We start from the raw sequence: 72,089 nt of genomic DNA on the forward strand, positions 1-72,089 counted from the left end.
AGCATTTAATATGTATTATCTTACTTAGACCTCACAACAACCCTATAAAATAGGTACTATTATTATTATTTTATTATTTTGCATATGGGTGAACTAAAGCACGGAGAAACTTGGTAATTTCCCACGGATACATGAAACTTGGATGGAACTTGGATTTGGATTCCCAGAGGGAGATCTTGATAAAGAACCTCTCCTACAAATATATTTCTACATGTAACTAACTACTCCCCCAGCAGTGTCAAGGCCAACATGATAAGAAATCTAACCTTTCCAAGGGTTCTTCTATCCAAGTATTTTCAGGATTCCTGTGACTGCCTACAGTGGTCTATTGAATCAGTCCTCCTTGGTGCTTGCTGCTTCTACATGCTAGGTGGAAGCAAGAGCTCAGGCTCATTTTCTGCCACTGCTGGACAACTGTATACTTTTAGTTTTTTTCAGCAATACCTGTGGTTACTCTTTAAGTAGACCCATGGTTTTGCCCTTGGACATTCTGAGATCAGCCACTCCAATACCTAAAAGGATTGCTAAAAAGCCTGAGGAAATCAGAGCCACCTGGTAGCTTTGTATAAAACCCTCCTCCGTGAGGCTACACGTGATGCAGTCATCCTCGGGAAGTGAGAGTAGATAATTATTTCCAGTCCCACCTTCCTTTCCTCTAAGATTGGGTTGCACTTGGAGACCATCACTGTCTTTTCCAGAAGTTCCTCAATCTGAGTTGCCTCAGTACATCAGACATTTATAATACTTTTGAACGTTAAGAAGGAAGAAGTCAGGATCCTGCCCTGTCCCTTCCATGAAAATATCCTTGCACCTTAAGAAAATAGTGATACAAATAAATGCATGGGGTCACTAATTTTATCCACCCAATAGGATTTAATCCAGGTATCATTTTGTCCATGAAGTCCTCTAGGCAGCTTTTAAGGACACTGTGACACTGTGAGCATTTCTTATTAGGGTTCCATGTGGTCTCCATGTTGCCCAAGCCACTCATATTATTTTGTTTCTGTGTTTGTCTGCACTCTTCTTTTAGCATATTACTAAAGGCAGTCTTCTTCTGAGGTAACTACAGCTCTTGCTGTATAAGTAGTAGCCTTCATGAATGTAGAAATACTTGCAAATGAAATCTGATAAAGAGCCTATAACCAGAGTATATAAAGAACTCAAAAAACTCAACAACAACCCAAAGTCCAGTTAAAACTAGGCAAAGATTTGAACAGACATTTCATCATAAAGGTATATGGATGTCAAATAAGTACTTTAAAAGGAGCTTAATATTGTCTGTCATTAAGGAAATGCAAATTAAGACCACAATGAGATACCACTACACTCTATTAGAATAGGTAAAATTAGAAAGACTGAGAATACAAAGTGTTGGCATGAATTTGGACCATGTAGAATTCTCATACATCATTTCTGGGAATGCTTAAAAGGATATAGTCCCTTTGGAAAACAGTTTGGAAATTTCTTAAACAGTTAAACATCCATCAACAATTGGTCCCAGTCATTCCAGTACTATGTATTTACATAAGAGAAATGAAAGTGTATATCCATTCCTGGCTTCTCAGCTGCCCCTCTGTACATTCTCATGAACCAGTAAGGAAGATCTCACCCCCTTCCAGTGTGGTAGGGACTAAATCTTCTATTTGCTTATCTGAATTAGTCTATCAGTAAAGGAAGGTTAACTTACTTTAGTTAAAGTAACTTTTTTAAAGTAAATTTTTATTTACTTTACATATATAGATACACGTGCACAAATCATATACAGCTCAATTAATTTTCAAAAGGTGAATAGACCTACATAACCAAATCAGGAAATAAAATGTATTCTGCACCTGAAAAATTCTCCTCACTTTCCCTGTGTGCCTACCCCCAAAGGTAACCGTTGTCCTAACTTTAAAAACCATAATTTTTTCTGTTTTTGAATTTTTTAGATCAGGGAAATATATGATTAAGAGAAATCCTGACACACTCAAGGCAACTCTCTTTATATCAAGAGAGATAGACATAAAGGCTGGAAGGTAGGAGAATAAATTTGACCTGAGAATTATGGCTACGAAAGCATGGTAGTGTTGTTACTAGCACTTGGAATCATAAGAATAAGAAAATTATAATATATTTGAGAGAATTGACCTGCCAAACAAAACACAAAAGTCTGAGCTAAAAAGTCCTGTAATTGCTCAAAACTTAACCTTCATACAACAGGCAGAGAGTTGAGAAAGCTGCTCAGCAACCAACTAGCTCATTTTCCCCACTGATCTTTTTAGACGAAGCCAAGGAAACAAAGCAATATCCCTGCAGTAGAACCAGAGACCATTAAGAAGAGTGGACACGTAAGCAAAATTAGGTCCTCTTTAAGGAACATTTCTCACCCTCAGAGTAGGGAGTCCTCACAGTATCTGTTCAATGGGACTTTGGAAATACATGTACCAGTGACTACTTTGTGGTACTCATTCTTCCTCTTCCCACATAATAATGTTTATTGTGGGTCTTGTCCTTGTATTACCACTTTGTAGTACCCACTATACTATAATGGGAAAATAACTTGTCTTTAAAGTTCATCAGTCTCTAGACCTAGAGACACTATTTCCAAACTGGATGTAGAAAACAATGCACAACATAACACCCAGAGATCCTGGGCTTTGAGCTCAGAATGTTGACTGGATTGACTTTGGATTGACTGGATTCCTTTGGAGAGGGCTGAGTGTGCTATAGGTGCAGAAAGAAAGAAGAAAAGGAATATTTGGTGGCCAGGGAAGTGTACTGTGGCAGAGACAGTGATTGTCACCAAATTTGCCATCTGATATCCCAGTTTCTTTACTCTTTTTGAAGGGGCCATACACCTAGGTTTGGCTAATGGCAGGTAAGTGGGGGATGACATATGTGTCACCCCTAAGCCAAAAAAATAGAAGTCATAACTTTTCCCTTGTAGAGGTGACTGAGTAAATTCTGTTTCACATGGTGTAGTTACTTAATGATGGAATCTCTATCAGCCTGGTTCCCTGAGGAACTAAGTAAAGTACAATTTTTGGTTTTGTTAAAACGCTGGGATTTGGGATTTAGGTGTCACCACAGTACTACTTAGCCTATTATTTCCAACACAAATGCAGTACAGAATGTGGCTCCCACAGCACTTAGAATTCTGCCTGGATGTTTTTCAGAACTTTCCAAGAAAGCATTTTTCCAAGATGTTTGCAACCCAATCCTCTCCCTGCCTTAGGGGTGCCTGGATGAGATGAAGGTGAGTGTGGATTTATCATAGATGTCCTTTAAAGAAAAATGAGAAGGGAACTGCCCTTATTCCCAAAGTTTACACATCCTGAGAAACTGGCAATACAATATGATATAAATCAGAAGGACTGATAAACGCACTCATCCCGAGGTAGCCAGAACTCCCCCTTTTAAGGGTCTGCAGAGAACCACCTCATCAAATCACTGCAAGTGTCCTGAGACACCTGGTTTGTCTTCCTGTGATGTATGAGACAATCGTTCAAGTTTTCTTTGCCAAATGGTCATCCCTCTTGCTGGTTCTAATGATTTTCAAAGTTAGTAACATTGTAAAGGATCAGAATTAGTATCATTTTCTTTCAAATATTTATTTTTCTTTTTCACTTATCTTCTTATATATTGTTGTCACCACACTAGAATATAAGCCCCATTGTGCTCACACTGAGACATAGCATGGCATAGTAAAGAGCATAGACAATCTATCAGGGTTTGAAACCAGGTTCACCACTTCTGCAGCCCTGGGGTACAACAGTAGGTAACCATTTGCTGCCTTCGTTTCCTCAACTGTAAAATAAGTCTAATATTAATACCTACCTCATAGGGCTGTGCTAAGAATTGCATGAGTTAATACATTTAGATCAATGTTAGGCACATGTTAAGTCTTCTATAAATGTACCTACTCCACCGAGCTTGGATCTTATCTATATTTTTCACTAAGTTATCCCAACTGACTGGTATATGGCCTTGTGCATGGCATCAGAGGATGGTCCAGAGACAAAAATGGATACTTGTATTTATCACTGTAAGTGTAACTATCTTTGTCCACATATTTTTAAATGTCTTCAGATATGTGTGAAGAGTCCTGCAAAACATAAATTTATTCACAGAGTCTTTACAGTAACTGCCTCAGTAGCCTTTAATAACATACTATAAATCAGCTATTTCAGGATAATTTTCCTGGATCATCTTTGCAAATGTTCTGTTATTAAGACAGAGAAATCAATCCAATATACCATCTATTGCCTTAGGATGTAAATAGTGCAGGATAAATATTTGTTTGCAAGTCTATGAATGAGGCATTAAAACAGCTCATCATCCTGCTGAGTAATAACTGGTAATGATTCTTTCTATCTATATGGAACGGAAATGTCATTGCTTTTTTTGGATAAGACTCTTGAAGCTAAGGGCACAATGTTCAGAACTACTTTGTGTTCTAACCTCTTTTTCTCTGACAAGACAAAATATTGAAAGCAAATCATGCATACACACACACACACACACGCACACACATCAGTGTTATTGATCAGTGGACTAGACCATAGTATAAAAGAGAAAACATGGGCTTCCCTGGTGGTGCAGTGGTTGAGAGTCCTCCTGCTGATGCAGGGACATGGGTCCGTGCCCTGGTCCGGGAAGATCCCACATGCCGCGGAGCGGCTGGGCCCGTGAGCCATGGCCGCTGAGCCTGCGCGTCCGGAGCCTGTGCTCCGCAATGGGAGAGGCCACAACAGTGAGAGGCCCACATACCGCATAAAAAAAAAAAAAGAAAGAAAACATTTGTTTTATGCTGATGTAAATTAACTAAGGAAATCTCCATTGTCCATTGTAGGAAACAAATTTACCCTGTTGAATCCACTCCTCACTTCCACTTTGTTTTGACTTCCAACTCAATAAGAGGATGATGAAAGCAAGGAAGACAGAAAAGGTCAATTCATCTGAATTCTGCTGCTCATTTAAAAATGTTGAGATTTAGCTAGAGGGAGGAGAGAAAGATGAGAATATTAGGGTTACAATCAGAAGCTAAGTGAAGCTTCAGCTTTCCCCCTGCTTCAATTTATCTGGGCTATGTAAACCTCCATTACTACAGACAATTAAGGGTTTCTAAACTGAAGATTCTGTTTATTGGTGTAGCGTTTAAGATTTCTTAGGCTTTAAATTCTTAGACCTAACTGTGCTACTAGTGGCTACTAGTGGAGGGGAGAGAATGCAGCCTATTCTGTGGTAACAATTTGGAACTTAGCTAGAAGACAAATTCCAACGAAAGAATCATTTTCTCAATACTGCTAATGGCTTCAAGGAAAGGTATAATTACAAGAACGGGGAGGAATGTAAATATTGTATAAACTTCTTGTATGGAAGTAAGTGCAGCCTACAGAAAGCATCATATTCTAATGGACGTTTATCCTTATTGGAAAAAGAGTTCAATGTTAATTTAAAACAATTCCTAAACCTCTAGTGTGAATTATAGGTAGAGATTTGAAGGCATCTGCTACGGCAACATCTACAAGCTTTGGAGGAACTAGGTGTCTGCCTGCCTTCTTCTTATTTACTGAACTTTTATGAGTTACATCTGGACTTCCCTTGTGGTGCAATGGTTAAGAACCCACCTGCCAATGCAGGGGACACGGGTTCAAGCCCTGGTCTGGGAAGATTCCACATGCTGCAGAGCAACTAAGTCCGTGTTCCACAACTACTGAGCCTGTGCTCTAGAGCCCGTGAGCCACAACTACTGGAGCCCACGTGCCACAACTACTGAAGTCCATGCACCTAGAGCCCATGCTCTGCAACAAGAGAAGCCACTGCAGTGAGAAGCCCGCGCACCGCAACAAAGAGTAGCCCCCACTCGCCACAACTAGAGAAAGCCCACACACAGCAACAAAGACCTAACGCAGCCAAAAATAAATGAATTAATTAATTAATTTTTTAATAAAAGAGTCACATCTAAGTTGCCCTCAAGTTAGACTTTGTCTCACACACACAGAGAACATTTTGAAAAGTATTGAAATTGAATTTACAGTTCAATAAAAAAGGTATCTTTTTAGTCAGAACTGGAGGAATTAGACAAGTTTCCTTCCATCCAAGGTGCTTCCACTCAAGGTGCCTCCAATGTTCAAAAAGCTCTCCTTTACTACAGACATGTTACTCCAAATAACCAGAAACCAATAATTAATTGACGTATTTACCCGCTCCACTTGACACCAACAACGATTATGCCGTATTTCAGAAGAAAAAGACAAATCAAATAAAAATAACCAAATATCAGGTTTTATGGATTAAAAAAAGTACTAATTTCTAGGTTATAACCAGGAATTGTTTGGGCAAGACTCAATCATACACAGTGTCTATGTGTGCAGGGAAAATCTGATAATTAATGTTCAGATAATGAACCACCTCCCATTCCAAGGAAAACCAACCTGAGCCATGAAAAAATTTTATTTAACAAAATCAAATTTATAAGATAAAAAGTGCTACTATAAACCCTTTAGTTATGGAGAAAATTCAGTTGAGTTGATCATTTCTTTTTCATCAACATTTTGGTTAAAAAAGTTTGCTGTAACAGTACTCAGTCCTATTTATGGATTAATGATTTTCACTTCAATTTTCAGAAATAACTACCTTTCTGTTGCTTATTTGGCTTTAATTAAGTCACTGTTTAATTTATTCATTCACACATACATTCAATAAATAACAATCACCCAAATGAGGCAAATATTCTACAGGGAAGTAATCTAGTCTATATTCTTACTTAGTTTTTATTGTTATAATAAATGTTTTTATGCATTCTAAAAACAGCATGCTGAATAGCACAATGAAAAAACATATAAACATAAATGAATTTCAATAGCAGTTAATATTTTGCTATATTTTCTTTATCAATTATTTTATATAAGTATTATAAAGTAAATTACAGGCATATTTCCAACTCTAAATATTTTACTGTAAAATATTTATTACCATAAATATTAATACCATAAATAATAAGAACACTTTCAATCCAACCACAGTACCATTTTTACACATAAAATGTATTACCATAAAAAATAAAAACATTTTTAATCTAACTACAATACCATTGTTACATATAACAAAATTAATAGTAATTCCTTAGTATCACTGAATGCAAAAACTGTATTCAAATTCCCCCAATAGTAATTAAAATGTTTTTGCAGTTCTTTTTCAAACCAGGACTAAGTCAAGGAATACACATAGCATCCAGGTGTAATGTCTTTTAACAATGTTTATTTTTTTAAATTGAAACACAACATACTTGCAGAATAATGCACACATTTTAAGTGTAGAGTCAATGGATTTCCACTCACTGAACCCAGCTATTTAACTGCCACTAGTGTCAAGAAATAGACTAGTATCTCAGAAGTGTCAGTATCCCTGCCTGTCCTCACTCAATCAAATACCTAACCCTCCCCTTTAAATGTAACTGCTGTCCTATCTTCTAACACCATGTTGAGAGTTTCATTCTTGTTCTTTTTCAAAGTATCTTGGCTTTCCTTGGTCCTTTGAATAACCATAACCATACACATTTATTTCAGAAACAGATCTTTCTCCATCACACACACACAAAAGAAGTCTGTGGAAATATCTACTGGTGTATTGCATACATAGATCAACCTTAAAAAAAAATACTGATACTTTAAAATTTTTTAATGTTCCCCAGCATTATGACCACCAGCATAATGTTGAAATTATGCAGTCATCCTGCTTTCTTCCTGATATCAGATGAAATATTTCAAATGGTATCATTAATTGCAATATTAACTGTAAGTGTTTTGTGGTTATCCATTATCAAAGTTTTATTTCTGGTTTGCTAAGAAATATTTTAGATGTTGAGTTTTAGCAAATACTTTTTCTACAATTATTGGGATAATCATGTTTCCTTTTCTTCATTTCATTAATACAATAAATTATAATTTCTAGACATTTTCAAATATTAATATTATTTAGACTCCTGGAATAGACTCACTTTTCTTGAAATATGTTATTCTTCATCTATGTTTCTGGGTTCAATTTGCAAATATTCTCATTAGTAATTTTGTATTTATGCTCATAGATAGATTGACCTTTGCTATTTCTTATGGTCTCCATGCCATCTTTTGCTGTCAAGATTGCACCAGACTCATAAAATAAGGTAGGAATTGTTCCCACATTTTTCCATTCTCTGGAAGCATTCATGGAAGATTGAAACTGTTTAATCCTAGTCAATAAACATCTAGACCTAGAGAAGCCATCTGGATCTGGAGGTTTCTTTGTGAAAGGTTTAGAGTTGCTGATTAAGTTTAATTAACAGATAGGGAACACTAATTTTTACATTTAATTTGCATAAAATTTGGTAAGGAATTTGTCCACTTTATCTACTGGCATAGAGTTGTTCATGATATTCTCATTGTATGTTTGTAGGCTCTGTAGTTGTATTCCCTTTTTCTCATTTCCAAAACTGATTATTTAGGTATTCTTTCTCTCTTTTTTTTTTGTTTTGTTTTTTTGTTTTTTGTTTTTTTGACTGCACCGCACAACTTGCTGCAGGATCTTAGTTCCTCAACCAGGGAGTGAACTGGCGCCCTCGGCAGTGAAAGTGCAGAATCCTAACCACTGGACAGCCAGGGAATTCCTTCTCTTCTTTTTTCTTGATAAGTCTCACAAAGTTTTATCAACTTTATAAGTCTTATCAAAGAAATAGCATTTGGCTCTGATTGCCGTATCTATAGTCTGCTTTTATATTTTACTAATTTCAGTTCTTATATTTGCCACTTTCTTTCTACATTGGGTTAAATTCTTTTTCTAGCTCTTTGAGATGGCTCCCTAGCTAACTGCATTTTAGTTTGTCTTCTTTATTAACATTTCCATTTACACTATATATTTTCCTCTAAGCATGACATTAGCTTTATTTGACCAATTTGATACATAGAGATTTCATTTTCATAAGGTCAAATATTTTTCTAATTTTCCTTGTGATTTATTTATTAACCCATAGGTTATTTTAAAGTATATTGTTTAAATTTCCAAAATATAGGTATCTTCTGATTATCTTTTTCTTAAGGGTTTCTAATTTATTTCAATTGTGTTATGAAAATAGACTGTAATTTTCCAAATATATGACATTTAAACATTTGCTATATTGCTCAGCTTGTGGTCAATTTTGGAAGAACTTCTAAATACCTTGGAAAGAATATATACTCTACAGGTTTAGTATGCAGTAATAGATAAATCAGTTAAATTTTACTAATTATGTTGTTCAAATCTTCTATATCCTTACTGATTTTTGTCTGCTTATTCAATCAGTTACTGAAGGAAATGTATTCACATTTCCAACCTTGATTATGGATTTCATCTGTCTCTTTTTAGTTCTATAGATTTTGCTTTACATATATTTTTCATAAAAATTTAGAATAATTTTATCTTCTGAACTTTTAGTACAGTGAAATCCCTCTTTATCTCTAATGATGCTTTATGTTAATACAGCTCCATCAACTTTTATTTGGTTGATGCTTGCATAGTATATATATTTCCATTTCTTTTATTTTCAATCTTTTTATTTAGCCTTAAATTTAAAGTATGTCTCTTATAAGTAGCATATTAAAAAAATAAGCACTTTTTATGATATTATTGTTTTGATGCATTTAGTTCATTTACATTTAATGAAAGCACTGATTTGTTAAGTTTAAAGATTCTATTTCTAGTCTATTCATTTCTCAATTTTCCTTTCAATTAGAGTTTTTCTTACACATTTTTACATTATTATTTTAGAGATTTATTTGACATACATCCTGGAGGTATTACATTCTAGTATAAATTATTACTTTGTATATTCACTTAGATATACAAAGACTTTAGAACATTTTAACTCCTTTTATCTGCCTCCCCCCACAACTTATGTGCTATTTTGCTGCATAATTTCATTGTAGATGTACATTCTAAACCCCACAAGACATGGTTATTATTTTGTACAGTCAATATCCATTCAGATTTATTCACATAGACATTTTTTCCTCCCATATTGATTACTTCTTTAGTCTTCAGACTTCCTTTTGGGATCATTTTCCATCAGCCTGAAAAACTACTCTCAGTAATTCATTCAGGGCAGTCTACTGCTTGTAGCAAGTTTTCTGTTTTGTTTGTCTGAAAATACCTTAAGTATTCCTTTATTTTCAAAAAGATATTTTCATTGAAGGTAGAATCTTAGGTAGGCACTTACGGGTTTTTTTCACCACTTGGAAAACATCATTCTATGTCTTTTATTTCCATTGTTTCTATTAAGAGGTCAGTTATCTGTCTTATTATTATTGTCCCTTTGATGATAATATGCCTTTTTATTCTCTATCTTCAATATCTTTCTTTGAATTTCATCAGCAGTCTTACTGTAGTGTACCTAAGTGTAATTTACTTTGTATATATTCTTTATGAGATTCACACAGATTCTTAAATCAATGGCTTGATGAACAGTTATCAGTCATTATGTCTTCAAATATTGTCCCTGCCCCATTATCTATTATTTCTCCTTCAGGGAGTCCAAGCATACTTTTTCTTAGATCTTATCATGCCCTTTTCTAAAATTTCTTTCATTTTGCTGTTTTTATATGCTGCTTTTCAAATTTTCTTCTTGCCTAGGTTTCAGTTCACCAATTTTTTTTCTGTTGTGTTGAATATAAATATAGATTTCAGTTTACCAATTGTTTTCTGTTGTGTTGAATGTTTTTTCTGTTGTAGTGAATGTGTTATCATTAATATAAAATATTAATTTTATATATTGTTGCTTTAGTATAATTACCATTCAGCTCCTCTTTATTGCTTTGATGGCTCTTCTGAAAGTCTCAATCTTGTCTTTTTTTTTTTTTTTTTTTTTTTTTTTTTTTTTTTTTTTTGCTGTACGCGGGCCTCTCACTGCTGTGGCCTCTCCCGTTGCGGAGCACAGGCTCCGGACACACAGGCTCCGCGGCCATGGCTCGCGGGCCCAGCCGCTCCGCGGCATATGGGATCTTCCGGGATCGGGGCACGAACCCGTGTCCCCTGCATCGGCAGGCGGACTCTCAACCACTGCGCCACCAGGGAAGCCCTCAATCTTGTCTTTTAATACTTTGGAAACATAATCAGTGGTGACTGAAGCATAGTGAGCAAGGAGGAGAGAGATTAAAGGTCAGAGAGATAGGCAAATGGATCCTATTTGTCTTTTTATACCTTAAACATCATGTTAAGGATGTTATAATTTTTACTAAGTATAAAAGAATTCAACGAAAATTTTTGTAATCAATGTTTTGGAAAGAGATCTCTTGCTATTTAGTAAAAATAAAATGTAGCAATGTAGGAGTGGAATCAAGGAGACCAGGTAGAAAACTTTTTAACATCCCTGGTAATAACTGACAGATACTTGATCTAGGATAGTTGTTGGCAGGTCATGACAAGAAGACATACTATGCATCCTTCGGTTCCACTCTTTCTCTCACACTTCCTATCCTGTGTGTCAGGAAATTCTCCTGACCCCACTTTAAAATACTTCCAGAATTTTACCACTTTTCACCACTTTGAATACTAATACCCTGGTCCAAGTCTTCTGTCTCCTCTGGAGCTCACAATAACCTCCTCCCAGCTCTCCTGCATCTCCCTTGCCTCACTAGAACTAATTCTTAAATAGCAACCAAAGCAAGCCTTTTAAAATCTAAGTTAGAGTACATCACCCCCTGCTTAAAACCCTCTAGTGGTTTCCCATCTCCTTCAGATCAAAAGCCAAAGTCAGGACAATGGCCTACAAGGCTGTCCATGGGCTGATTCCTTTCAGTTCATGATTTTCCTTTCTTTTCAACTCTTGTCCCTGACCCATTCCATCTAGCTGCCTTGCTATTCCTATGATATGCCAGTCATGCTTCCAACTTAGAGTTTTTACTGTTTTCTCTGCCTGCTCTGTCTTATCAATTCTATTTCCCTGACTCTTTCCTGTTTTTTCTGCAATCTCACATTCTCTCTGAATCCTGTGTGAGTCAAACTATTGAATGCAATACACACATGGCCCCACCTCATGTCCTCATTCACCCCCTTTGCTCTATTTTTTCATTGTGTATTTTACTTTCTGACATTCTCTATGCTTATTTAAAATGTTTATGACTATTATTTATTTCTTCTGTACCCTCACCCAGAGTTAAGCTCCATGAGCAAAGGTATCTTTGTCTGTTTTGTTCACTGATGTCTTCAAGTGTCTAGAATTGAGCCCAGCACATAGAAGGTCCTCAATTAATGAAAGTTACTGATTTAATGAGTAAATAAATAAATGTGTGAAGGCCGGAGCTAGCATACAGTGTAAAGGGACATAATTTTTTCTTTGAGGATGTGGCATTTTATCACAGATATAAAGCCAGCAAGGAGCAGATGAGGAGGCTCCAGAAAGATCTTTCAGATATTATTGGCCAAGGTACTTAGATGATGTTTAATCAAGGAACTCAGGGGCCAGGTTTATTTAGAACTTGTATAGTGGTGGATAAAGAAGGCAGTCTGTCCAGGAAGATTAACTCAGGAGTAAGAAAGAAATACACATTGAAGTGTCAACCTAAATAATCCATGTTCAGTTTGGTTTTGGTTTTGCAAACTGCCCAGTTTAATCTGGTGTGACTGCAAGGTCTCAATTTTCACACCTAACATAAAATAACAGAAAGTCAGATATATAGAGAGAGATTACATCTCTCATTTCTAAAAGTCCTAAGCATGTACAATTAATCTCTGGGTATGTTTTGGAAGTTGTCATAAGAGGAGTATATTCTGCATTCAAGGTGAGAATTACTCCTAGTTAAACAGAAAGCAAAAATAATCAGGCCCATTGTTAATGTCTAGCTCTGCCAATGAGTATTATCAATCTATGGAAGGTAAAAGAAGTCAAAAAGATTTTTATCAAAATGGCTGAACCAGAAAGGAACTGAAAACAAAGAGAAAGGGCTCAGATTAAGTATCACTGCATGAATCTGACTCTTTCCATGGCTATTGGCTTTTCAGAATCAAGCCTCTTTCTGTTATTTTGTTCATTTTGTGGGCATCTTTCCTACTCTACTGCTGTCCTTTTTTTTTTTTTTTTTTTTTGGTTTCCCCTTTTTCATCAATAGTCTAATCCAAGTGCAAAAGTACCAAGAATGTTAGATCCTTACACTGAATACAATGGGCTATATATATTTGGAGCATTCACTGTGGAACTTTTTCTGCTTTAAAATGCCTTAAGTTTGGCACCTTTATTTTATACCTGCAGTACATTTCAGTCAGGAAAAAAAGAATTTCTTTTTTTCCTACCTACCATTGTAATCAAACATAATGGAAAGAATGACAATGGCCACCATGACCAAAATTCACTCATTTTATTTGAGATTTGGAAGAATATCAGTGACTGAAAACTTATATCTGTAACACAGTTTATCTTCAGCTATCCATTCCTTAATATTTATCCTTGTTCAATTAGTAAAATCAATTTGCCAATAAGATATATATATATATATATATGTGTGTGTAAACAAGTACAATTACATTCTTAGTATACAAAAATGCACAATAAACCTTTGCTTCTGCTCAAATTTCAGTTAAAAATATTCTTAATATACGTAATCCATGCCAAGTTTAACTGTCTGTTGAGAATAAATTTTTGTCCAGTAGAAAAATAATTTTTGTATAAGAATTTTCATCACCTGTCAAATATTGCTAATCACTTATGACATTTTTCTTCAAAAATAAAGAATAACCCATAAATAATAAATACAATGGTTATCATTTCAATTAAAAAAAAAACTTTACTGCTACTTTCTGTTATTTTGTAATAGAATAATGTAACTGTTTATCTAAGAGAGGAGGATGAGGATAAGAAGTTCAGAGCAGTCAACTCTTAGAAACACTTTAATCAAGAGTCATATATAAGCTATGATTAAGGAAGCAAAATACTGTTTTATATAATGATTTTAAATATACCTTTATATCAAGGCAAAGCCAGTAAAAATGAGCAGGACCAAAAAAAGGGGGGGAATCCAAGATACTATATAGCACACATTGTTTTTCTTAATAATCACCTCTCCATTTCTCACAGATGACCCCTAAAACTTGGGCACCCTTTCTACTCAAAATGAATGGTATTCTATCTGCACATGTAAGTGAAGGATAGAAGCAAACCTTTTCCAGTTCCTGCTTGCTCTCCCAACATTTAACAGCACATGGAGATGTTCATCCACATCCTACCTCTGTACTGTATATAATACAAGATTTCCTGTCTGGGAAAGATTTACATTCATCACTTCTCTAAAAATTCTACACTGTCTTGAAAACCCTAATGACTTTTAGCTGTATATATTTTTCTAGATATTTTTCTCACTCTTATTTCTATGAGATTACAATGACCTAGCAATTTTAAAGACTGAAAGTACATGAATAACATGATTATATACTCTCCAAGCTGGTTAATACATTTTAGAGACTGAATGACTTTTTCAAGGCCATGTATACTACAAAAGCATGACTAAAATAAGAGAAACCATTTCACAGGAGCCATTTATAAAATGCACTTTCTCAATCAAGTACTTTTTATTTTTTCACAAACTCGTTATGGAAAAAAAGAAAGAAGAAATAAAGAGATTGCAGCCCAACCATTAGATATAAATAGTTCCCAGTGACTTTTTAGCAGAGTACAAAGCATTGTTTTTGCTAGGTTTGATTTTTTTAATATCTATTTCTGAAAAGATACATTCTAGAGGTTGAGAAAATAGATATGCCAAGACCATATATGACAAGAGAACACTAACCCACAACCTCATCAGCAACCAGCTTGAGAAGCCAAACACAGTTTCTGTAGCAACTGGCCGAGAGTAGTGAAGAGTTGATGGATGATTGCCAGCTTCCCTATTTTTTTGCCTAGCTCCCAACTCATGACCAAGCAGAGAAAGCCAAATATACTGAATATTTTCTCTTCTCCACTGGTCTTTGTACCTCTGCCAAATTCAAGTGATGGTGGCTAACTCACTTGCAATAGCGAATTCTGTATAATTAGCCTCTGTTTGTTCCCATTTGGGTGGTCTTCATTTATTTCCACAAGGTAAAACCTTGAAGAAATAACTGAGGCTCACCCACTTCCCAGGGAGTACTCTTGCAGTGGATACCATGAAGCGGGTTCAGTAATTTAACCACATCAGAGAGGAAAACAAAGCTCAGGGCTTCTAAGGCAGCCATACACCACCTCCAAGAGCATCCATGGGAAAATGGGGAGGCCTGGACAGTCCCCACCTGGCATCCTCAAGACAGAGCCTTGAAGGAGAGCCTTGAAATCTACAAGATTTCTTGAGAGGATAGAATGAAATAATGGATGTGAGTGTGTTTTTAAAGAGCAAAAAGTTATGGAGACGTTCAAGATGGCAGAGGAGTAAGATGTGGAGATTAACTTCCTCCGCACAAATACATCGGAAATACATCTACATGTGAACAACTCCTACAGAACACAAACGGAACACTGACAGAAGACCTCAGACTTCCCAAAAGATATTTTTTTTTCCTTTTTCTCTTTTTGTGAGGGTGCATGTGTATGCTCCTTTGTGTCATTTTGTATGGATAGCTTTGCTTTTACCATTTGTCCTAGGGTTCTGCCTGTCTGGGTATTTTTCGGGTTTTTTTTATTTGTTTTGTATAGTTTTTAGAGTTTGTTATGACTGGTGGATTTGTTTTTGGTTAGGTTGCTCCCTTCTTTCTTTTTTTCTTTTTTTCTTTCTTTTTAATTTTTTTTATTTTTAATAATTAAAATGTTTTTTTCATTTAATAACTTTATTTTATTTTATTTCTTCCTTTCTTTTTTTCTCCCTTTTCTTCTGAGCCATGTGGCTGACATAATCTTGGTGTTCTGGTTGGGTGTCAGGCCTGTGCTTCTAAGGTGAGAGAGCTGAGTTGAGGACATTGGTCCACCAGAGACCTCCTGGATGCATGTAATATCAAACGATGAAACCTCTCCCAGAGATCTCCATCTCAACACTAAAACCCAGCTCCACTCAACAACCAGCAAGCTACAGTGCTGGACACCTTATGCCAAACAACTAGAAAGACAGGAACACAACCCCAACCATTAGCAGAGAAGCTGCCTAAAATCATAATAAGGTCATACACACCCAAAAACACACCACTGGACGTGGTCCTGCCCATCAGAAAGACAAGATCCAGCCTCATCCACCAGAACACCTGGTTGAGAGGCACCAGTCCTCTCAACCAGGAAGCCTACACAACCCACTGAACAAACCTTAGCCACTGGGGCAGACACCAAAAACAACAGGAACTATGAACCTGCAGCCTATGAAAAGGAGACCCCAAACATGGTAAGTTAAGCAAAATGAGAAGAAAGAAAAACACACAGCAGATGAAGGAGCAATGTAAAAACCCACCAGTCCAAACAAATGAAGAGTAAATAGACAGTCTACCTATAAAAAGAATTCAGAATAATGATAGTAACCATGACCCAAAATTTTGGCAATAGAATGGAGAAAATACAAGAAACTTTTAACAAGGACATAGAAGAACTAAAGAGCAAATGAACAACACAAGAAATGAAATTAAAAATTATCTAGAAGGAATCAAGAGCAGAATAACTGAGGCAGAAGAACATATAACTGACCTGGAAGATAAAATATTGGAAATAACTACTGCAGAGCAGAATAAAGAAACAAGAATGAAAAGAATTGAGGACAGCCTCAGAGACCTCTGGAACAACATTAAACACACCAACGTTCGGATTATAGAGGTCCCAGAAGAAGAAAAGAAAAATAAAGGAACTGAGAAAATGTTTGAAGACATTATAGTTGAAAACTTCCCTAATATGGAAAGGAATTAGTCAGTCAAGTCCAGGAAATACAGAGAGTGTCATACAGGATAATCCAAAGAAAAACATGCCAAAACACATATTAAACAAACTATCAAAAATTAAATACAAAGAAAACATATTAAAATCAGCAAGGGAAAAACAACAAATAACACACAAATGAATCCCCATAAGGCTAATAGCTGACCTTTGAGCAGAAACTCTGCAAGCCAGAAGGGACTGGCAGGGCACATTTAACGTGCTGAAAGGGAAAAAAAACTACAACCAAGAATATACTACCCAGCAAGGATCTCATCAGAAAAATTAAAACCTTTACAGACAAGAAAAGCTGAGAGAATTCAGCACCACAAAACCAGCTTTACAACAAATTCTAAAGGAACATCTCTAGGCAGGAAACACAAGAGAAGGAAAAGACCTACAATAACAAACCCAAAACAATTAAGAAAATGGTAATGGGAAAATACATATCAATAACTACCTTAAATGTAAATGGATTAAATGCTCCAACCAAAAGACATAAACTGTCTGAATGGATACAAAAACAAGACCCATATATGTGCTGTCTACAAGAGACCCACTTCAGACTTAAGGACACATACAGACTGAAAGGGAGGGGATGGGGAAAGATATTCCAAGCAAATGAAAACCAAAAGAAAGCTGGAGCAGCAATTCTCATAACAGACAATATAGACTTTAAAATAAAGACTATTACAAGAGACAAACAAAGACACTACATAATGATCAAGGGATCAATCCAGGAAGAAGATACAACAATTGTAAATATTTATGCACCCAATATAAGAGCACCTCAATCCATAAGGCAAATGTTAACAGCCATAAAAGGGGAAATCAACAGTAACACAATCATAGTAGGGGACTTTAACACCCCACTTTCACCAATGGACAGATCCTCGAAAATGAAAATAAATAAGGAAACACAAGCTTTAAATGATACATTAAACAAGATGGACTTAATTGATATTTATAGGACATTCCATTGAAAACAACAGTATACAATCTCTTCTCTAGTGCTCATGGAGTATTCTCCAGGATAGATCATAGCTTGGGTCACAAATCAAGCCTTGGTAAATTTAAGAAAATTGAAATCATATCAAGTATCTTTTCTGACCACAACACTATGAGACTACATACCAATTACAGAAAAAATCTATAAAAAATACAAACACACGGAGGCTAAACAATACACTGCAAAATAACCAAGAGATCCTGAAGAAATCAAAGAAAAATCAAAAAGTACCTAGAAACAAATGACAATGAAAACACGACAACCCAAAACCTATGGAATGTAGCAAAAGAAGTTTTAAGAGAGAAGTTTATACCAATACAATCCTACCTCAAGAAACAAGAAATATCTCAAATAAACAACCTAACCTTACACCTAAAGCAATTAGAGATGGAAGAACAAAAAAAAACCAAAGTTAGCAGAAGGAAAGAAATCATAAAGGTCAGATCAGAAATAAATGAAAAAGAAATGAAGGAAAAAATAGCAAAGATCAATAAAACTAAAATCTTGTTCTTTGAAAAGATAAACAAAATTGATAAACCATTAGCTAGACTCATCACGAAAAAAGAGAGAAAACTCAAACCAATAGAAATGAAAACTGAGAAGTAATAACTGACACTGTAGAAATACAAAGGATCATGAGAGATACTACAAGAAACAATATGTCAATAAAATGGACAACCTGAGAGAAATGGACAAATTTTTAGAAAAGCACAACCTTCCAAGACTGAACCAGGAAGAAAAAGAAAATATAAGCAGACCAATCATAAGCACAGATATTGAGACTGTGATTAAAAATCTTCCAACAAACAAAAACCCAGGAACAAATGGCTTCACAGGCAAATTCTATCAAACATTTAGAGAAGAGCTAACACCAATCCTTCTCAACCTTTTCCAAAGTATAGCAGAGGGGGAACACTCCCAAACTCATTCTACGAGGCCACCATCACCCTGATACCAAATCCAAAGATGTCACTAAAAAAGAAAACTACAGGCCAATATCCCTGATGAACATAGATGCAAAAATCCTCAACAAAACACCAGCAAACAGAATCCAACAGCACATTAAAAGGATCATACACCATGATGATTAAGTGGGGTTTACCACAGGAATGAAGGATTCTTCAATATACACAAATCAATCAGTGTGATACACTATATTAACAAATATAAGGAAAAAAAACATATGATAACCTCAATAGATGCAGATAAAGGTTTTGACAAAATTCAAGACCCATTTATGATAAAAACCCTCCAGAAAGTAGGCATAGAGAGAACTTACCTCAACATAATAAAGGCCATATATAACAAAACCACAGCCAACATCATTCTTAATGGTGAAAAACTGAAACCATTTCCTCTAAGATCAGGAACAAGACAAGGTTGTCCACTCTCACCATTATTCAACATAGTTTTGGAAGTTTTAGCCACAACAACCAAAGATGAAAAAGAAATAAAAGGAATCCAAATCAGAAAAGAAGAAGTAAAGCTGTCACTCTTTGCAAATGACATGATACTATACATAGAGAATCCTAAAGATTCTACGAGAAAACTACTACAGCTAATCAATGAATTTGATTAAGTAGCAAGATACAAAATTAATGCACAGAAATCTCTTGCATTCATATACACTAATGGTGAAAAATCTGTAAGAGAAATTAAGGAAACACTCCCATTTACCATTGCAACAAAAAGAGAAAAATACCTAGGAATAAATCTGCCTAAGGAAACAAAAGACCTGTAGGCAGAAAATTATAAGACACTGATGAAAGAAATTAAAGATGATACAAACAGATGGAGAGTATACCATGTTCTTGGAGTGAAAGAATCAGCATTGTGAAAATGACTCTACTACCCAAAGCAAACAATAGATTCAATGCAATCCCTATCAAACTACCAGTGGCATTTGTCACAGAACTAGAATAAAATATTTCACAATCTGTATGAAAACACAAAAGACCCCACAAATAGCCAAAGCAATGTTGAGCAAGAGAAATGGAGCTGGAGGAATCAGGCTTCCAGACTTCAGACTATACTACAAAGCTACAGTAATTAAGACAGTATGGTACTGGCACAGAAACAGAAATATAGACCAATGGAACAGGATAGAAAGCTCAGAGATAAACCCACGCACATATGGTCACCTTAATTTGGATAAAGGAGGCAAAATATACAATGGAGAAAAGACAGCCTCTTCAATAAGTGGTGTTGGGAAAACTGGACAGCTACATGTAGAAGAATGAAATTAGAACACTCCCTAACACCATCACAAAAATAAACTCAAAATGGATTAAAGACCTAAATTTAAGGCCAGACACTATAAAACTTAGAGGAAAACATAGGCAGAACACTCTATGACATAAATAACAGCAAGATCCTTTTTGACCCACTTCCTTGAGAAATGGAAATAAAAACAAAAATAAACAAATGGGACCTAATGAAATATAAAAGCTTTTACACAGCAAAGGAAACCATAAACAAGATGAAAAGGCAACCCTCAGAATGGGAGAAAATATTTGCAAATGAAGCAACTGACAAAGGATTAATCTCCAAAATTTACAAGCAACTCATACAGCTCAATATCAAAAAAACAAACAACCCAATCTAAAAATGTGCAGAAGACCTAAATACACATTTCTCCAAAGACCATATACAGATTGCCAACAGACACATGAAAGAATGCTCAACATCACTAATCATTAGAGAAATTCAAATCAAAACTACAATGAGGTATCACCTCACACCAGTCAGAATGGCCATCATCAAAAAATCTACTAACAGTAACTGCTGGAGAGGGTGTGGAGAGAAGGGAACCCTCTTGCACTGTTTGTGGGAATGTAAATTGATACAGCCACTATGGAGAACAGTATGGAGGTTTCTTAAAAAACTAAAAATAGAACTACCATATGACCCAGCAATCCCACTGCTGAGCATACACCCTGAGGAAACCATAATTCAAAAAGAGTCATGTACTACAACATTCGTTGCAGCTCTATTTACAATAATCAGGACATGGAAGCAACCTAAGTGTCCATCAACAGAAGTATGGATAAAGAAGATGTGACACATATATACAATGGAATATTACTCAGCCATAAAAAGAAATGAAATTGTGTTATTTGTAGTGAGGTGGATGGACCTAGAGACTGTCATACAGAGTGAAGTAAGTCATAAAGAGAAAACCATATACCATATGCTAATACATATATATGGAATCTAAAAAAAAAATTGGTAATGAAGAACCTAGGGACAGGACAGGAATAAAGACCCAGACATAGAGAATGGACTTGAGGACACCAGTAGGGGGAAGGATAAGCTGGGACAAAGTGAGAGAGTGGCATTGAAATATATACACTACCAAATGTTAATAAATAGCTAGTGAGAAGCAGCCACATAGCACAGGGAGATCAGCTTGGTGCTTTGTGACCACTTAGAGGGGTGGGATAGGAAGTTTGGGAGGGAGACACAAGAGGGAGGAGATATGGGGATATATATATGTATAGCTGATTCACTTTGTTATAAAGCAGAAACTAACACACCACTGTAAAGCAATTATACTCCAATAAAGATGTTAAAAATAAAAAGAAAGAAATGACTGAATTTGAGAGTCTAGGATCAAATTTGAAAGAATAATTTTACTGAGAGAAACTTGCCCTCTTTCCAAGTCCTGATATAATCAAAACTTCAAAGGCAAAATATTCCTAGCTATAATTTGAATAATGCATCCAGCTAAACGTTCTCTATACATGCATGGTATATGTAAGTGGACCTTGGGATGATGAGAGATTGAGGTCAGACCAATACTAAAAGAAAAAAAAAGATTAATAAAAAGCTCTAGAGAGTCAAAGGGGCTTTTTAAAAGTACCCCAATTACAGCTAATTCAACTGGAATATAAATGAACCAAGAATAACTTTAAGCATGGAACAAAGGCCAATAAGAAATAGATCTCAGCCACTGAAGAAATAAAGGTATCCACCTCTAATGTGGCAGAAGCTGGTGAAATATTCAACTCCTGGAGAAATACAAAGCAAAGAAGAAATCGTTTTTAGATAAGAGGACAAAACTAATGGATCTTCTCAGAAAGCCTAAGAGCTATGTTACCACAATAGTGCAAAGATAATAGTTTCTATGTCTACAATTCTTTTCAATGATTGTTTTGCCAATATACAGTGTAAAGAAAACAAAGACTAATAATTGCTTGTCAGTATTGACAAAGTATGAGTGGCATCACGATAGGGAAGAGCTGGGGGAAGGTGGATGCCACTTCACAGCTATAGTGGAGACTAACTGGCTGTGCTATGTTCACACCAAAGGAATGAGAAAGGAAGGCACATGTGAAGGTCAGGTTAAATGAGCTGTTTACATCTTTCCAGTTAACAAAACTCATTTCAAATCCCAAAGGATTTGAGTCATTGAGGAAATTTTAAAAGGTGCAAAATGATGCAAGAAATCACATTAAGATATAGAACTCTGTGTGCCAGGTCCAGCTATAGGTGGATGAGAGAAAGCTTCACTGTAGAATCTTATGAAGCAAAATTGTAAGCCGTAAAGTATTTCACTATAGGGGAAAAAGCTCTCCATGACTCTGAAATCCTATTCCTTAATGATATAGATATACAATACAAAATACCCAAACAGATTTGAGTAACTAAAAGGAATTTCTGAAATTCTGCAATAAGAGGAAAATATAGTATATAAAAATGAACATGTTCACTTTCAAATAAAGTAGCCTTAAGGAAGCAATTATTTTTTTATAGAAATCATATACGTGAGTCTATTTTATTTTATTTTTTAAAATTTTGTCTGTGCCACGCGGCAGGCAGGATCTCGGTTTCCCAACCAGGGATTGGACCTGTGACCCCTGCAGTGGAAGCATGGAGTCTTAACAACTAGACCAAAGAAGAAATTATTTCAAAACCCACTACCTTTAAACATGTATTGAATTCTTGCTATATATGTATCTAGAGATACAAAAGACAGCCAAGAACTGGAGGAACTTACAGTTCACGGAGAGTAAAATTAGACAATCACAAGTTTTAAATGTGTAGTTACAGGCATTTAGTGCATCTGTACTTAGTAACAGGAATAGCATTTTGCCCAACAAGACCTCACAACACAAATGAAGATCTGTAACAAGACAGATGAAGAGGGATAGAATACATATTAAAAGTGTAGCTTGGTATCCACATGTTTAAATGACTTCCTTAAGGATTTTAAAACAAATTTATTTTAATATCTTCCCCTGAGAAATAATGTAAGAATTCCAGTAGTACCTTGAGTTGAAAAGTTTACATATTTCTCAGCAGACATTTATCTAGGCACGTGCTTCTATTGACAAAAATACACAAATACCTAAAATATGAAAAATAATGAATAACATTTAATTATGTCATTGTCAGGCTTGTCATGTACCAACTTTGCCATTATCCACCAGCAATTCAATAGTAAAGCTGGTTCAACAGGTGTTTTTCTCCTGGCTCAGCCCAGTTGTAACTAACTCAAGGATAATGAGGCAATGAAAATGTTAGCAAACCTCATTTCTCAGTAAGCAAACTTGATGCTCTATAAATTCATGTTTTGTGTGTATGGCTACAGCACCCCTCCTTTTCAGCAATCATCCACATTCAAGGATTGTGGAAGTCAACTCCTGTAGGTTTTTCTGCCTGCAGAAAAATGAGATTTGATACTCTAGAAAATGGTCCTCCAATGTTAACTGAATGTGCCTCTTTGCTGAAGCTTGAGCTATAAACTTTTATTTTATTTGGTAGCTTCTTAAAACAGTGTCAGAGGGCTTCCCTGGTGGCGCAGTGGTTGCGAGTCCGTCTGCCGATGCAGGGGATGCGGGTTCGTGCCCCGGTTCGGGAAGATCCCACATGCCGCACAGCGGCTGGGCCCGTGAGCCATGGCCGCTGAGCCTGCGCGTCTGGAGCCTGTGGTCCGCAACGGGAGAGGCCACAAACGGGGAGAGGTCACAATGGTGAGAGGCCCGCGTACCGCAAAAAAAAACAAAACAAAACAAAAAACAAAAAACAAAAAACAAAAAAAAAACAGTGTCAGAAAGGAAGTCCACAATGTGACATCATTCACCTCATGCCAAGCCTTCACATCACCCATGTGGTTCATCACAGATGAAATACAGATTCAACCCTACTGTAGACCAGCCAGCTTCTCTATTAAATAAGCAAAAAACAGACAAATGAAGCTTCTGATGCCCTCCTTCCCTTTTGCTTAAATTACTTCTCTGTTTTCTTCTTTTCTTTATCTAAATTGTATTCAAAGACTTGTATCTATTTGGTATATTGTCTCAGATTACATCCACCCTAAAGAATCAAAACTTATATTTCACTCTCTGTCCTTCAACAGAGAATGTCCTTCTTAGGTATGAAATGAATGACTCCCTTTTTTTTCTTCTGTAATCTTCTGTAGACCCCCTTCTGTAACCTCCCTCTCACCAAGGTCCTCATCATATCCTACTGGAGCTTTCACAACTGCCTTCCAAACTGGTCTTCTTGCTATTGTTTCTTATACTCAAGTCCACCCCCAACACGGCTACCTGTTATTTTCCTAAAACTAACATCTGATCATGTTACTCTCTGCTCAGAAACCAATCGTTGGCTCTTTACTGCCTACAGAATAAAATCAAAATTCCTTAACTTTACAAAGAATATCCTCAAGATATCATTTTAGTCATTTTCCTTCCTTCCTGACACACAGACACCAAACTCAAATATTAGTTCCTCACTACATCTGTCATTAGATGAATTGGAGACAGGAAATACATGGTATCCTCTGCTTAAAATACCTCTCATTTCTCTTTCACATGGTAAGTCCATATTCACTTTTATGATGAAGCTCAAATTTCACCTTTTGGGAGGTCTGAATCTCTTAGGAAGGGTAATTTTTTTCCTTCCTCAAATTTCTGAAAGAACTCTGTCCATGTAACTACTATAACATCTATTTCCTGTAACTTTATATGTGTATGTTCTTATTTATTTTATTGCCTATGAACTTCTTAAAGGAAAGGCTTCTTTGATTTTGCATTTTTAAGACCTTGCTTAGAACATCCATCACACAAGTGCTGTCAATAAGTATCTGTTAACTTGTTGAAATGAATGAGTACATGAATGAATTAATATTACTCTATGACTACACACTGTGCATTAATCTTTACAGTTTTTAATGATCACAACAAAGACTATAGTTAATGTAGATGACATCTGAATATGTGTGAAGAGCACATATAGAATACATAGGAAATCTTACAGTAAGAGAAGACTAACTGTAGTCTCCTTCCATCTTCCTTGAAGGGTCTCGTGCTTGTAGGCAGCTCTCCTCCATATTGTATTGTCAATTTTCACAATGACAAATCCAAAACATTTTTATTTTTTTACTTTCTCCATTGTGTCACATGGGTAGAAAGTGGCTCCCTGAATTCAAAAACTGGAGACATTCTTATGTTGAATATATATATATATATATATATATATATATATATATATATATATATATATATATATATTCTCACATGAATATATTCTAGAAAGTATCTTAACTTTACAATCCTGAGTTATTTTAGGAGATTATTAGGAGAAGATAAATGTTCTATCTATAGGTTTGATTTGTTTTTAGTTCAGAGCTGATTATTCTCATATCATGTAATATTTTATATTATTCAGTTTCTTGGCTCCCATTATTCATTTATTACTGCTCCAATTAAGTTATAATTTTTGAAGTTAGTAAAATAGAGTAGAAGAAATATTCATAACTTTTAGTATAGGCAGTTAAAAAAAATAAATTGAGTCAGTGATTTCCCAGAAATTTACTAAAAAATAGTAATTCCTCTTAACAACAAAAAAAATGGTATTTTTTGAATTATATACTTATTCACATGCTCTTCTAGATATCCATGATCAAACAGAATACATAGGAAATATGGATGTCACATCAAAGGAAGACTTAGAGAAAAATGGTAATCACTACTTATTTATCAGGAGTATGGAAGAGAAAGGGGAGAACAAAGAAAATGTACTAGTATCCAAGATTTTAAAATCAAACTGGAAGTTTTACCCCAGAATCTTAGTAGGTCCCGCTGGGGAGAATGCTTGTATGCTTTTCTATGCTTGGAACACTGAATCTGATAAAGATTGTTTGCTGAGTCTAACAAAAACTTGGCTTCAATTTTACTTGCTAGAAGTTTAAATTTGACATTTCTACTTTCATTACCTTTTATTTTTACTTCTATTCCACACTGCTGTTTATTCTATTTCAACATCGTGTTTAAGTTCTTTGTAGGTCCTTAGAATCATTTAAAGAAAGTATTCAGTTTCCTACACAAACATTTTTAGATGATGAGTTAATCTAACGATAAGAATTACAAAGAGGGGAGACATTATTTAAAAACACAAATCTGGGTTTCCCTGGTGGCGCAGTGGTTGAGAGTCCACCTGCTGATGCAGGGGACACGGGTTCGTGCCCTGGTCCAGGAAGATCCCACATACCACGGAGTGGCTGGGCCCGTGAGCCATGGCCACTGAGCCTGCACGTCCGGAGCCTGTGCTCCGCAATGGGAGAGGCCACAACAGTGAGAGGCCCGTGTACCACAAAAACAAAAAAACAAACAAACAAAAAAACAAATATAAGAATTCAAATTTGTCTTTTCTTCATGATACTGCAATATAGTTTGTACCTCTTCATTAATATTGTACCACCATCATTGTGGTATTATCTCCCAAAGGGCCTGAGAAAGTGACTTCATGAACAATTTAAGGATGATAAATTCACATTATTCAGCACTCAGTATGGAAGGCTATGCAGGAGAGACAAGCTAATGACAAATGCTTCTATAATAAAGCAAATAAAGACTGATATCCATGTTCACATATATTCTTACAGCTTCAGGATTAAACCCCACCAACAGAGGCAAATAAGCTAACAAAAAATTAAGGCATTTCCTCTGTGAAATGCAGAAATTCTACCTACTCCCAAAATTTTTCAAATAAATGTAGCTTTAAAAAATTTGAGGAAGGGAAAGAACAGATGGGCTTGTAGGAATGGAGTGTGCAATACCAGGATTAAACTATAGGGTTAACCATGAAGAAGAGAGTCTTCAAAACTTCTGTATAAGACTTAGTATTGAGAAACCTATTAACTTTCACTGAGAGGCATAAAAAATATTTGAATAAATACAAGTAAATTATATGGAGGTGATCAATGCTACAAAAATATCAATTCTTCAGAAATTACTATATTGATAGAATTCCAGTTATAATTGGAATGCACAAAAGGAGCGTTTGAATTAAAAAGGGAGATGACAAAACTAAATGTACAGTTTGACTCCTCCTTTGGAAAACATGTATATCATAGCATACATAGAAACAAATACAGCAAAATATTAATGGTGATTATCTCTTAATGAGATGATCATTGTTGATTTGTTATTTGCATCATATAGCATATGTAAGTAAAGTGATTACCTCATAGAGTTCTTGGAAAGTTCATTGTTATTGTGAAGCTCAAATGGAACGTAAGTGGAAGAGCTTTATAAATGCTGAAATATTATATAAGTATGAAAATTTTAAATCAGAGTATATAATAAACATTAACGATTTGGCCTTTCAATGTTACAGATTTTAATTGCCCTAATAACTCTATATGTCTTTTCTCTCAACTTTTTTCCCCCTAATATTTTCTAAAGTACTTGGGAAATGTCCTGCTACTTAAAGAATATCTCACCAATCTTTCTTAGCAGATGGTTTCCCTTCTGCTTTATCTAGAGAAAGAAGCCCTCAGGTAGGTATCCCTCCACACCACAAAACCTATCCTGTGAGCCTATGTTCATGGTCACCCATTTATCCTTCCACATGTCCTCTTTTTATATAAGGGAAATCTACCCTCATATTTCCAAAAGCTACCCCTCCTCCACTTTTTTAGTAAATTCTATTCTCTCCTATCTTCTCAGGAAGCTTTAACTATTGAATATTCTTTCTCTCACTTTTTTCTCAGAAAGACATTTCTCTTTAGCTTTAAAAATACTCAATTCTTCCCATTTAAAAAAATCTTTATTCTCACTTTCCTCTACTTTCTCCTTCCATTTGTAGTTAAATTCTTGAAAGTCTTTTTTGACAATATCTCTGTTTCTTTAACTCCTATTATTCATCCCACCCAACCTTAGCTTTCTTTTCCCACTCATCATGGCTCTTGTTAAGATCACAAATAACCTCCAGCTCTCTAAAATCTATGACCTTTTTTTCCCATATTACATCGAATGTTTTTGTTGATATACCCTTCCCTGAACTTCTGTAACTGCCACATTTGGCTTCTTTGACCATCTCTATTCTAGATACTTTCAAATCCATATTTTCCAATTTCTCTTTTGAATATAGAGCCATACATTGTTATTTGCTCTTTTTGGATGCCCAAAAGCTGCCACAAACTCTACATATCCAAATTAGTGGCCCCTTCACCCCACTCCATCACCACATCTTTAAACATTTCTATTTATTTATGCATTTATATACATTTTTATAGCATAGTGTTTAAGAACATGGACCCTTAGTCAAATATCTGAGTTCCTGGAGTTCATGTGCTACTTCTAACACTTAAAAGATGAAAATCCTGGATAATTTACTTAATATCTGACTTGATCCTGTCATATGAAAAACATTCAGATTCATTTTGAGAATTAAGTGATAAAGTAAGAAGAGTTGAGAATATAACCTGGCATAGTCAATAGTTAATAAATATTTGCTATCATTATTAGGTCATATCTCACCTTTCTCACACTTCTCAGCTAGCTTTATCTGAGAGAGAAATCTCGGAGTCATGCTTGAATTGTACCAGTCCCATACCTCCATAGCAGTTCTACCACCAAACCTCAGTATTTAAGTTCCTAAAGAGTTCTCAAAAGTGTCCACCTCACTCTGTTTCCATCTGTCCTACTGCAGTGCAAACAACCTTTATAAGTCACTTTATTCTCTCCTGTCCAAATGATAGTGCATCCAGCCTCAGGGTGTTATAATGGTATCAAGAGCAGCTTCTGAGGCTGCTCAGAAACAGATGTGTTTCATCAAGTATAAGATCAAGTAAAAATCGCTTTGCCCAACAATCAAAATCTACTGCAATCTAGCCACAGTCTAACTTTTCAGTTTATATTTCTGCAATGACATAGCAGATTCTTAGTCTGTTGTATATGTCTGCAGAATAGACCAGAGAGAAATATGCTAGAACACATCCACATCCAGTACTCCTTCCCTTCTTGGTCTCTTGGAGGGTTAAATTTTCCAGTGCTCTTGCAAATAAGCAGGTCATTGCAACAAGTTGTGGCCAATGGGCTATTGGTGTAAGTGATGTGTATTTCTTCCAAGTCAAGCATTTAATTGCCAGGGAAATATCTTCCAGTTCTCTCTCCCTTTTTTTTGTTTTTGTTTTTGTTTTCTGCAGAGAATGAGAAAGACGCCTATTTTATATAACTCAGCTTCAAGATGGATGCCAACCTGTATCCATGAGCATTTTTGTGGAGCAGAGCCCCCCAGCTAACCCTGTGGCACATTTAGGTCTAGGAAGAAATGTGTTTGTCCTGTTTAGACACTGAAATATGGGGCTAGTTTATTACCTCAGCAGAACCTAGCCTATCCCAATAAAAGAATTTCATTAGTATCATCTCTGAATTTTTACAGGAAATGTAGCTGTAAATTATTTCATCCTTTCCCTAGTAAAAGAGGGTTATATTATGTGAGGTGAGGAGAAATAAGATATCTTAACTCAGATGAGAAAATTTAACAAGTCGTATTAAAAGAATCCTAGGATTATCCTGGGAAGTACCTTCTAGGAAAGCTCAGTCATCAGTAGAGAAGCATGTGAGTTCTTTTTTCTCTTCTTTTTTCTTTTTTTTGTTATCATACTATATGGCTACAGAGAAGACATCAATCTTAAAAAGAAACAATCTTCCAAACAATCAGTTCTCTTCATTTTATTACAGTCATTTTAGTTAAAAAAAAAAATGAGTTAGTTCTCAAATTAAAAATTCCTAAAAGAAAAAATGTTCACAGGAGACACATCAGAAAAATATCAAAGAGCCAGACAAATGAAGAGAAAAGAATCCTCTCTGTGCTTATAGGAATAAATTTTGCACATTATTTTTTGAGCTTTAGGACAGTTTAAAGTCAGTATGTTATTGTTATCAAGTACAGAAAACTTGATTGTTTCCCTCTGGTGATTTTGGTGGTGTGCTGTCTGACAGGAAAGAGATTTTTTTCCCTCTTATTTGTATTTACTTTCTTAGGGATTCTCTTTTTATTTAGCTATTTGAAGTATTTGGGGGGCAGAGAGAATTGAAAAGGATTACTGCTCACTATTTCTTTTCTCTGCCCTACTTCTTGGAGTTCTTCTCTAGTAGTAAAATGGCTTTGTGCCTTTAAAGTATGGAATGGTTCTCAACTCACCTTTAAATTTTTTTTTCTTTGCTTTATTAGAAAATCTATTTCCCAGTTGTACTGTTGCTGTAACATTACATTCCACTCCTTGAGCTCCCAAGAAAGTCAACTGGGCCATGCCCTTGATGAGACTGTTAAGGTGGAAAAGTTTTCCTTCTATTATTCTAGGTTCTTTGGCTGATCTAATAATTAACTTGACATAAGACAAATTAATAAGAGAAAAATAAATTTATTTTTGTGCACATGGGATCCTCATGTAATTTGAGACCCAAAGGCAGTTAGGCAATTGAGGCTATATGCCATCCTGAGCTAAGGAATTGGATAGGGGCCTGGGGCTTCAAAGGGGAGAAGGACTGTTCACAGGGAGATAAGAAGAGCAAATGTTTGGTAGTCAGATGTTTGTCCTGCAAGGCAGGTAAGTTTTTCAGATAAAAATTATCCCTGGTCATAGCTCTACTTCTGAACCAGGCCCCTATCTAAATTCTTTTAGGAAGTTAAGGAAGAGGTACAAGTTCTTCTCAAGTCAGCTGGGTCTCAATTACCCTCAACTCAAAATAATCCACCTGCCAAAGTGATACATTTTGGAGTGGCATATTTGCTCCCCTTCAAAATAAAGAGACCACTGCATGCTTCCATGGCTTCTCCTTTAAGGATACTGGAAATAGAGAAAATAGCTCAATAGCAACAACATATAGGCAGATGAGGTAGGAAAATCTTCTCCTTTTCTGTGGCAGCAGCTCCAACTTTCTCTTCCATATCCTGATCCTATTCATTTGCAAAAATGTACAGCCTCCCTCTCCTCACTCATCCAGGGGAAAAAAATGGGGTGAATTATTTTAAAGGGTAAATTGTCCTCATATACAAATATTGCAACAAAATTGGATCATTTTCCAAATTTCTTTTTTGCCTTAATAGCCTTAGGTTAAAAATGAAAATTCTAAATATAGCCTTGGCTTGACCTTTGCTTTCTTATTTCAGATGGTCATTGTGGAACGTTTTCAATAAAAGATGATCATATTAACTGAGCCTTCTTCAAAGGTCAGCTTGTCTATTTGAATTGTTTTGTTATTTTAAGAGACAGCCATGTTTTCATTTGGGGGCCATCCATAGCATAGTTAAATACTATTCATTGTTTCAAAATTGCAGTTCCATGGTTTTGTTTAAAATAAAAAACATCAGTTAGAAAACTCCAATATGCATTTCCTGCATTCCTTGCTGTTATAGGAAGGAGTCTAGGCAATGAGGAAACAGTGGCTTCCTTGAGAAACAGAGGGAAGTGCTCAAAGGATGTGTGGGGACAACACAAGAGGAGACTTTGCCTACTTCTCAAATTTTTTCTAGGAATACTTCTCCCCACATTGAATGTTTCTTTATATATACTTACATATAAATAAGTTGAGAGTCACAGGTTAAAAAAACTGCTGAAACAAAGGCCAATCTGAAAATTAACTCCATATTAAAGGAAATAGGACTGTGAATGGTGCTGGAAGGAAAACAAGTGGACTTGAAAATACTTGGTTTGTGACTATTGACCAGAAATATTTATTCAATGTCCCCATGAGCATGAAGCTGTGGTAAGTTAAATATTGTGTGGGGACAGAGGTAGGAAAGAACATATTTAGCATGGTTTTCTGAAGAATTTCCTTGAAAAGAGGAACCTCACAAAATTCTGCTTTTTAACCAAAAGGAAACAAGTAAAATTATACAACTACAGTAATACTCTCTTAACTTGAGAATATTAAAATTTTGGTTTTCTATATTTACATTCCATTTAGAAAAAACTCCCCAATGTTGTTGTTCAATGCATAGAATCGGGAGATAGAGGTATACTCAGATGGTCCCTGTCCTCAAGGAACTTAAAGTAAACAATACCAACAGCAACTGCCAGGTCAATAGTAAATGACTGTTATTTTCAGGCATATGAGCTCATCATCCACAGGTATTGTATTACTGTGTTGTGAATTCTGGTATGCATCTTCTTTTAAAGTGTGATAACCCAATCATTCTAAACCTATCTTACTTGATTTGAAAGAACCTGACATTGCAAGATGGAAATAAAAAGGAACTGTAATCTTATACTCTTTCAAAGTGCTTTCTGGGACTGCAAAAGTGGTCAACCTGAGAAGTTAGAATTGATTTCCAAATGACTTCATATCATACTCCTCTTGTGTTCACACAATGTTCTGTGTCATAGGAAGGGGAAAAAATTTGTCAGAAAAATTTCAAAATATCTATCTACCAACATTTTTAAGGGTGCATAAACGAATTAAATTCTAATCCATTTTAAGGCAGATATAAATGTATGGTGTGTGGTCATATCTGTAATTTAAAATGAAAGATATTTTAATATTAAAATTAAAATAATTTCTTCCACCGGTTTCTCAAATTTTATATAAAGTGTTATTTTATGACTAGTAAATACGGCTCAGGGAAAGTAATTGGAGATTTCTTCATTATAATAGTATGTTATAAATATTTGGTTCAAAGTTATTTCAAGCCCATTGTATATTCATGTTACATACCTGTACCCTATACACATTTATAAAATCATTCAATGTGAGTGAATCTATAGTAAACTGCCATTCTGAAGAATAGCACTGTTAATCAGTTCAGGAAAGGTCATGCTTTGTTTGCTTGTTCTATAAATCATGCACACATTTCTTCTAAGCGGCTTAAAGATGTGCAAGTTCTCAATTCCACCAAGCAAAGTAACTGAGTATTTTTGAATGAAAATCTCCAACAGCTGTAATTGAAGAAGTGACATAGTTCACATTCTACATAAATACAATGAATACTACCTTCAAGGGCAAAAATCAGCTTGTGAAATGAAACCAAAATTACTGGAAACAGAAGGCACACACTAAGTTAGTCATCGATGGATTTAGTTGGGAGGGTCGTAGTAAAAAGCTGACATTGATTTATCTTTTAATCTAACAGAATAACAACAAATCTTCAAGCAATCAGTTTTAATGGTCTTAATAACTCCAAATTATTCACCTTCCCCATTAATATAGGAGGTTGGCTTCATATTTCTTCTTCAGATTTGTCAAATAAGTATCACTGTTTGCCAAACTAAACCTAGTCCTTCAGTTCTAATAGATTCTATTAGCATTCCATTTTATTGCCCTCCCTCATAGTTCAGGTGACCACAGGTTGTAGTTTTTCAGGCATAGCCAATCCTGGTTTATGCTTTTTGCATTTGACGTAATTTTTTAAAGAATCTCCTTATTTTATTAAGTGCCCTGGTTTGAAAGATAAGGCATATGGCCACCATGCTCATAACTGCTTTCATGAGTCCCTGTTTCTTTAGGGCCTATTAAAGCTGAAAATCTTCTTTAAGATCAGTATGAACAAGTATTTGAAAATATCAGGACTTAAAAATCTATCTGATATTTCCTCACCTACCCAAAGAAAGACTTTTCCTCAGCTACATCACATATCTGAGTCCTCAAAAATAGAAGCCTAGCGAGATAAAACTTTGTTGACATGCTACTTTGTAAGCTTTTGTTTTCAAGGACTCTATTTGAAAGCTAAAAAAATTTTTGTCCTTCTCACAGTAGAAGAAACTAAGGTGGTCCTGGTGAGTGAATTTTCAAAAAGGAAAGCTGCTTGATTTTGTTTATTTGACCTGAATTTTCCTAATATAAACTTTAAAAGTCTAAGAGCATGATGAAGTGAAATTATAGCACTGTTTACTAATATTGATTACATTTTGCATTTTAGGTTTTGCATTTTGCATTTAGGTTTTAGGTTCTATAACTACAGGAGTTCTGTTAGTGATGAAAATGGTGAGCACACAGGTGTCTCCAGGACACTGTTGGAGTCACACTGAGGCCTTTACCACCAAAGTCATGGTTTTACATAGAGATAGGACAACCTGGGGCTGTCCAGGTGATGATAGGTGAGTAAAGTGGACAGATAGATGGGAGACTGTGCTCAATGGATACAAGGCAAGGTTGACACCAGGAAAAAGAGATCAATGCCACAGCAAAGCAACTTCTACAGAGTTTCAAACCTAATGGATTTCTCATTTAGCTAGGCTGTAAATTTGATCCTGTGCAACATTTACTTTCTTTATTTAGATCAGAATTAAAATGGAACACCTAAAAAGGACACATAGGATAAAGAGACTGTGAGATGCCTTCAAAGGGATGAACATTTCCCAGTGGATATAAATAGGTTGTTGTTTTGATCCGTTTGAAAGGTCATTAGTCAAATGTTTCTTTTTCTCTCTCTCTCATTTCTTTCCATCTCTATCTCAAACACAGAGGCATGCCTTAGAAAAAGGAATTAAATCACCAAGCCAACCCATCCCTAACTCAAACAACAAAACATAAAGTTAAATTTTTTAGAGGTTTTAAGATTCAAGTTCCACATGCATTTCCTATTGCAGATAGAGAAAGTCTTTATTTAAGTAAAATGCACTTAAAATAATTCCAAAATTAAGAATATAATGAATTCAAAATCCCACTTTCACCATAAGAATTTGAGAAATCATGTTCCAACTTTTGCTCTCTTGTTAAAATCATAACCAGATAATGCCATTAACTTGAAGCATTGTGCTCTTCTATTTAAATTTTATATAAGGGATCTAACAAATTACTCATAGCTGATAATCATCAGCTTTTACCAGGTTTATAAAGCCAATGTTGAGGTATTAATGGTTCCTCATGGGGAAATCAGTCCTGAGTTAAATAAACAAATTATTAGGTTTGCAGTAGAATATTTAACTTGGAAATAGTGCAAAATGGATAGTCTCATGTATGGCTTCAAATATTGCTCAGCTGAATGCTATACAAATTATCTGACCACTATATCAGGCATGAAGAGCAATGGCAAACAAGGAGAAAATATAGTCCTCAGCCTTGAGTTATTTATATTTAACTGGAAAAAGACACAAGCATAAAGCAATACAGAATGATCCCAAGCAAACCATGCAACACTTATGTTTGATTATAAGCCCCTGGTGTGCATGACCTATGTCTTAAATAAACAACATTTAATAGTTAACAAACACTTATTAAATGCTGTTTATCAGGCACCATATTGGGTACAGGGTTTATGCCAGCAATAAATATATAGTCCTTCTTATTGATGAATTTACTCTAATTTTAGGGAGGAAGATAATGAATAAAGGGACTCTTCCCTATAGGGGTGATACCCACACTGAGGCTCGAGGTGAAGAAGGGAGAGGCCAGATCAGGAACGGGTGTCCAAGGCAGAGCAAAAGAAGGGTATAATTTCCCAGAGGTGAGCCAGAGCATTATTAGTGCGACAGAGAATCTGACACATCTTAAAAATAGAATTGAAGGGACAAAATCTGTGCCTTTGCTTCCACTGTAGCTCAGAGTAAGGACTGTGATATAAAGTAAGTCTTCAGTGAAAATTAGTCTGAGTTAGACCGTGAGGCTTTCTATTAAAAGAAAAACAAAAAAAAGCACCGTGTAAGCTATATGAGCACTTTTAAATCATCTTCGCTCTATTCTGTCCTGGAAAGTGACATTTCCAAATTCTCCCTCCTATTGGCTTGCCCCACTGTGAAGCCACTTTATTTCCTTGGATACCTCTGCAAAGCACAGATAGCATTCTCAAGGTCCCACAGGAATCCCAAACTTGAAGGATCTGAGAACTGGGCTCAACATTTATTACTCCAAACATGGTCCTTCCCTTGCATCCCATATACTAGTGAAGACAACTGTATTCCCCCTGAATCCTAGCAAAGAACCAGGTGATCTTCCCAGGCTCCTCGCTTTCCCTTATCTTGCCACATCATTGGATCACCAAATTGTCTCAATTCCACCGACTACATATCTCTAATTAGGTCATATGATTAACATGATACTATTTAGAAAAAAATAAAAACACAAATTATTTTATTTAGAGATACGTATACACACAATAAAATACTAAACCATAGGTAGAAAAGAACTCATGCTAATATTCTGTTGCTTTGGACTCTCAGTTTCTCTCTCTCTCTCTGTGTCACTGTATCTCTTCATGTCTCTCTCTCTCCCTTTATATATATATATATATATATATATATATATATATATACATGTATATATAATTTTAAAGAATAAAGAGAAGATATTTGAACTACCAGATAGCAAAACTTATGATAAAGATATAGTAGTATTAGCACAAAAATACACACACATATAGAGAGAAATATATACCTATATGTATGTACCTCTCCTACAGCATACACAGACGTGTATGCACATCATATGATAATATGCCAATATGTACATATACACACATGCATGTAGGTATACTATCATACTCTGCAAGGTGTGTGTATGTTGCAGTATGGGTGTATATATAAATGTATTTTCATATATATATTTCTGTATATATATGTGTATATATGTATCTTTGTATTAATACTATTATATCTTTTTCATAAGTTTTGCTATCTGGTAGTGCAAATATCCTCTCCTTCTTCTTCAAAATTATCTTCACTGTTCTTCTTCATATGAATTTCAGGATTAAGTTATTATATTACTATCTATTTAGAAAAAGAACTCTGTTGGGAATTTTTAAAATAACTACATTAAATATATACATTAATTTAAGGAGAACTGACATCATCATGATCTTGATACTTCCTGTCTGTAAGCATGGATTATCTTTTCATTTAATAAAAGTATTTAATAAAATACTTAATAATAAATATTTAAATAAAATATTTAATAAATGTATTTCAATTTAGTTTTATAGTTTTCTCCTTCCAGATGATTTTGCATTTTGGGGTAGAAATATTCTAAAGAAACATGTTATTTGAGTAATGGGATGTCTTACTATAGCTATTATTTTAAATTTTTAAATTATTTTTGCTAGTACTAATGTTATTCCTCTTTACATATTGATTTGGCTAAAGTCTGTTATTAGTTCTACCAGTTTGTGTGGATGGTTTGGATTGTTAAAAAGGCATCCATTTTTCTGTGAATGATGGCAATTTTACCTCATTCTTTCCCATCTTAAAATCAAGCCTGTATTTCCAGAGGCATCATTCATAGCATGACCCTTACAGTTATTCATTGTGGCAGTACTGATTATAATTCTTTTTCATTTCTTTGTTTGTTCTCTTTTGTTTTCTTTTGCAGTGATAGATTAGAATCAATGATACTAAATGCTGTTGTCTTGGTTGGTCTTGACATTAAACATATTACTTCTAAGTATTCACCACTATCAATGATGAATTGCTATATATATATATATTTTGTTTATTAAAAGCCTTCATTTGGTTAAGGAAGTTTCTGTCTTTTTCTATTTTTCTAAATATCTTTTAACATGAATGAGTGTTCTACTCTCTCAAATAACTATTTTTAATTGAGATGATCAGGCATGACTTTTCTTTTTTTTTTTTCTTTTTTTAACATCATTATTGGAGTAAAATTGTTTTACAATGGTGTGTTAGTTTCTGCTTTATAACAAAGTGACTCAGCTATATGTATACATATATACCCATATCACCTCCCACCTGCATCTCCCTCCCACCCTCCCTATCCCACCCCTCTAGGTGGTCACAAAGCACCAAGCTGATCTCCCTGTGCTATGTGGCTGCTTCCCACTAGCTATTGATTTTACGTTTGGTAGTGTATATATGTCCATGCTACTCTCTCACTTCGTCCCAGCTTACCCTTCCCCCTACTGGTGTCCTCAAGTCCATTCTCTATGTCTGGGTCTTTATTCCTGTCCTGTCCCTAGGTTCTTCATAACCATTTGGTTTTTTTTAGATTCCATATATATGTGTTAGCATAAGGTATTTGTTTTGTTCTTTATGACTTACTTCACTCTCTATGACAGTCTCTAGGTCCATCCTCCTCACTACAAATAACTCAATTTTGTTTCCTTTTATGGCTGAGTAATATTCCATTGTATATATGTGCCACATCTTCTCTATACATTCATCTGTCAATGGACACATAGGTTGCTTCCATGTCCTGGCTATTGTAAATAGAGCTGCAATGAACATTGTGGTACATGACTCTTTTTGAATTATAGTTTTCTCAGGGTATATGCTCAGCAGTGGGATTGCTGGGTCGTATGGTAATTCTATTTTTAGTTTTTAAGGAACCTCCATACTGGTCTCCATAGTGGCTGTATCAATTTACATTCCCACCAACAATGCAAGAGTGTTCCCTTTTCTCCACACCCTTTCCAGCATTTATTGTTTGTAGATGTTTTGATGATGGCCTTTCTGAAAGGTGTGAGGTGATACCTTATTGTACTTTTGATTTGCATTTCTTTAATGATTAGTGATGTTGAGCATCCTTTCATTTGTTTGTTGGCAATCTGTATATCTTCTTCGGAGAAATGTCTAGTTAGGTCTTCAACCCATTTTTGGACTGGGCTGTTTCTTTTTTGATATTGAGCAACATCAGTTGCTTGTAAGTTTTGGAGGTTAATCCTTTGTCAGTTGCTTCATTTGCAAATATTTTCTCCCATTCTGAGGGTTGTCTTTTCATGTTGTTTATGGTTTCCTTTGCTGTGCAAAAGCTTTTAAGTTTCATTAGGTCCCATTTGTTTATTTTTGTTTTTATTTCCATTTCTCTAGGAAGTAGGTCAAAAAGAATCTTGATGTTATTTATGTCATAGAGTGTTCTGCCTATGTTTTCCTCTAATAGTTTTATAGTGTCTGGCCTTACATTTAGGTCTTTAATCCATTTTGAGTTTATTTTTGTGATGGTGTTAGGCAGTGTTCTAATTTCATTCTTCTACATGTAGCTGTCCAGATTTCCCAGTACCACTTAGTGAAGAGGCTGTCTTTCCTCCATTGGATATTCTAGCTTCCTTTATCAGAAATAAAGTGACCTGGGCTTCCCTGGTGGCACAGTGGTTGAGAGTCCGCCTGCTGATGCAGGGGACATGGGTTTGTGCCCCAGTCCAGGAAGATCCCATATGCCACGGAGCAGCTGGGCCCGTGAGCCATGGCCGCTGAGCCTGTGCATCCAGAGGCTGTGCCCCGCAATGGGAGAGGCCACAACAGTGAGAGGCCTGCGTACCACAAAAGTAAATAAATAAATAAATAAAGTGACCATATGTGTGTGGGATATCTCTGAGTTTTTTCAGTCAGTATGTGTCCCTAAGTCTGAAGTGGGTCTCTTGTAGACAGCATATATACAGGTCTTCTTTTTGTATCCATTCAGCTGGTCTATGTCTTTTGGTTGGAGCATTTAATACATTTACAATTAGGTAGTTATTGATATGTATGTTCCTATTACCATTTTCTTAATTGTTTTGGTTTGTTATTATAGGTCTTTTCCTACTCTTGTGTTTCCTGCCTAGAGAATTTCCATTAGCTTTTATGGTAAAGCTGGTTTTGTGGTGCTGAATTCTCTTAGCTTTTGCTTGTCTGTAAAGGTTTTAATTTCTCTGTCGAATCTGAACGAGATCCTTGCTGGGTAGAGTAATTTTGGTTGTAGGTTTTTCCCTTTCATCACCTTAAATATGTCTTGCCACTCCCTTCTGGCTTGCAGAGTTTCTACCGAAAGATCAGCTGTTAACTTTATGGGGGTTCCCTTGTATGTTGTTTGCTACTTTTCCCTTGCTGATTTTAATATTTTTTCTTTGTATTTAGTTTTTGTTAGTTTGAATAATATGTGTCTTGGTGTGTTTCGCCTTGGATTTATCCTCTATGGACTCTCTGCCCTTCCTGGACTTGATTGACTATTTCCTTTCCAATATTAGGGATGTTTTCAACTATAATCTCTTCAAATATTTTCTCAGACCCTTCTTTTCTCTTCTTCTTCTACGACACCTATAATTCCAATGTTGGAGCGTTTAATGTTGTCCCAGAGGTCTCTGAGACTGTCCTCAATTCTTTTCATTCTTTTTTCTGTATTCTTCTCTGTGGTAGTTATTTCCACTGTTTTATCTTCTAGGTCACTTATCCATTCTTCTGCCTCAGTTATTCTGCTCTTGATTCCTTCTAGAGAATTTTTAATTTCATTTATTGTGTTGCTTATCATTGTTTGTTTGCTCTTTAGTTCTTCTAGGTCCTTGTATTTTCTCCATTCTATTTCCAAGATTTTGGATCATCTTTACTGTCATTACTCTGAATCTTTTTCAGGTAGTCTGCTTATTTTACTCTTCATTTGTTTTGTCTAGTGGGTTTTGACCTTACTCCTTCATCTGCTATATGTTTCTCTGTCTTCTCATTTTGCTTCACATACCGTGTTTGGGGTCTCCTATTTACAGGCTGTAGGTTCATAGTTCCCATTGTTTTTGGTGTGTGCTCCAGTGGGTAAGGTTTGTTCAGTGGGTTGTGTAGGTTTCCTGTTGGATGGGACTGGTGCCTGTGTTCTGGAGGATGAGGCTGGATCTTATCTTTCTGGTGAGCAGGACGTCATCTGGTGGTGTGTTTTTAGGTGTCTGTGAACTTATTATGATTTTAGGCAGCATCTCTGCTAATGGGTGTGGTTCTCTTCCTGTCTTGCTAGTTGTTTGACTTGGGGTGTCCAGCACTGGAATTTGCTGGTCGTGAGTGGAGATGGGTCTTAACATTGAGACAGAGATCTCTGGGAGAGCTCTCGCCAATTGACATTATGTGGGGCCAGGAGGTCTATGGTGTACTAATGTCCTGAACTCAGCTCTCCCTCCTCAGAGGTTCAGGCCTGACACCTGGCCAGAACACCAAGATGCTGTTAGCCACAAAGATCAGAAGAAAAAGGAGAAAAAGAAAGAAAGAAAGAAAAATTAATTAATTAATTAATTTTATTAAAATAAAAAATTATTTTAAAAAACATTTAAAAAAAAGAAAGAAGAGAGCAACCAAACCAATAAACAAATCCACTAATGATGACAAGCAGTAAAACGTATCCTAAAAAAAAAAAAAAAAGGACAGACAGAACCCCGGGGCAAATGGTAAAAGCAAACCTATGCAGACAAAATCACATGAAGTGCATACACATACACACTCCCAAAAAGAGAAAAGGAAAAAAATACATATATATGTGTATATATATATATATATGTATATATATAAAAGGAAGAGAGCAACCAAATCAATAAACAAATCTACCAATGATAATAAGCTCTAAATACTAAACTAAGATAAACATAAAGTCAGAAATAAATTAGATGCAGAAAGAAAACGCCATGTCTACAGTTGCCTCCAAAGTCCACCACCTCAATTTTGGGATCATTCTTTGTCTATTCAGTTATTCCACAGATGTAGGGTACATCAAGTTGTTTGTGGAGATTTAATCCACTGCTGCTAAGGCTGCACAGAGAGATTTCCCTTTCTCTTCTCTTTTTGCACAGCTCCTGGGGTTCAGCTTAGCATTTGGCCCCACCTCTGCATGTGGGTCACCCTTTAACCCCACCCAGGGGGTTAAAGGAGCAGCTGATTAGGGGGCTCTGACTCACTTAGGCTGGGGGAAGGGAGGGGTGCATAATGCAGGGCGAGTCTGCGGTGGCAGAGACCAGGGTGACGTTACTCCAGCCTGAGGCATGACATGTGTTCTCCTGGGGAATTTGTCCCTGGATCACAGGACCCTGGCAGTGGTGGGCTGCACAGGCTCCCAGGAGGGGAGGTGTAGATAGTGACCTGTGCTTGCACACAGGCTTCTTGGTGGCTTCAGCAGCAGCCTTAGTGTTTCATGCCTATCTCTGGTGTCCGTGCTGATAGCCGCGGCTCGCGCCCCATCTCTGGAGCTCATTTAGGCGATGCTCTGAATCCCCTCCCCTCGTGCGTCCTGAAACAATGGTCTCTTGCCTCTTAGGCCGTTCCAAACTTTTTCCCAGGCACCCTCCTGGCTAGCTGTGGTGCACTAGTCCCCTCAGGTTGTGTTCTTGCAACCAAACCCAGCCCTCTCTCTGGGATCTGAACTCCGAAGCCAGAGCCTCAGCTCCCAGCCCTCATCCATCCCAGTGGGCGAGCAGACAAGCCTCTCAGGCTGGTGAGTGCTGGTTGGCAGTGATCCTCTGTGCACGAATCTCTCTGCTTTGCCTTCTGCACCCTGTTGCTGTGCTCTCCTCCATGGCTCCAAAGCTTCCCCTCCTCCCAACCACTGTCTCCGCCAGTGAAGGGGCTTCCTAGTGTGCAGACACTTTTCCTCCTTCAGAGCTCCCTCCCAGAGATACAGGTCCCATCCCTATTCTTTTGTCTGTTTTTTTTTCTTTTTTCTTTTTCCCTACCCAGGTATGTGGGGAGTTTCTTGCCTTTTGGGAAGTCTGAGATCTTCTGCCAGCACTCAGTAGGTGTTCTGTAAGAGTTGTTCCACATGTAGATGTATTTTTGATGTATTTGTGGGGAGGAAGGTGATCTCCACGTCTTACTCCTCTGCCATCTTGAAGGTCCCCTCCAGGTATGACTTTTCCTCTTTAATCTCCAGAAATAAATATACTGCCTTAACAGGTGGTAAACCATCCTTGTAGTAATGGAAGAAATTCCAGTTGGTCAGGATATAAATTATATTTTATACATTGGGAGATTTAATTTCCCAAAATTTTTATTATATATATATTTTTATTATTAAAGGTTTCTGAAGCTTTGCTACTCTGATTGGCATATAATTTTTCTTTCTTGCACATTTTTGTTCTTGCCTCTGCTATTAAAGTAGCCACATCAAATTAATTGGAGAGCATTTCCTCTGTAAATTTTTTTGGACATATACAACAACAACAATAACAACACAACAGTAATAGATACACTTTCATCATTCTCATTATGTACCAAGCATTAGTCTAAACTCCTCACATATTTCATTCAATCCTTATAATAATCCTATGCCATAAATTTTATTAACTATACCAATTTTACAGATGAATAATCTAAGGCAATAAAAGTTTAAGCAACTTGTTCAAGATCAAATAGAAGCTAATTCAGTTCTCCAGCTCCAGACAGTCTTGTTCCAAAATTTATATAAAAGAAAAGTATACTCAATTTTCACAGAGGGCTAACTCCTGATACTGAGTGTGTCACTTCCTGCTTCTCTTTTTGTGGTCAGATCTCTTAGGATATGCTTATCTTAAAATGATTACATTTTGTCTTGGTTTCTATAAGATAGATTATGGGGGTTAAAAAGTTGTCTGGCACTTCATTTTTTCCTGGGGACTTTGGAACATGAACATTACTACCTTAGCTCATGACTATTAAAAAGTCAGCTGTCACTCAAATTATTTCTTTTTTATATGAGAATACCCTTTCTCTGTCTCTCTGCTTTTAAATCTTATTTCATATTTCAAAGTTTACCTCTATGTATTTACCTAAGAATTTCTTCTCTTGGTACTGCTTGGTAAACAATACTTTTTATATTTGTATATATCTTTCTGTTGTATAATATTTCCAGCAATTATTACTTTGAACATTGGTTCTTCCCCATTCCATGTTTTTTCTGGAATTCCAATGAGATATATGATGAATTGTGTCAGTCTAATCTTTCTGTCTTTTAGTCTTCTTTTCATATTTTCCATCACCTTGTCTGTCTTCATTTCCAAGATATGTATTCAGTTTTATCTTTCAGTTTACTACTGCTTTCTTTAGAGGTGTCTAGTCTTCTGTTCACCATATCCATTGATTTTTTTCATTTAAGAACTGTAGATTTTACACACACAATGTATATTTATTTCCTTAAAAATCTATCTGGTTATTTTATATAGTCTTTAGTGTACTGGTTATTTTTTATTCTATTATTTTTTATGCATTTGAAAAATAGTACTTTATGGTTTATCTGATAATTTCAATATGAGAACTTGTGTATTGTTCTGCTGATGCTCAATCTTGATGGCACATTTCCTTATATGTTTAGTAATATTTTTTCAAATTGGGAACACATATTGGTTGAACAGAATTTGTAAAAATCCAGAGAGCCCAAATCGAATGTACTTTCTACCAGAGAGGATTTGTGATGGCTTCTGCTTAATGGCCTATGGTGCCCGCAAGCTAATCTATGTTAATTTCAGATCTCAGTTTGAGGTTTCCCTAACTAAATAGTGCAAATTTGAACACCAGACTTATAGGAGAGCAGGCTAATGACTACAGCTTATCTGTAAAGAATCTTATTAATAATATTTTCCCCAATAGCAACCTTGGAAATGACAAATTTCATGGTGGAATCTAATTTTTGACTGGCAACTTATTTTCCTAGCCCATTCTTTCACTATATAGCCCCATTGTGTGTCCATGCCTATTTGAGGGTTCTCAGCCTCAGATTCCCAACTTTGAATGGACTGCAAAGCTTGGTCTCCAGTTCTTCATGCTTTCAAAATCATTTATCACTCTACTTCCACTTTTCTCTTCATTTATGTATTTGTGTGTTTATTGTGGTCTCCACTGAGTGCCAATATATTGTTCCTAGCTCAGCAATGAATTAAAATATGATTCAGAATCTGTTTGAACTGTAGTGTAGAATGTTTTAAAAAATCTCGCTTGCTATGCTCCCCCAAATGGAAATATTCCACTATTTCAAGCTCCTTGGGATGTGAGACTGTTTTGATTTGTTTGATTTTTAGTAATCTTCCTGGTAAAGTAGGGCACAAAACCAATCAAACTGAGCTGAAATATATAAATTTAAAAAAATTCATAACTACATAAATTTATTTTATATTTTAACAGCTTTATTGAGGTGTAATTCACCTATAAAGACTATATGTATTTAAAGTGTACAATTTGATGTCTCGACATATGTACACATTCATGAAACCATAACCACTATCCGGATAATGAACATATTCATCACCCCTTAAAGTTTCCTTGTGCTCTTTTATAATTCCTGCCTCTCGCTACTCCCACCCATCCCTAGGCAACAACTGATCTGTCTTCTAGCTTTATATATCAATTCTGTATAAGTTGAATCATCTGGTATATAGTCTTTAAATCTTTGAAGCCTTAAAGATAACATATTCATACGGTGAGCAATTAATAAACTTTTAGTGTTCCTGAAAGAAACAAATGCTTCTCTCACCAACCAAATACTTTATACATAAGTGAAGTGGAATCCAGGAACAAAGCTCCTTATATGTCTAACTTACTTTGATCATGTAGTCGCTAACCTAAAGATTAGTGGTAAGCCATGGAAAGAAAATATGAGTGAACAATATATCCTGAAATCCTACTAATTACTTTGGAAAAATAGAATTTCTCTTTAAACTTAGTAACACATGTTTGTAAAAGAGACTGAGGCACACAAAGCATTCAAACACCTAATCCACGTTCCATATTGATGGGATACATAATCACTCTGTATAAAAGAAACAAAAACATTTTGTAAAAGTCTAAATACTTAATTTCTGCTGTTCCTTCTAGAGAAAAATAATTCCCAGCATTTAGTATTTGTATACATTGCTCTGTTACAGAATAATCTTCAACTGAGAATAAACATAAGCTCTTGGAAAATGATTAAATGCAAAGGAACATGACAACAAAGGAAGGAGGAATACTAAAGAAAAATAAATGAAAGAACTTCACTTAATCTTTTCTTTCAAAGACTCTCAAATCAATATTCCTGAATTCTTTAATCACCAGGGTAGATAATTTAGAAACCAAAATATGATACAGTTCTCAGTGACTCAACAAAATTCTATTCCTATTCTTTAACATATTTTGGCAAAACAGAACTAGAGTCACCATGGCTGTCAAAACAGAAACAAAACCTAATTTGATGTAGTGCAATAGAAACAACTTTAAATGACTTTTCTACATATATGTCCTAAAATACAAGAAGCATTTCATTTCTCTTGAAGCCTTTCTCATAGCTTTGATTCAACACTCCTGAACCTTTTGCTCTTATAAGCAGCTCTAATTTTACCTCCAAAGGCAGATCAAACAAGTCTCCACTTTCTAATTTACTCTCTTTCTCTTGCTGATGGATGCTTTGAAATAAAGCTTTAGGATCATGCTTTCAATTTTTATTATATCCAACTTTCAAGATGTGATCTTATTTTCTGTAGTATGAGTCAAAAGACATTATCTATCAAGACCAAATGTTTCTTTTTCTCTATACTTAATTTTATTTCATGAGGAGAAAAGCTTTCAAGTTCACCATAAGTCAATGCTATTATGTGAAAAAAAATTTTGAAACAAGAAAGGAACATTTTACTGAACATGAAAATGTAAAGCAAGGAATGGACATTTCACTAACGATCATGCTCTGAAGAGCAGGAAAAGAGGTATCTACCAAGAACATCATCATTCATCTTAAAATTCCACTTCCCCATTGCTTCACCCCTCTTTTTTAGCTGACACCTTTTCTCTTGTTCTTCCCTCCCTGTCTGCCTCCCATTAACCAAGGCTCTAACAAACATCAAAGGTTTCTCATCCTTATCTCTCCCCAACTGAACAAACACAACCATCAGCACCACCTTAATATCTTCCCAGACCATTTCTCCATTCATTTTCTCCTATGGAGCAATTTTTGTTTTCTCTTCTCCAGTTTAATGGACAGAGACTCTACCTTTGGAAGTCAGGAGTATAAATGACAGTAACTATTGTTTTTTCTGGGATGTTGCAGACACCAACAACATCTCATTTTAATGGATTAGTGAATAAAGTTTTAATGCCAAGAACTTAATCTCACTGAGAAGCAAGTGGTTAAAGATGGCCCTTCCTCTCCTAATCCATCAGGAACAACTCCTCTTCACACTGAGTCCCCTGACTTATGTCTGGGCATTACCAAACATATGCCTCAGAAAAGCCCACCAAGCTGGCAGTTTTTCAACATCAGTTTTCCCTTGAAATCCACAGTATAATTCTAATGTTTCTTCCATGTGTGACAAACACTACCCTTGAAGCTGTTTGAAGAAGATATCAATAGCCCTGTCCACAGCAGCCATCGTGAAAGTACCAAATTTGATGCCAACCAAAGTTACTCTCTCTGGATACCCTTAAAACCAGCAACAGCCAGATGTCAGCACAGTATCTGACTCCACATAGACTACTGTGGAATTTAGAAGAACCAACGAGACCTTAATTTATCATTCAGAAAACACGTAATTCATAGCTTCATTTGGTTTTATATTAGCCCTCTGAGACTATAGACAGGTTGAAGAAATGTAGAATTTATTTGTATTTCAGCTAATAAGTCACAGGTTGGGGACTAAGACCCATGTTTTCTATTTCCAATGCTTGTTCTGTTTTTCACCTAAAATTTATTGATAGATTAGATAACTTTTTGAAATTTGCATTTTAGCACAGATGTCTAAAGAAAAATTAGTGGACATCAATCACTTGGAATAATACAAAATGATCACATTAATATAAACTTAAAATTATCAGGAAAAACTCTGATATCAGTAAATGATAAGCTATTTTGCCTATGTAACATTTCTTTTGACCTGCCAATATGCCAAAATTTTTAAAAATAAATTTCTAAAATCATTATAATTTATCTCATAATTCAACTAAGTGAATCAGTTTAAATGTGTACAAACCAGTTAAATACTTTATTAAGTTAAATAACTTTGACAAGTTTAATTATTGTAAATTATTTAATATGAATATAAATGATACCTTTCTATTGTAAAGTACATGGAAAACTCAGGAAGATTAAAAAAGAAAAATTGAAAAAGTAATTCTGCTACCCAGTGACAAAGTGTGACCTAAACTTTTTAGTAAGTACTTCTACATTGGATTAAAGAGTATATAAACATGTATACTACCTGATAAAATCAAATAGGTATGCTACTTTAGGAGATAATTTCTAAAACAAATGTACAGAAAAGACAATGAAGTATGGAGAGAAACCTTGTTTAATATCACATTTTATTAAATGGTAATTTATAGAGGGCGTAGGATATTAGATTTACTTCCAGATTATAGGTATCAGAGATAATGACTGACTGCTTATTGAACTATTTATGACACACTAAAATTGGTTGTCTAAAATCATGAGAAACTGAAAAGGAGAACCAATTTTTTTAGGGATGACATGAAGGTATTAGAGAAAAGAGGAGAAAGAAAAAAGAAAGGAACCCTGTTTATTATAAATAACTAGGTAGGCAGTTTCAACTCTGTAGCAATGGATAAGAAGTAACACTCATCCAAAAATGAGTCCCCCATTAGCCTGTCATATGGTCTGAAATCCTACTATTAGAAATTTATGTTCCTGGGTCTTAAAGATCTTAAATGTATTTTCCTACTTAAATATAAATATCCTTGACTGTAATAATTTGGCCTTTATTAAAGTGAAGGTTAACATGCTACTACTCAACTAGAAAACAAAAGTGATTCAGTGTGACTTCAATTAATTTAAATTGTAGAAAATGGAATTATTTAGTATGATCTAGAAAACTGTATATCTTCATATGTATAGATATCAAAACATATACATGGGGCTTCCCTGGTGGCGCAGTGGTTGAGAGTCCGCCTGCCGATGCAGGGGACACGGGTTCGTGCCCTGGTCCAGGAGATCCCACATGCCGCAGAGCAGCTGGGCCCGTGAGCCATGGCCACTGAGCCTGCACATCCGGAGCCTGTGCCCTGCAATGGGAGAGGCCACAACAGTGAGAGGCCCGTGTACCGCAAAAAAACAAAACAAAACAAAACAAAATACACTTGAATTTAACGTAAATATTTAGACGTAAATGTAGAAAACAAACAAGTGCATCTGTGATAATTCCTACATAGAGATGGTAGTCCAAGGTCAGAAAGGCCCTGCTAAACCCATGGTGGCCTAGAATCACCTTTCTGGTTTGGAATCAGAATGAAATGATCTCCTATGCCCTCTTCCCCAGAGAAATGTAATTCTTGAAAAAAATAGGTTAGTAGTGTGTTTCTCAGGCTTTTTAGTTTGGGGTTTTGTTTTGTTTTGTTTTGTTTTTGTGGTACGTGGGCTTCTCACTGTTTTGGCCTCTCCCATTCTGGAGCACTGGCTCTGGACACGCAGGTCTCAGCGGCCATGGCTCACGGGCCCAGCCGCTCTGTGACATGTGGGATCTTCCCGGACCAGGGCATAAACCCCTGTCCCCTGTATCGACAGGTGGACTCTCAACCACTGTGCCACCAGGGAAGCCCTCTCAGGCTTTTTAATATGTTCTATCTTTGTCTTTCTATTGTGGTTGCTACTTTAATTCTAGTATGTTTTCCAAATGAGATCTGCTTACAGGTATCAATTGATAAATGTTATTACTACTGTTATCTTTGGATGCCTGGGTTTGGTATGCTAATGAAACTGAGAAAATAGTTGATTATATATCAAAGCAATAAAAGATGAACTGGCCCCCTAAGTAGCTCAAAATTGTACTGACACCTTCCTTCCTATTTTGCCATCTTACCATAAGTATAAATCACTGCTGTCTAGTTTAATCAAATCTCATTCAAATATACATTCCACAGTTTGGGAGATGTGATATATCTTATGAAATTGAAGCACTTCAGGTCTAATTTAATCACTTTAAGTGAAAAATCAGTAATCACAAAAGCTAAGCAAAATTAATTGATCAATAGGAGGTGTTTTTGATATGGACAAAATAACTGGTCAAAATAACTGATTTCCAAAGCTAAATTAAGCCAAAAGCTTGGAAAGCTATTCTTGCTTTTTTTTTTTCTTTTTAAATTAATCCTTCAGATGTCTTTTTCCTATACTCTCTATAACTCTTTCTAGTTGAAAATATTGAGAGTTTGGGGCAAACAAAGCTCTAACTTGGTTTTCATGGCATTTCATTCCTAGTATTAGGATGTTGGTCCTGTTATTGCTACTATAGACTTCAAGGCTAAATGACATGGCAGGGACTGATTCTTGGTAGAAATGCATTATCTAGGGATGAACAAGTATCTGGCTTTTTGTTATATGAAATACGGCCAAAGCAAGGTAGACCCTCGATACATTCACATGAAGCACTGACACATATGAGATTCATCACCACAGTTCATTTAACGTGGAGAAAAAAGGGAGTTGGGCTTTAAATTCATAATTCTGAAAATGTTAGGGTTTATAAAAAAGTTACTGTAAGAAACTTTCTTCTATTTTCAATATGGCAACACAACTCAATGAAAGCATTATTTTAAACTTGTTTTATTGTTTTTATTACAAGTTTTGTATCAATAAATAACTAGAGCTTACTATAAAAAATCATGCCATGATAAGGGAAAAGTAGAAGAGAAAAGAGCCGATACATTTTTAAAAATTTAAAACTCCCATATAGTATTAATATGCTGCCAAGATTGAAAACTGGACTAGAGGCTTAGGTGGTAAAAAGGACATTAGATATAGGTGGAGAGAGAGAAAGAAGAAAAGAAAATTTTTGTTTTGTTTCACTTTTTTTAAATGTATTTTCTTTCCTTATACTAAACAGCAGAGGTTCTAGAGCATGATTTTAGCCCAAAAGGAAAAAAGAAAGGAGGTTAAAGGTGATACAAAGAAGGTACCATTGATGGAACAATATACCTGGGAAGATGAACATCAATATGAGCATCAAGAAATCCATTGGAATAATTGGTCTTGGGCAGGAGAATGAATACTCTTCCTACCAGGAGGGAAGAAACAGTATGGATAGAAAAGTATGAATGGGGGAAAGCCATGAATTTGAAGAGGTTCTGTTTAACGGTCTCATTTTATTAAGAAGTCAAAGGCAAAATTAAATGGTAAAAGAATAGAGGTAGAAGTCATTTTAAAAGCCTTTAGATGAGTAGTGTAAACATAAAATAGCTGTTGAAAGGAATGAGAGTGGGATATGAATAAAAGATTAAAAAATCTTACAAAATAAGTCATAGAGCTATTTCCAAGGAAAAGATAATAAATGCAAAGAAATCCATTCTTGTCTAAGTAATATAATCAATGTTAATGACTGAGTAAATATTTAGGTACTGAAACTTCCTGCATAATAGGAGAAGATGAAAAAACAAATGATAAACCTATTTAAAGAAAAAATATGCTCAAAATTTGAACCAGGTATATTTGCATTTTATCTTTTTCAAGTTAATATATAACAAGAAGAAGAGAATTTGTACTGTAGAAAAAACACGGAATTTGGACAGAGAACACCTAGACTTTTTACATATTTTCTTATTTTCATAGTTTTATAATCTTGAGGCAGTTAACCTAAACTCCAGGATCTTCAGGTTCTTAAGCTGTAAAATTAAGAAAATGTCTGCTCTTCAGCCACTACATATGGTTATGATGAATGCTGCAGCATATCCTAGTGCTTCACAAAAACTGAGAGTAAAATTTCTTGAAGACTCCTTCTAGGGTCACAGATAATTTGATATTGACCTCTGTACTCTACTCTTTACTCTTTGAAAAAACCTGCTTAAATAATGTGAACATGAATTTCATAACATATGTATTTTTCCATATTAAGCAATTAATATAAAATTCCAAAATTATATTCTTATCATTAATGTCCTCCATGAGTTATTTTTTGAAAACTGTATTAAAATTTCTGTGTATCAAACTGTCTATAAGACACATTATCTCTATGGCTAGAGAATGAAGCTTTGAAAAACTCTCTCTCTCTGTCTCTCTGTCTCTCTATCTCTCTCCTCTTCACTTCAGAGCACAGAGTGGGGATCAAGTCTTTATTTCAGTCATGTGATAGGGATACATATGACTGGTTTTTATTAAGGTGTAATTTACCTACACTAAAGTTATCCTTTTTACTGTATAGTTGTACATGTTTTGACAAATAAAGATACAGAATAGTTCCATCACTCCAAAACATCCCCTTTGCCCATTTGTGGTCAACCCTCCTGCCCCACTCCTCAGCATCTGCAACCACTGATTTGTTTCTATTTCTAAAATTTTGACTTTGCAAGAATGTCATAAAAATGGAACCAGCCATATATAGTATTTTGAGTCTGGCTTCTTTCACTTAGTGTAATGTATTTGGAAATCACCCTTTGTTGGGTTTATCAGCTGTTCATTCCTTTTTATTGCTGAATAATATTCCATTGTATGGATTTACTACACACTATGTGTTGATCTATTCTCCAGTTGAGGGGCATTTGGATTGCTTCTAGGTTTTGGCAATTACAGACAAAGCTAATATGAATATTTGCATATGGTTTTTATGTGAACCTAGATTTCCTATTTATTTATGTATTCATTCATTCATTCATTCTTGAGGTTTCTTTTTAACTTGGATAAAATACTTAGAAATAGGATTCCTGGCTCATATGTTAAGCATATGTGTGACTTTATAATAAACTGTCAAAATGTTTTCCAAAGTAGTATACAATTTTATAATCCCACCAAAACATGAGTTCCAGTTGCTTTGTACCTTGTCAGCCCTTGATATTGTCAGTTTTCTTTTTTAAAGCCAATCTTATAAGTATGTCATAAAATAGCAGTCACTTGTGGTAGGTTAATTTTGAAAGCTAGTTCTATAAGCTCAAACTCCCCCAGTTAATGCAGAAATATACCAGAAATATTTAATGAGGTGAATACATCCGGTGGCAGAAAAAATGTTGACGGCCTCTCTTGAAAGATGACTTGATTGCCATTGAGACCCTATTTTTCTGTGGTTTGTTCCATAGTGGTTAAGGTACCACTTATGTCAAAGGACAGAAGCTGTCATACCTGAAGCATAGATTTAGTTCCTCCTTAGATCTGCTGAGTGGTTTCATATAATATACCACATGATAACAAAATATAATGAATGAGTAGAAATTAAGAAACTTTTATTACCAAAACTCGGTAAGTTCTATAAAGCAATTTCTGATTATTTATACAATTCAACAAGCACAAACTATCACTGAACATAAACATTAATTATCACTCTTCTATCTCCTTTCCCTAGTGTGATAATCATAAAACATTTTTTGGACTATTCTCTTATATAGTAAACACATTCTTTTCCTTGCCTTACATCTCAACATGAGACATGCACATGCTCTTTAAAAAAGAGCTCCTATACATTCCTTTGTACATGCTGGTAGGAAGAGGATGTTTTCTATGGAATATTAGTCTCCAAAGTCAAGGTGCAAGACTTGAGAGGGTCAAATATGAGAAGACAAAGAGGAAAATACCAAAGCAATCAGTCCTGTGTTAAGTCTCCAGGTGTTACTTCAAGAGTTTGTTGTGGCCTCTAAGGCACACTTAACACAAATATTTCTTAATCCAAGATCCACAGTACTGATTTTTCAGGTGCCTTATTTTTAACCTCATGTCCATGGATTTCAGAAGTTTCCTAAATTCCCTGAAATTGTGTGTAAGATTTACTTTTGTGTCTATTGTATGACTTGTGGGGTTTATTTGTTTGTTCCTTGAGGGAAGATTATTCTCTCTGCTGAAATAAGTTGAGAATTGATAGTTTAGAAAATATCAAGACATGTTCACATAGTAATCTTCCAAAGGGTTAGCATTCCATTAACAGATATCCAGGGTGTGGCAAGAGCAGTATATAAGGGAGGGCTGGCACAAGGGTCCTGTAGCCAATCATCCAGTGTCTAAACGCAGCCTTTCATGTCTGAATAGCCAAGAAAAGAAATGTAATGGTGGTAGGCACTGCCCCTCTCCCTCTCTCTCTCTCTCTCTCTCTCAACACACAGACACACACAATCAGTTGAGAAGTTTTTCTTCTTTTCCTGTCTTTTTTCCTTAATTGTAACTCTAATAACCATTACAGCATAAAACAAAGAGATATAGCTAATAAGCCAATAGAGATGTTTCTTACCCCCTTCATTTTGTTTTCTAAGCTCCTTCTACCTGGAATGAATGTTCCTGTTGTTTTTTCTTTTCTCCACCACTTCTGTACATCTAATCCTACTTTGGAATTACCAGTCACTATATCATATGTATCATATATAAAATAAATATATAAAATATTATATAATATAAAAAATAGTTCATATATCCTGTATCCCACCATACCTTGTACACATAACTATCATAGAGAGTACAACGTTATCATTTTTTTTGATGAACTGGACACTAAATTAGGTACTGCAGATGTGGCAGTGAATGAGTTAGCAAGAATTTCTGTTCTCGCTAAGCCTATATTCTATGGCTAAAGACAAATATCAAATGTGTGATAATTATAGCTAGAGAGACTTAGAATAAAATTAGTTTTTATTCATCTTTGTTTCCCTATTTCCTAGTCCATTTTGAGTCATAGAAAGTCCTCATTAAATATTATTAAATATTATTGACTGAATAAAGGAATGGAGTGCTGATTTAAATGTTGTTTTCTGATAAGGTCTTTCTTCTCTAATTTCTCCAGGAAATATGAGCTTCCACAGCCTTTGTTTATATCACTTTTTATAGCCCTTATCATCATACTGATGATAATTTATCTGCTTAAATAACCATGATCTAGGGGCCTCCCTGGTGGCGCAGTGGTTGAGAGTCCGCCTGCCGATGCAGGGGATACGGGTTCGTGCCCCGGTCTGGGAGGATCCCATATGCCGCGGAGCGGCTGGGCCCGTGAGCCATGGCCGCTGGGCCTGCGCATCCGGAGCCTGTGCTCCGCAACGGGGGAGGCCACAGCAGTGAGAGGCCCGCATACCGCAAAAAGAAGAAAAAAAAAAAAAAAAAAAAAAAAAAAATAACCATGATCTAGAGGGCAAGTTCTGTATATTTTCTATGAATAATCTAAATGTCTCTAAATTAATAAATCTTTTGAAGACACCATTTCTTTATTATTGTTCTAAATTGCTTTCATGGATTTTTCTAATAGACAAGTACCCTTGAATTACTGAAATAAAGTAACCTGTTCATGCTGTATTACGCTTTTTATATATGGTTGGAATTCATAACGTTAGAAATTTTCTTCTCTAGTTTATATGCTAAAAAACGTTTGTGTAAAACTGGTGTTATTTTTTAAATATTTGGAATAATTCACTGGAGAAGGTATCTGGGCCTGGACATTTCTTTGCATGAATGTTTCTAATAAGACTTTCAACTTCTTTAATAGATATGAGATCAATCATATTTCTTATTTCTTGTTGCATCAATTTTGGACATTTTTGAAATTGTGTTTTTTGAAGAATTTGTCCATTTCTTTACTTGTAAGTTTTCATTGGCATAAAGTGGTTCATATTACCACTTAATCACCATTTTAATTATTATTGAAACTGTATTGATGTTGCATTTTAATTTATTTTTATTGAGGTATAATTGGCATATAGTATAATATAACACTGTATTTGAAGTATTTGAAATAATCACTGGGTGTCACAATGTACATTGTGACACCCAGTGATTATTTCAGATACTTCTGGTCATTAATGGTCTTGGAAATTGCTTTTGAAAAGAATCAAACTAAATCAAGATATAAGGATTCTTTATACCTTGGACAATTGATGATATAGTTGAGTAACATCTGGGATAGCGCTGTGTGCTTGGTGGAAGCTTAGAAATAGTTCGATTTTCCCCAGATTTTGCTTCCAGGCCAAGCAATGCCAGACCCAATAAATAACACCCTCTGTTTTCCCAGTCTGAGTTCTAAAACACTTGTTAAATGAGAAAAAGAATTAAAGTAGGTAAAGAACAAAATAACATTGAAGGCTTGGCTGCAGGACATAGCAAAGGTGTTTGTTGTACAATGGTCTTCCTAATACCAAACAGCATAATTTGATAGACATTTCCCCCCACTATACTCCCAGTCATAGAATGCTGTAAAATTCATCCCACTTTCCTTTGTGGATAAAACTTATTAAAATTCTGTCATGGTGGAGCAGCACAGAAGCTACGTTCCTTGAAGTGAAGGGAGCGAGAGAAAGACTGAACTACTCAGGCAAAGTTTATCTCCCAAACTCATCAATGAAGTAAGTCACTCACTCTCCTCTCCCCCCATCCCCAGGAGAAGCCAGGATTGTTACAGAAATGTAGATCCCTCTACATGAAAGGAAACTATGTGTAACAAATAAATATTGTCCTCTAACAGGAAAGGGTCTTATAAGTTCTTCAGGTATTTGTTAACCCTAAACCATGAAGGCATGGGGTTCCCAACACAGCTGTAGATTCTTGCTATGTCTCCTCCCAGCCTGTAATTGAACACATATTTGTGGACACAGGAAGAGGAGGAAGAGTTCTAACCTCAGAGCTGCTGAGTTAGCTACAATCACCAAGTATAACCACCTTTCCTGGGATTTACATGATTTGAGAGAGCAGCTGCTATGGTTATTCTAACACTGGTGTAAGAACATGGATTTAAGGGAAAATCAAGAATGTTTTTCTCTTTTCAATTCTCTAAGGAGAACTCATAGTTAGCATCTTCCTAAGCCCAGAATGAGGAGGAGAGGGATTGTGTGCTTCAAACTGAATTAAAAATAGTAGATTCTAGATATGTCTATAAACATCTTTCTAATATTTGTAAAGATCTCCCATTTTCCCTCCTACTGTTTAATCTGAGCATTACTTTTTATATTGGAAACTATTACTTTATTATTCTGCCTTGGTAACTATAGTGAACAAATTTTGTTTTTTCTTTTCATCTCAAAAAAAAGTTTTACGGGCTTGTGGATTGCCATCATGCATTCCTGTGTACATATCTTTCCTATGCTCATATCATTCTTATGATGCTATCCTAAGAGGTCATATAAACTTTACTAAGAATGTTTGGTGAAATACTATATTTAGAAATAGAGCATTTATTTTTCCAGGCTCCATGTAGCTGTTGGATTGTTGTTGTAGTTCAGAGTCACACGTGAGTAGGTTTATATCATGCAGTGGAAATGTTGTGCAGAGTGAAATGAGTGATGAAGACCAGCTAGATTTGGAATGAATGTGAGGATCACAGAAACCAAGAGAGACCTCTCCAAATTATTTGTTGGTTTCTGTTTTATCTAACCTGTAGGGTTATATTAAATGAACACTTCAACACCAATGCCCTAAGGAATACAAAGGCTGAAATAGAAGATAAATGTCAGATAGGAGGTGACAGATTGCAGTAAAGTTCTTAGCCAAGATTTGTGTAAAGAAGGCTGTGCCAGTACAAGCAATCATCTCCCTAAGCAAAACCAGACATCCATCCAGGAACTGTCTTGGTCTATTCCCTGAAGATCTTATCAGTGAGTTCAGTGTCCAGCTACCATCCTCCATTCCCAGGCAAGTATTAGCTTTGTTCTGCCTCAGAGAACTTAAACAAATTAAGCATGGATCTCTAAGATCCTTAGTCTGATAAATGTTTCTACTCCTGGAAGGCCTAGCAAAAGGATAAACTCTGAAAATGTGCAAAGCTAAAATAATCAGTATTGGTTATATTTCAGAGCAAGAAGAGCAACTTAGACATAAGCATATTTAATCTTAAGGGGTACAAATAAAATATAGTATAGGTATATATTCCAACTTTTTAAATGACCCCAAAGAATCCTTCATCTATAAATTAAAATTATTTTGTAAGAATATTTGTAAGAATATAATAACTCCAATGTAATTTTTTCATGGATCAAAATACAAAGTAATTTATGAAGATTCTTTCCAACTGATGCTTTTGGAAGACAAGAAACCAATACCTTACATAATAGAAAGTTGTAATTAACCTAATTGATTTTATTAGAATACCTAGACAGCAGTGAAATCAGGAAAGAGCTTAGCTAGTTAATTGATTTTATTAGAATACCTAGACAGCAGTGAAATCAGGAAAGAGCTTAGCTAGTTTAAGTAGCATAAAAACAGACTATCAGAAAGACTCTTACCAAATTGAGCAACAGCTACTTCAAGAAGGAGATAGTCTAACGCTTTCCAATATTCAGATGACATTTGAAGCATAAGTGCCCCCCGTATTGTGCTGGAGCTGATGTGTGGATGACAACTGTTGAGTGTTCAGAATTGTGCAAGACCAGTTGATGTGACTATGATAGCTAGACATGGGCCAAGGTTATATACATCTTGGAAAATAAATGCTACAAATCAGGGCCTTTTTTATTCTTTAATAGAACTGGTTGTTAAATATTTACCAGCATAACAATAGGACCACCCCATCCTAAGACAACTAACTATTATATTCAGTAGGAGATAGCTTAATCCCTACAATATAACAACTACATTATATAGTTAACATATGTGTTTTGGTTAGCCAGAAAATAAATATTTGGTTCTATCCGAAATACCAGCACTAAAATTGGCCCCATTCAACCAATGAGCCGTAGTAAATCATGTAAGAATATAAGTACAAAACTAGCTAAATGTGTCAGAAAATAGTTGACTGTAGCTAAAGTAGGAAGAATGGTACCCAGTGGGAGTATAAATAACACAGTGTGGAGATGTTACAAGACTTTACTTGTGCCCCTCCCTGAGGGGTGATGAAAATGTGAAAAACAAATACACCTGCAGGTGAAACTATTTGATTTTACTGTTGTTAGAAATTAAATAATGCTGAAACTAAAGGATTGTTCTACCTGGATTTTATCTTATGTTATAGAAACAGAAGATGCGTTGTAAAGTAAAAATAACACAAAGCTATTAATTTATAAGAATGATGGTATAGAACAAATATGGCAGTGCTGACTCTCTTAGAACAAATAACTTTCATCCGATGTTATAAAAATTATGCAGGAATATTTCTCTTCCTGAAAGAAACCTAGCAAACACTAGAAGAGTTTGTAACCTGACAGATTACATATACTATTAAATAATGACTAAAAACCAAAATGTTGTGATTTTATTAATCTCAACTGAACTGCTACATAAAAGTGAAATGAAGATTATTAACAGGAATAACAAATATATCTTTCTAAATGAGAAAATATTAGAAATGAGTGTTTTCTTGATTCTCTTTTAAAACATGATCTTAGGGACAAACCCATTTATTAACTGATTGAAATTTATCTCTGGAAATAAAATTATTGAAGGAGCAACATACACTTTGAATTAGTTCATAGCAGATCCACTGTCGAGTATCTAGTAACAAATTATGTAAACTATTAATTGATTAGACTCTATTCCTAGTATGTTTTATTAGAGACCATTAGATTAACATTTATTTGATAATTTAATGAAATTGGCTTATGGTGATAATAAAATAAAATAAAACAAATAAAGAAGAATTAAGCAATATGGAAGAACATAAGGAAACAATCTTTAATCTCTTCATTTTGAGATTATAGTGACCATGTTTACATCAAGCATTTTTTATGCAAATGGACATATACAGGTACTTTTACATAAATTATTATATATAATTCTTCCATGTGGGAATTTAATTGTATGCAATTTTTAAAAATTAACTGAAGCCCATAGTTCATGTGAAAGTTCACTTTTTGTGCTGTACGACTCTCTGACTTTTTGAAAAATGTATGTCATATATCCACCATTAGAGTATCACATAGAGCATTCTTGCCAGACTAAAAGTCCCCTGGGTTCCAGGTTTTCATCCCCAATTCCTCCTCTGAGCCTGGAGCAACTACTGACCTTTTTAATGTGTCCGTAGTTTTGCCTTTTCCAGAATGCCATATAATTGGAATCATATGGTAGTGATGTTTCAAACCTGCTTCTTTCACTTGAGAATGTGTGTTTAAGTTCCTTATATCTTTTCATGGTTTAGTAGCTCATTTGTTTTTGTTACTGAATAATACTGCACTGTACCAATTAACCACATTTTGTTTTTCCATTCACCTGAGTGACATTATTGTTGCTTCCTGATTTGGGCAATTCTGAACAAAACTGTCATAAATATCTGAGGGACATAATTCAACTCCTTTTGGTAAACATCTATGAGTGCAATTGCTGGATGGTATTTAAGAATATGTGTAACTTTGCAAGAAACTACCAAATTATCTTTCAAAGTGACTGTACCATTTCTCACTCCCATCAGCAATGAATGAGAGTTCAGTTTGCTACACATCCTCATCAACATTTGGTATTGTCAGTGTTCCAGACTATGGCCATTCTGATAGGTGTGTAGTAGAATCTCATTGTTGTTTAAATTTGCATTTCCCTGACTACATATGATGTGGGACATCTTTTCATATGCTTATTTACCATCTGTAGATCATCTTTGGTGAGGCATCTGTTAAGGTGTTTGGCTCATTTTCTAATCTAGCTGTTCATTTTCATATTGTTGAGCTTTAAGAGTTCTTTGTATACTAGGGAAATAAGCCCATTATCAGATACATCATTTGAAAATATTTTCTTCCAGTCCATGGCTTATCTTTTCATTCTATTGAGTGTCTTTCATGAAAAGAAACTTTTATTTTTAAAGAAGTCCAACTTTTCAACTTTTTTTTTCATGGAATACTGCTTTTGACAGTGTACCTGAAAAGTCACTGCCAAACACAAAGGAACTTAAATTTTCTCTTATACAGATATACGTCATTTCACTGCATTTCATTTTATTGCACTTCACAGATACAGCATTTTTTAACGAATCAAATGTTTGTGGCAACCCTGCATCAAGCAAGTCTGTTGGTGCTATTTTTCCAACATCATTTGCTCACTTCATGTCTGTGTCACTTTTAATATTTTAAACTTTTAAAATGGCGCTATCTGGTTTTAGTGCTCAGGTAGAATAAATTAGGAAGTGTTCCCTCTGTTTCTATTTTCTGGAAGAGATTTTAGGGAATAGGTATTATTTTTTTCTCAAATTTTTGGTAGAATTTACCAAACAAATGTGGTCTGGTCCTTTCTTTTCTGAAAGGTTATTAATAGTGATTAAATTCCTTTGATAGATATGGGCCTATTCAGACTATCCTTTTTATCCTTGTGTGAAGTTTGGTGGATTGTGTCTTTCAATGAATTGTTACATTTCATATTTGTTATCATATTTGTTAGCAGAGTTGCTCATAATACTCCTTTATTACCCCTTTCATGCCCATGGTATCAGTAGTGATGGCCCCATTTTCATTTTTGATAACATTGATTTCTTCTCTCTTTTTTCATTGGTTAACCTGGCTAAAGGTTTATCAGTTTATTAAAATTTTCAAAGAACCATTTTTTTTGGTTTTGTTGATTTTCACTATTAAAGTCCTGTTTTCAATTTTATTGATTTCTGCCTTAATATTTATTGTTTTCTTTTGCTTGCTTCATGTATACATTGCTCATCTTTCGCTAGTTTACTAAAACAGAGACTTACATTTTTGACTTTAGATCTTCCTTCTTTTCCAATATATGCATTTAATGCTGTAAATTTCATTCTAAGGACTGCTCTTGTTGCATCCCACACATTCTGATAAGTTGTATTTTCATTTACATTTAGTTCAATATATTTTAATTTCTCTTTAGACTTCTTCTTTGACCCATGTGTTATTCACAAGAGTATTGTTTATCTCCAAAAAAAATGGACTATTTTTTTCAGAAAATAAAAATTATCAAAATTTATCTATCAAAAAAATCACCTTTACATGGACAAAATTGAGCAAGGTTCTCAAAGACTACATGGAGAATGTCAGGCCCAGATGATTTTCTCAGTGAAATCTATCAAAACTTCAAGAAACTAATAAATTTACTATGAATTTTAATCTTCCAGAGCATACATACAGAAGAAAATATTTCAGATTAAATTTATCAGAGAATTTTAACATTAATACCCAAACCAGAAAAATAGAGGAATAAAAATTTAATGAATTGGAAAAAATATTTCTAAACAAAATGTTAATCATAATGTAGTAGTAGCATATTAAAAAGTAAAATGCCACCATCAAGTTTGTTGCATGCTAAGGCTTTTTAGTATTAGAACATCTGTTATTGAAATTCATCATATTAATGGGGAAAAGGAATGCAGTAATTTTGTCATCTCCATGAGTTTCCAAAAAGGGATTTGAAAAAATTCCACATCCATTTCTGACAAAACTCTTAATTTTTTTTTTAAAAAAAGGTCCCTTACCATTATCAAAAGCATATGTGTATTTCAAATGAAAAGCCAGTATCATACTCAATAGCATGATAACATAAGGCAGTTGTCAAAGTCTGGCCCCTGGACCAGCAGTTTCAGAAGCACCTGGGAACTTGTTAGAAATACAAATTCTTGTGTTCCTTCCCACAACCTACTGAGTCAAGAGACTGGGTGTGGGACCCAGAAATTGGTGTTTTCACAAGCCTTCCACTAGAATAGCTTCATGCTAAAGTTTGAGAACATTTATATGAATGAATTACATTAAAATCAGAAACAATGCAAAGAAGCTTTTAGAATGACTGCTGTTTAACATTATAATAGAAATATTAGACAATTTAACTGGAGAAGAGTATCGAATATGAATGTAAAAATTGGAAAGCAAGAACATTAACTTTTTAAAAATATTATATAATTATATATCTAAAAAACATTAGCAAATTTATTTTTAAAAGCCTTAGAACCCACAATACAATTTAGTAAGATGGCTAATTACAAGATTAATATATAAAAATAAACATCTTTTCTATAGAGAAACTAAAAATAGTGATGTTATTCCATTATGTTTTGTTGTTCTATTAAAAGTAAAAATATACTTTCATTAGATCTGAATTAAAATGTCAGCAACATATTTTTTGAAAGATAAGAGAAATTAACACTAAGGGTTTTGTAAGAATAATTAGAAACATTTGGGAAAATGATGAGTAATGAAGGGGGACTAACTCAATTATGCATTGTAATATAGAGAGTTACAGCAATTCTAATACTGTGTTACTGGCAAAAAAATAGACAGATCACTTCAACAGAATAGAGAGAAGCATAAATACTTAAATATTTAATAAATGATAAAAATGACATTTCAAAGCAGTGGGGAAATATGTTTCATTCAGTAAGCTCTTCTGGGCCCATGGAGCTTTTTATTTGGAAGATAAAAGCTTTATTCTTAAATTACAATATACACCAAAATAATTTTCTAATGAATAAAAGATTTAAATGTAAAATATAAAAAATGAAATGTATTAGAAAAAAACATGAGAAATTACCAAAAAAATGCCATTGATGGAAGAAGTCATACAAAGATACACTTGACTACATAAATTTTAAAAGCGTTTGAACAACCAGATATTGTAATAGGAGTTATAACATATAAAAGAAAAACTGAAGGAAAAAAACTAAAATACAGTAGTTCTGTAGGAGTTAAAAAAAAATTCCTATATTGGGTGAAATATAAAACTGTCAAAATATATTAAGTGAACTAACAGTAAGGTTTAGGCCAGTCTCTATTAGTACACCATAATTTGTTCTAGAAAGAAAAGAGGACGCATATATACAGGTACATGCATAGAATATGTGTGAGACTCCACCCAAGAAACTGTAAATGGCTGTTATCTCTGAAGACTAAGACTATGGGTATGAGATAAGAGAGAACTTTTCTCTTCATTGTGTATACTGTTAAAATAGAAGGACTTTAATGTATTTATATTTTAAAACAAAAACAAAACAAAACAAATTACAGTACATTCCCAAGCTGCAATGGAATACCAAACAAATGGAGGGTATATTTATTCACAGATACAGAAATTAAATGCCTGTTGGTGATTATGTGGTAAAACACACATAATCACATACCTTTGTTGAAATTTATATTGATACAACAAATGGACAAAGGGTTAATGACAGTATCCATAAAATACTTAAAAGACATCCCTTCTTCCAGTAAACCAGAGAGTAATGGAATGAATTTGTTCAACAGTTATACTTATCCATGTATTCAAATACATATATACATTGTTCTATAATTATCACAGCACTGGTCATGATTTTTAAAAAAGGAAAGAAACAACTTAAGAATCCATGAATAGAGAGGCTAGTTAAATTTATACAAGGCTGCTAATTAAAAAGAATGAGATCTTCCTATACTTAGTGACACATAAAACTGTCAGGATGTATTAAGTGAATAACATTAAGATACAAGCCAGTCTCTATTAAGATGCCCTAATTGTGTTAGAAAGAAAAGGGGAAGTATTTATGTATACATGCATAGAACATGTCTAAGACCATGCCCAAGAAACTATCGATGGCCATTATCTTTGGAGACTAAGATTATGGGTATGAGATGAGCTTGAGTTTCACTTTTCATGGCATACTCTTTTGTATTATTCTTTGACCATGCATAATATATAAAAATATATATATAAATAAGTTTTAAAATAACAATCACATAATACTTAAAGACTAAAATACCACTAAATTTTAGTATGACATGGCAATAGCTAGTATTTATTGAGGTTTGCTGTAATTGACACGGTTCTAATGGTTCAGATGTATTAATTTATTTATTGTAAAAATAATTTTTAAACTGGTTACTTATATAACCAGCACTTATATATTTTACAGTTGGGAAAACAAAGCACAGAAAAGTTAAATAATTGATCAAAGTCAAATAGCTAGTGAAGATTTCTAACCCACATTGTAAAATCCAACATTGAAGTCCTTTGCCACTAAGCTAATCATCAAGCAAAATCCTGGCATATGTAAGACTGTCCATAGACGTTTGTTTGTTTGTTCTGTCTTTATTTTATGATTGAATTGAATCATGGATCAATGTCAGTCTAGAAAGGGAAATCTATCAGCAAACCACAGTACTGTCCAGTTTAACACTTGTATTAACTACTTGGATAAGAGCACAGAGGGCAAGCAGATAATTTTACTGGAAGATATTAAAGACATAAAGTAAAAGTAAGTTTATTCAAATGAATAATAAAAGAAATATTGCTGAGATAGCCATGTGCAATGTCATGAATGAAAGTAAATGTAGAATTCTGATAAGAAATCTTAGGTTAAATTTGAAGATATATCTATACCCAAGGTTACCAAAATCAGATTTCAAATTTACTTACATACCTTTGGCAGAAAGATTAAGTGAAATCCAGACATGGAATTTAAATAATCTCATTAATCACTCTAGACATCTTTGGTAATGGTATGACTCGTGAAACATTATTCCAATTTTTATAGGTTTTACGTGATTCACAATACAGTATATAATAAAACCAGAGCTAGTTTCTGTTCTAACAATGTGACATATTGAAATTGAATTCACAGTATAAAAATATTCAGAATCAAAACTTTATGGAAAACTCAGCCAATTTGATTTGATAAGTTAAAATAATTCTGTAAGAAACAAGTATGAAATGTAGATTTTTAAAAAATCATTCTCGGATCTACATTGTTATTCTAAAGTTCTTTTTTTTTTTTTTTTTTTTTTTGCCAGGTAACGCAACGGGGTCAGCTATTAGCTCAATTTAGGCTCTTTTAGTCAAATCACTCATCTAGAAAGTCATATTTCAAATAACTAAATTTTTATGAAATATTTCTTTTAAAATATTTTATTTTTTGATAGTGCCTATCTTTTGGGTTTTCCTTTTATACATAACAGAAGCTAAAATTAATGATTTATTATTCCTCTATGAAAGATCTTTGAAAATAATAAAAAAATAAGAGGTTAATGATCTCGTATAGGGAAGGTTAGATGCCAGAAACTTTTTATAGTGCTATCTAAAAACAACTATATATTACATCAAAAGAGAGTCAATGAAGCCAGCCCATAAATTTGCAAGGTGCTTAGGTTCAACAGACTGGAAATCAATAAAGCCATTGAAATCAATACACCGTTCTCATGAATACAGTCTGTTAACTACTCAGGGTTTAAATGATTCTGCCTGCTGGAATATAAATGTCTCACTGCTTTGGATGTAATATTTAGATCAAGCCTTTATTCATTAACCATGCCAGCTTCATTAGAAATGACCATTGATTCCACCATCAATGAACTACATTCACAAATTCCCAGAAGGATTATTTATTAAAGTCCTCTATTATAGATAAATTCAGTGATCTCTGGCGATTTGGGTAATTGGTAAACTGAAGGTTTTCATACTTTAAAGTCCCTATTTAATGGAGAAATAATTTGTTACTAGGCTTATATGTCTTCATAACATTTTTTTCTGATTCTAAATTTAACAACTCTTGACTGCAGAATTTTTTAATGAATATGGAAAATGAAAACAGAATTCAAAGTTTATTAATCACTCCATTACATTCCAAATAAACACATACTTATTATGCCTAAACACATAGATGTTTATGTGTGTATATATGTGTGTATGCATATATATACTTTCAAACAGAAATTAATGCATACTTAAATTTAACTTTTTATTACATAAATTTACTTTAAGCATACAAAAAGGAGAAAAAATATGTAAGGAAACCCCTGGTGTCTATCACTCAGCTCCAATAATCATAACATTTTCATAATATTGATTTATCTCTCTCTCTCCTTGCTGTTTTTGGTAGTACATCTTAAAATGGACTCTAGATATCATGTCACTCAAGATATCTTTTAACGGGACCATATTTTTTATAACTATTTTTATTATGTTAAGTACATTTTTCTATAAGTATTCTTCCATAGTGTAATTTTGAAATGGTTGCAGAGTATTTAAACTTATAACTGTAATATAATTTATGTAGCCCTTACCCTACTGTCAAATATTTCATTTGTTTATTTTTCTCTATTCTAATTTCAGTTTTGATCTATATTCTTGTCATTAGGCCTTTGAACATATTCATTATGATTTCCTTAAAGAAAATTTCCTAGAGGCAGAATTTCTGGTCAAAGGACATATTAACTCTAAGGTTTTTTTGTTTTGTTTTGTTTTGTTTTGTTTTGATATATGTTTGACATCAGCCTATATTTAAAATGAGAAGAATATTAATAGATTAAATGTTGAATTATTCATTAAAGAAAACATTCTGACAGATAACTTTTAGATCTAATATCATTGATTTTTAAATATAGCAACGTCTAGTGGTTTGAAGGGATGTTTGCATTTCCTTTATGCTGTGTGCATTTCTATGGGAAAAAAATCAGGCTTTTTAATTGCTTTTGTAAGTATTAACTAATTAGTTTTCCCAATAAACCTATTAGGTAGGCAACATTATTACTAGTCTCCCATCTTGAAACTATGTTAATGAAATAGTCAAGTTGACTATCCTGGAGCCATCTCTTATTGATCTTTTAATGTAGATGATCAGAGCACAGAGTTAGTTCACATATGAATAAGGACTTCAGAACTGGTTTTTAGATAGGTTTCCACAAAAGGGAAAAACAAAAAGAACAGCCAGAACAAGAAATTGGATTGGAATTGGTTATCAGATGATGATGAAGCATCATAACTAATAAATATTCAAAGTGAGTGGAGCCTATTGAAGCAATAGACCATAGGAGAACATGAGAAATGTCCTCACCAACTTTAAACATAAGTAAATAAAAAATAAAATATAAATAAAACAGCATGATTTTGGCAATATTAGCTTCAACAATTTTTTAGACAATTTATTAATCAAAGTAAGTTTTAATAAAAATATTGTAGCATTTTAATCTCCATAATGTATAAGCAAAGGTAAAATATTCAATAAATAATTTTCTTCTAGAAATTGGCACAATTTTCAAAAATCCATTTTTTCCACTTAAAATTTTAGTTTTTATTTTTTTCATATGTATTGGTATGTGGTGACATGTTTCAGAACAATAACAGAATGCATAGTTTGTGATACTCTCTGTTCTTTGCTAAACATTTCTACTGATTTCTTGCAATACTACAAATATCTCTCCCTAAAAAGTGGTTTAAAAAACACCAAAGAGATGGAGTGTTCTTTTCAAAATTTGGTGTACAAGTCATAGGGAGCAGGTGGTTGATTCAAAGAACTTTACACTTGAATATTAAACTATGCAGTACTGAACAAGGGTTGCCTGGGAAGAGGGGCTTCTAGAAAGCCAAAGGAAAGAATTTTCAAGAAGGAGTCAAAGCCTTCTTGGGCAGGCGACTTTGTAAGTATCTATTACTGTCTTCTTGGTCACACAAGAATAGAAAGCAGCTATTTATGAATTGAGAGTAACATAACCCTTTAACCTGAGGAAATGTGGAAAACTGAAAGCTAGAAACTCATTAATTTTCTACAGCCTGTAGGAGAACAATGTGACAAGAGGAAAGAATCTAGTCAGTGTGAGAGGAAAGGGCCAGAGTTTGGCCATAGCTGTGATTCTTTGAGAGAGACTGGAAATTAAGGATGTTTCTTCACATAAATATAACCTATGTCAGTAGACCATTATAAATACATTTTGGAAATGAACACATCCCTATGAAAACACTTTTTAAAGGACTGAAACTGCATCACTATAATAAAGATCTCCTAATTAATTGATCAACCTCGTTGCCACTCAGTGTGGGTGGTGAGAATTCAAGCTTGCTGAGAATTCAGATTTCATTCAACAGATGTGACTACAACCTTACTCAAAAATGCCAGTTTGAGCTTTGGATATACCATTGTTGGACCTTAACTTCATTTGATTTGTATCGAATTAACCTAAGTAGATCAAGAAAGAGCAATACATATAGGAATCTTGAATTACAAAATAGAACAGGATAACATTGAGTGTGTTGAATTTTCTGTGTTATAACTGGACTATAGGCATCTCACAAATATTTATTTCAAAACCATAACTAGAGATGCAATATAGTATCTACCAGTTATAGTGCAAGTCAGGAACTTCTATTACATCTCACGTGGACTGTTTCAATAGCTGTGAACTTTACTCTGATTCCATTGTCTACATATCAGTCAGAATGATCTACAAAAAAAATATTTTTCAGATTAGTTAAGACCCTTATTTAATGTTAGCTAGCCCACAGAATTGTTGTTAAGATTAATTGGGGTAATATGTAAACAGTGCTGAACAAGGGTCCTGGTACACGGTCATGGTTGTAGTCATAGCTGCAGGGACAGGAAAAACTACCATCATTTTCATCACCATCATCACATCATCATCATCATACCTAACACTGACTAGTGGCTGATCATTTTGGTTGAAACTGGGCTTCTCAACCAAAGCTCAAGCAATGTGTGGGGTCTGAGGTTTTACCCTACTTGAAAGCTAAAAAGTGAGCCCATTATTGCTTCAAACGTACTGGCAAAAGATATGAGCTACCTGGGTAAGAGACAAAAGACTTTATTAATCACAGCAAAAGCAGTAGTCAGAGTTTCATTTTGGCAGTTCCCCATACTTCTTCCTTTCAAATTTCACAGGGCCAACACAAAGGGCTGGTATTAATCTGTGAAACTAATACCACAGGTTGTGTGGCTTAAATACCAGAAACTTATTTTCTCATACTTCTGATGCATGGGAAGTCCAAGATCAAGGTGCCAGTACTGCCGTTGTCTGATAAGAACTCTCTTCTTGTTCGGCAGGTGGCTGCCTTCTCCCTGTGAGAAAAGTAAGAGATCTCTCTCTTCCTTTTCTTATAAGGCCACGTTTCTATTGAATTAGGGGCCCATTCATATGATTTCATTCAACCTTCATTATCTCCTATAGACCTGATCTCCAGATACAGTCACATTGGAGCTTGGGGCTTAAGGCTTAGCATATGAATTCTGGAGGGACACAGTTCAGTAATGGACGTCTGCACATGCAGTGTGTTGCAGTGTGGGAGAGAACCACTGATTATGGGGCCTCTGTTGGTTTTTAGATGAGTGGAAGGGAGCCTTCTCTGTGCCTGGAGATAGATGTTACTCATCTTACAAGGTTGCACACTGCAAACACAGCCTTGCGAAATGGTCCAGGAGAAGAGTGTAGTCAGGGCATGGCATTCTTGGCATACCCAGCAAGAATACGAAGAGAAGCTCAGGGCCTATGGCAGACTGCCTTTTCCAATACCGAGATGGAATTGAGCCACAGTGCTTGTATTTCTGCCTACCTATGAGTTTCAGTATAGGCCTGGCTTTCCCTGAAGCCATTCTGTCAGCAATGCCTGTCTTCGGTGTTTATAGAGGAAGGAGGAAGAGAAACATGTCCCAAAAGCTAATATTCCTTAGTGCCTTGTTGTTAACAATGGATCAGTGAACAAAGGATGACTCAGAACGAGGAACAGCAGGAGAAAGAAGTGTACTCTTTAGTCAGTTTGCCCACTAAATGGAAGACTCCTCTTCAAAGAGAAACTGTTAAAAAGGAAGAGAAGAGATACCTAGCCCACAACGGCAATTTATTTGTTTGTTACGTTACATCTTTTTCTTGGGTGTTTTATGTAAGTTGTAAAGTTTCTGGTCTCAGAAACAAAAATGATCATTCCATCAGAATCTGACAGGATCTTGAAAGAAAAATCACAGATATACTTAAACTAAATATATTGGTAGAAAGAACCACTTCTTCTGGATATTATGGGTTTATTCTTAGCATTGCATTAAAAAGCAGTAAGCTCTGCCAGTGTTATACTACTAGTATGAATGTATTTGAAAACATTTTAAAACCTAAAAATCATTTTTTCTAAATTCAAAAACTGTTTTCAATAACAAGATCTTATTGGTATATTTTAATAAGTATAAAACATTATTTATTACTTATTTACACACTAATCCTTATTCAGATAGGGACAGATTTTTAGAATAGACTGTGAAAGGGTATGAGGAAGAGTGGAGTCTATTGCCTGCTACCATCTTTTTGAAATCTGATTTTTTTCTTGTTTTTTATATTTAAACATGCTAACTTTATAACAGCATTTATTTTGCTTTTTTACTAGTTAATAGGAAATATAAAAATCCATTATATTTGTGTTATTATCTTATAAGTGATGTGGCAATAGCATTAATAAGACAATTATTCGTGAATGAATTCTTTTACACTTTCCTGCTATAACTTGCTTTACTTTTGATCCAGTATTCCTAGACTGTATTTACTGTTGTAATTCTCTGGATTCATTAATTAGTATTTCATTTGGATGCTTATTTTTTTAATACATTGATCTTTAACAATGTTGGTATACTTGAACTGAGGACTTCTAGTTCTAATGGTCACTCCATGTATAAACAGGGCAAAAAACCTCTCTGATTACGTGTGAACTGTAGGTTGGTTTGATATTTTAACCAAAATATATGTGCCTAGCATCATTTCTTTTGTTTTTATTTTATCTTGAGGTGTTTTTTGGTGTTCCTAGAACGAGTTTAAAGGAACTATACAATTGTTCAGTTGTATAACTTAATAGAATTGTAAATGTGAGAAACTACAGCCATAAAGATTCATGCCCACTGAATATAAAGTTTCCTTAAAATATATACATCAAAGTACCTTTAAAAAGTAGCTTTTATTAAATTCACAGTAATAAAATTTTAAAGTTTTTGTATAAATATAAGAGTAAATAAATGTAGATATGTGTTGTATTTCAACTATATCACATGTTTAGCAACTCTAAAGAAAGAAGAGGTTATCAAGTACTATTTTAGGTATATCAGATAAAAATATTATTATATAAAATAAGCGTATTTACTTATGTATATGTTATAATATCCCAAAATTATGCTTTTTAATATCTAAAGAAACTACACACATACACACACACACACACACACACACACACACACAAAGAAATCCAGTAAGAAACAAATCAGTGAATTAAATTTGTTATTAAAATAACTCAAAAAAAGGCAGAAAAAGAACAAAATAGTGACAAATAGTAGAGGGACAAAGAGAAAACTAATAATAAAATGACACAAATCTAATCATATGAGGAATTGTATTAGATGTAAATTGTCTGAACACACTAACTATGACAGACCTTGCAGATCAGATAAAAAAGAAAACCAGATCCATCAATGTGCAGTCTATAAGAAACCCACTATAAACATAATGATGGTCAGAAATAAAAAGATGAAAAAAGATATAACAGGCAAACATGATTTTTTTTTAAAAAGCTGAAGACAAAGCAGACTCCAGAACCAAAAGCAATCACTATAGATACAGAAAAATATCACTTAAGGATATAAAGGTCAACTGTCAATTTTTTAAGAAGGCATATGGATTCTGAGTGTGTATGCATCCAATAACTGAGCTTTCAAATACATAAAACAAAACAGATAGATGAAAATGAAGAACTAGACAGGCAGAAATTACACTTGGAGACTCAAGGACACCTCTCTCAGTAACTGAAAAAAAAGGTAGGAAAAAATCAGTAAAAAAAGAAAAAAAATATATATATATAATACACTGTATTGTGTATATATATATATGTATATACATATGTATTTTATATAAGTTTTAAAATATAC

Source organism: Mesoplodon mirus (assembly GCF_964341445.2).
Source record: "Mesoplodon mirus genome assembly, chromosome: 10".
In the NCBI taxonomy this organism is placed as follows: domain Eukaryota; kingdom Metazoa; phylum Chordata; class Mammalia; order Artiodactyla; family Ziphiidae; genus Mesoplodon; species Mesoplodon mirus.